The following is a 57,164-nucleotide window of genomic DNA, read 5'->3' as shown; positions in this document are numbered from 1 at the left end:
CATCCTTGAAGGATATTGTTGAAACATTCGTCAAGGATGGAAAACTTACACACCTTGTGGCATCAATCAAGAATGGAGGGAGGAATGATAACCGATACAAAGGCAACGGACGAAAGCCCGTTGACATCAGCATCCACATGGTTCATAGTAACGTCAGAGGAAGAAAAAGACGAACGACAGAACCATGCGCGTGGAAGGAAGCTGAGGTGCGCTTCCCGCGAGTGCCAGGAGGACCCAGCAAAGAAGGCCCTATCATCAAAAGCCAGCTGGGGCACTACATCACTTCCCGCACTCTTGCTGACAACGGCGCCTCGTCAACGGTTATGTACAGGCAGTTCTTCGACAAGCTAGACGACGAAGACAAGGAACACCTGGAAACGGTCTACGCCTCGATGGAAGGGTTCGACGGCAGCACAAACACCCCCCTGGGTATCCTATCTTTCCCCGTCATTCTCACGGACGGGAAACACTCCCGCACAGAAGACGTGGACTTTGTCGTAATGAGGAAGCCATACGACATTCTCTTCGGGAGAGACGGGATGGCAAGATTCAATGCCGTGGTATCTTCAGTCCATGGCATGATGGGATGGCCAACAGCTGAGGGTGTAGCGATGATCACCGGTATTCCCCAGGTATGCATCGCATCTGTCTCATCTGAACCTAAACCATAGATGGCTAAACCAACCATCACCGAACCAGAAGAATGGGCCTTAAATGGCAAATACCCTGACCAGGCTGTTACCATTGGCCCAACAGTCACTGATCCTACGCGCACCTTACCCAAACGCTTACTACAGAAAAACGCTGACATCTTCGCGTGGACACCAGCTGACATGACTGGTGTACCTCGAAGTAAGGCAGAGCATAAGCTCAAGTGTGACCCGGCTTTTACGCCAGTCATACAAAAACGCAGAGTAATGGGGGCGGAACAAGCTAACGCGTGTAGAACCCAATTCAAAGAACTCCTGGACGCGGGCATCGTACGCGTTAGCAGATATCAAACATGGGTTGCAAATCTCGTCATGGTACCGAAATCTAACAAACAATGGCGCATGTGCATAGATTTCAAAGACTTAAACAAAGCATGCCCCATGCCCCAAAGATTGTTACCCGTTACCCGAAATTGACCTTAAGGTAGATTCGTTAGCACCGTTTCGCCTTAAATGCTTCCTTGATGCGTATAAGGGGTACCATCAAATCCACATGGCCGTTGACAATCACGAAAGAGGAAGCAAAACTTTAACCTATTATCTGCCACGTTGAAAGGTTAACTTATCCAAAGTACTCAAGAAATTGCTAAGTTAAACCAAAATATGCGTGAAACAAAACACATAAGGTTTACAAGGCAAGGCATTAACAAATAATTTATATTCCATCAAAATTCAAATATTACAAGAATTGCTGGGCATATACCCGCATACAAAAATATAAATCTATTCTAACAGTGGGAAGGGATCTAAAGGATCAAGCTTCAGGACCACTCCCGCTTGAACCCGCACCATCAGTCGAGTGTGGCGGTTCAAGGAAAGCCTTGAGAATAGTTAGCCCATCATCAGCAACAGCAATTTCGTTCACCTTCTCCACCACCGGATGCGGGAAGGCAGCATACTGGTTCACTGCTTGGTCGTAAGCAGCTTCAGTGTCCAAGTCATAAAGAGGGAAGTTGGAAGGCGGGATGCCCTTTTCAACAAACCCCAGACCAAGCAGGAAACCAGCCTTTTCCCCATCCTCATGGGAAGCGTTGAGGGCTGCGCTCATGGCATCGTCATAAGATGTGTTCGTGAAGATCCGATGCACAACCTACAAAAAAAAATATATGTATCAAAAACTTTTCTAAGTATAAAGAAAGCGTAAAGATATTATGAAGCTAAGCATACCTGCGACAACGCTTCTCGTAGAAGCCATTCCTTGGTGATCAGAGCTTCCTGGAGGGCAGCTTGAGCTTAGTCACGGGCGCGTTCGGCTTCATTTTTGTTAAGGTTGGCAAGCAACACTTCTTTAGCAGCAGCCTCTTCAACGCCCTTCAGCTTACGCTCAGTGCGGTCAAGCATACCCTTCTGGTCCAAGAGCTCTTGGAGTTTCTTGGCATCTTCTAAAGCCAAAGCATCATGAGCCTGCTGAAGCCTCTCTAGTTTGGCTTTAAGCTCCTCATTCTCGGCGTGCAGAGGCTCAGCAATGGCTTCAGCTTTGGTGGCCCTCTCGGTCGCGTTCCGCGCAGTTTTCTTAGCCAACCTAAGCTGTTCGTTAACAGCTTGGGTAGCCTTGGAACGGGCCTCGAGCCGGGCCTGAACTTCAACCTCGAGGGTCTTGAAGGCCTTTTCCTTCTCCGCAGCAATGGCGGCAAGTCTCCTGTTCTCCTCACGGATAGCCCGCGCCTGAGCCACTTCCTGGCTACGCGCCGTCTTTAACTTGTCGTTTTCACGACAAAGTAACTCGACGCGCGGCTGCATCCGGGCAAGGAGAATCTGAAGCTCATTCGTCAGCCTACCCTCCTAGTAGCTAGACATGGCTTCCCCCAACGCACCACTTGGGGCGGCGTGGCGTGCCCATTCGACACAATCCGCAGCAGTCCGGAGGGTCGTTCCCCGGCGGATACTCCACCGAGGAGCGTACACCTCGTTGGAATCACGAACTGCAATAAAAAAAATAATAGTTAAAAAAAAAGATGATAAAATGGATAAGGCCAAAATATCCCCACGCACCTGTAGGGTCGACAACAGGTCGATAGGCACCAAACTCATCACCTGAACCCAAAGGATATCCATCCAAAAGGTCAAGGAGATGGGAAGGAGGCAAAGATGGGCTAGAAGCCCCAACCCTGAACGTACCTGAGGGACCGGCCGTAGTCGGCGGCGCTGGATGAGGCATTGTAGAGGCCCCTGTGGTAGAAACCAACGGAGGTGAACTCACTGGAGGTGAACTCACAACCGTGGCCGTCGCTGCGGAAGAACCCGCAGGAAAAACCACCGCCGGCTCAGTGAAGGATTCCGTGAAGATGGCACTGACAGCCGGCGGAGATGATGTTACAGTTGGAACAGTTGCCTCAACGGGGTGAGCAACTGAACCAATGCTGCAAACAGGCGCAGCTGCCTGGGTCATTGCCTCGGGTAGGTTGACCAAACCTACCGTCATGGGTCCAGAGATGCTCCTTCCCGCTCCACTCTGGAATGCGGTTGCATCCACGCCTGCACGAAGACAAGATATATAAGTATGATGGCGGAAAGATATGCAGTTAAGCTGAATATAATTTATACTTACGAGTTTTCTTGAGCTTGAAGGTTCTGACAGGCGGGGACGAACCCGATGGAACTGGCCTCTTCACGCCAGTCACCGTCGTAGAACTTGGTTGCTCGAAGGTGACAGCTGTCTCAACCTCCGAGACAATTGTCTCACCACCACCAGGGTTCCCCGCCGTCTCCTCGCTTTCAGTCTCGGAGTCAGACTGATTTCCTAGGTCGACGGCGGAGGTAACCTTCGCCTTGCTCTTCACGGCGGCAGCTTTCTTCTTCCTCACGAAGAAAGGCCCATCTGCGGATTCCTCATCAGAAGATGACAAAATTAGAGAAATTCCAGCAGAGGTTTGAGCATGGAGAGGGCGGGGGTTAAAGAAACCCTTACCTGGCCGCGTGGCGCTCAGAATCTCGTGGCCTGGCGGGTAGACCTCCACAAACCGATCCCCCGTTTGCTCTAGGATGGGCAACTCGTTCTCATCAAGAGCACGAGTACCCAGCTGAGTGGGACCACCGCTCTCACGCGGTTGCAGAAGCGACTGCAAGTTGTTTCCCTCTGAGAATAAAAAGAAAGAAATTGTTAGAGCAAAAACCCTAAATCAGCAAAAAGAGATGGAGCATACCATAGGGAATAGAATTCGAACCGTATTCAAGGATGATAGGTACTTGCGGCGTCCCAGAACCGGCATCCTTCCATACCCGGCTCATCCCGAGCATCACCATCCCAGACTCCGCAAAGCGGTAAACCGGAGTCTGGATCCGGGAGATCTTGGTAAACCATTCAGTCTCCTGGTAGTTGGAAGCGTGAAGGATGGGGAGTGCTCTCCCGTTCTTGAACGTCATCGCGATGGGGACGACACGAGCGGAGATATAGAAGAACTCCCGCTTCCAAGACCGAAGACTGCGCTCGGTAGCACAGATCTTCAAACCCTTGATCCGAGTGACCAAGGTATACCAGCCCTGGATGCACCTCCAGGAGTAGAAGGTCATCAGGCGGTCGACGCGAGGCTCAACGCCCAGAATGTGGCACACCCATTCAAAGTGGCGAACCTTAGCGATCGCCATTAGGTGTACCTCCGTCAAGTGTACACCGTGTTTCTCCAACACACGGTCTACAAACTTCGTCAATGAGAATCTGAGATTCCCATACATGAAGAAGGAGACATAAACCCCTATCTTGCCCTTGGGGGCATCATACACCGTCCGATGAGGCTCTGGAAACTCAGGCTCGAAGGGCTCGAGCATAAACTTCTTCACGATGTAGTGATACAGGTCGACGGAAAGAGCACACTGGCACTCGCCAGCAGTACTCTTATCGTCCTTGTCAGACGGCTACATCGGGTTCTCAGGGTATACGTCAGACTCTTCGGCAGTAACCTCAGGATCATGAGTGGAAGACATTTTGGAGGTATGAAAGAGAACGATTTCAGGAGAATGCTCGGCGGAAAAGTTAGAGTATTCGCCAGAAATCGTTTAGAAGAAGAAGAGTGAAGTGAAGGTGTAAGTTGAGATGCATCCTCTTCCCCCTTTATATACCCATCACAATGAATGCGATGAATTTAATGCGGGGGAGAGGGAAAAGCGCAGGCGCAATGAGACAACGACATATGGAAAGCAAGCTGGCAACAGCTGTCGACAGGACGCGTGCCGTAAAATTCGCGCCCACGCGCCCGAAAAACTCGCGCCCACGCGCCTGAAAAAGCGTCTGGAATGACCATATACTGTCACGTCGCCATAACTTCCTGCACGTCCTGAAACTGTCAGAAGAAACCGTCGGACGACGCTAACGTCCCTTCAACAGTTTGGACTGTTCTAATCCTTTCACCAACTCTTCGAATTTCAAAAAGATTCAAAAATAAGAGGGAATATACCCCCTTACCTTGGAAAGCGAGAAACCATAAGACGAGTGCGGGTACAGTGTCAAGGCGAAACCCTTCACATACTAAGCACTTGCAGGGAATTGAAACAAAGAAGGATCTTTTGGGCCATGCTTGTGGAAAGGGAAATAACACGCATAGCGGGAACGTTGAGAACTAGATTGTTTGAAGCTCAAAGATGGAATTGGTTGTTTAACATAATTGATCACTATGTCTAAAACTACCAAAACCTCGTGGAGAATCTACACAAGGGAAACTCAACGCTCCTGACTTGCGAGGAGGTTACACACCTACCCGCATCATACCCAAAGATCAAACAGAAAAGTCGGGAATTTCTGCGAGTGACATTAGGAAAACCGCGGGAAGAATCCACACGGAAAACCTTAAAACTAAAAACCCTTTTCAAAACCCCTTGCTTAAGTCCAAAAGTTCACCTCACTTATTAACAATTCATGAGAAGAACAATGGACTGGAGGGACTTGAAGAGGTAGGTCCCAGCTGAGCTCAGTTGGACCCGCAAGACTCACCTTGAAGAGGGACGTCTGCGCAAAGACCAACTGGATCCGCAGGACCCACCATGCTCAGAGAGATGAAGACCTTACGCGCAGTACGCCAGCTGTTCCCGCAGGAAAAGCCTCCCAATGGTAAAGTACCCCGCCTGTTCCCGCAGCTGCGGATACAAGCCATCAGGGAAGGCTACCCGCACTAATAGTAAGGCTACACGCACAAGGCACTAACTCAATAATTCAGTAATGTCACCTGAAGAAGGAATGAGCAAGGCGGGAATACTCCCGCCCAATTGAGCCAGTCCGTACGCTTCTGGAAGATCTTTTGTACTATACCTGCCAAGGTATGGACAAAATAGACAAGATCTGACCAAAGCAGCCCATGAACCAATCACAGGGTGACAGCTCACCGACAACAGTACGAGGAGGAGCACGCTCTAGTACAAAATGTCACTATCAGCCGCTGCCTACCCACCAACCCTCATCGTGGCACGTACATAGCCTGTAGTTGGTGGAAAAGGAATAGTACACAGCCGGCCATGTCACTATCAGCCGCTGCCTACCCACCAACCAGCATGGCACGTACGTAGCCCACAGTTGGTGGAAAAGGAATATTATACAGCTGGCTGTACCTGCTGGGAAACCTACCTTCGGCTATAAATACTCCAACACCTTGGAACGGTATGGGGATCACATCTTATCATATATCATCTGATATTATCTTATCGTCTCTAGTTATTTCTCTTAATATACACTTATATTCAGAGCAATCTAGTCTGATTCTCACGCCGGAGGGTGGTCACAAGGAGGAACCACCCCTTCTCAGTGACGAGCTCACGGTGTCTGTTTTGCAGGTTGAGAAGAATAACCATCTTTGCCGGACCTAACCCTCGTGGGGAACATCTACTTAACCCTGAGATTATCTTTAATCTGCGGGGGTCACTTAGTGTTTCTTTAATTGCAGAATTAAGGTGTTGAATAAAACTTGGTTTTTCAGATGATGAGGACACACGTACTATGAGACAATAATTTATTAGTAGAGTTAGAAAAATATACTAGTTAGTGTTATTTAAATAAAGAAATTTTTATGTAATCTTTATTTGATGGGGTTAACTAGATGTGATGTAAAAGGAAGACGCCACTTTTTTTAAGGGCGGAATGCATCATCTTGAGTATGTTACTTCATACTTTAATCTTAAGTATATTACTTCATTTTAATGATTTAATGGAATGCATCATCTTGAGTATGTTACTTCATACTTTAATCTTAAGTATATTACTTCATTTTAATGATTTAATCTAAAATATTATTGTTTCTTTAACGCCTTGTTTTTGAGTTTTTTAATCAAGGAAAGAAAAGGAAAAGAGAGGGAAGGATAATAAAGGAAAGGAAATGATTTTTTTTTAATTAGGTGTGTTCTTGAGTTGGAAGAAAATTAGAGCAAAGAAAATGATAACTATATTCTTAACCTAATGAAGTAAGAAGATGAAAAGATTAGTGGGTAATATTGTAATTTGGTTTTTTATCCTTAGTAATCAGCCCATTTTTAGAGGATAATTTATTGAGAAAAAACATCAATTTTATCTCTCCTAACTCCTCCTACTTCTTTTCTTTCCATCATAAAAAAAACTCAAGAACACCCATTTTTTTAACTATCCTTAATTTTCCTTTCCTTTCCTTTATTTATAAAAACTCAAGAACAGGGCGTAAGTGTAACTACACTTTATATGTAAACATGAGTACAATTTTGATTGACTTGCTAATGTGTTGGTGAGATAGGATAACGCTGATTTCTATTTTTATAAGATTTTTAAATACGGAACTGTTTTCTCTCTATACTTTAATTACATACGTATCATGTTAGATTATCAGGAATATACTTTTATGTGTGCCAACTTGTTTGATCCATCTATGGAAGAAACACATGAATGCAAGGATGGTTACGGAAATGGCCGTTTGTGTGATTTTTCTATTAGTTTTTTCGCATAAAGAGAAAATGAAATCAAATAATTATAGACTATCTATACGAGAATGATAATTGTTATCATGTAGTGAAAAAACATAACTATCTTAAGATAATTAGATTAAATGTGTATTGTATTAAGGTGTTGGATTAAACTTATCTTTTTAAATGATGAGGATACAAATCATGTGAGCGTTAGAAAATATACGAGTGTTACTGTTATACAAAATTTAAAATTTGTATGTTATCTTAATTTGATGGGGTTGACTAGATGTGATATAAAAGGAAGACACCATCTTTGTTTTAATCTATATATTATTATTACTCAAAGTAACTACACTTTGTGTAAGCATGTTAGTTGTGTACAACTTTGATTGAATTGTGAAGAGGTAGGTCCCAGCAGAGCCCAGTTGGACCCGCAAGACTCACCTTGAAGAGGGACGTTTGCGCAACGACCAACTGGTTCCGCAGGACCCACCATGCTCAGAGATGAAGACCTTACGCGCAGTACGCCAGCTGTTCACGCAGGGAAAGCCTCCCAATGGTGAAGTACCCCGCCTGTCCCCGCAGCTGCGGATACAAGCCATCAGGGAAGGCTACCCGCACTAATAGCAAGGCTACACGCACAAGGCACTAACTCAATAATTCAGTGTCACCTGAAGGAATGAGCAAGGCGAGAATACTCCCGCCCAAATGAGCCAGTCCGTATGCTTCTGGAAGATCTTTTGTACTATACCTGCCAAGGTATGGACAAAATAGACAAGATCTGACCAAAGCAGCCCATGAACCAATCACAGGGTGACAGCTCACCGACAAACAGTACGAGGAGCATGCTCTAGTACTGTTTGTCACTATTAGCCGCTGCCTACTCACCAACCCTTGTCGTGGCACGCACATAGCCTGCAGTTGGTGGAAAAGGAATAGTACACAGCCGGCCTGGTCACTATCAGCCGCTGCCTACCCACCAACCAGCATGGCACGTGCGTAGCCCGTAGTTGGTAGAACAGGAATATTATACAGCTGGCTGTACCTGCTTGGAAACCTACCTTTGGCTATAAATACTCCAACACCTTGGAACGGTAGGATCATCTGGTATTTTACCTTCACTAGCTATTTCTCTCAATATACACTTATATTCAGAGCAATCTAGTCTGATTCTCACGCCGGAGGGTGGTCACAAGGAGGAACCCCCCCTTCTCAGTGACGAGCTCACGGTGTCTGTTTTGCAGGTCATCTGAAGAACATCCTTCTTTGCCGGACCTAACCCTCGTGGGAAACATTACTTAACCCCCAGATTATCCATAATCTACTCGGGGTCGATTAGTGTTTCTTCAAATTGCTAATATGTTGGTGGGATTGGATAACATTGATTTCTATTTTTATAAGATCTTTAAATACGAAACTGTTTTATCTCTATACTTCATTTACGTACTTATCATGTTAGAGTATTCTCAACCTATTTTCCTTCCTCATATTTATAATTACACTAAAAAATTTGTTTCCCAAAATTTATAAAAAATCACTATTTTTTCTTTCTCCACCTACAATTTACACTCACAACCCCTTGAAACTTCGCTCTATAATCTACAAACTCCCCTAACATAATTTTGGGAATATGATGCTCTTAGATTATCAGGGATATCCTATTACGTTTGCCAACTTGTTTGATACATCTATGAAAGAAAACATGAATGCAAAGGATGGTTACGGAAATGGCCGTTTGTGTGATTTTTCTATTAGTTTTTTCACGTAAAGATGAAATGCAATTAAATAATTAATTAATTATAGACTATCTATGAAAATGATAATTGTTATCAAGTAATGCACACACATAATTATCATCTTATGATAAATTGATAATTAGGTTAAATGGGTACCATATATACAAATCACATTCTCATATCACTTGTTTAGTTGTAGAGTAAAAGTCCTTGAACTATGAGCTAATTGTGAAGGTAAAACTAATTGCAACTATCGTTTATTAATGGTAAAAACAAGATATCACTTGGGTGGCCATGATATAAAAAACGGACAGACTTTAACGTTTTTTAACTAAAGATTTGTTATAAAGGACAAACTTTAATGTTTTTAACACGGATTACACATATACAATAATAAACTTACAATCATAGATTCATATCAAATCAAATATGGGCATGAGTGATGTTGCACCAACTTCATAATCCCCAACAAGAGTAATGGTGGATTCAGAAAATTCATGAGGTTCATGATCAATGTCATATTACATTTGATTTAGAGCACAATCTAACATAATAGAATGATGAACTAAGTTAGATTTAATTCAACACAAGTTAACATTCAATGGTAATATGTCTAACAAAGTTTAAATAATAGTCAAATACATAATAAAACAGTCAAACTATAGTCCCGATTGTGATTATAGAACACTTATTTGCTTATGGTATGTTTAGTGGCAACCGTGGTGAAAAGAAGGGCCTCAACAATCTTGAATAACCAATCAAGTGGGAAAGAAAAACGTGTGATTCAAGAACATGATTGTCATTTTCGTTTCCAATCAAAATAATATCATATTTAGTTACAAAAAATAGTTGATTCAAAGAATAATCAGGAAATAGTGTAGGTGAAAATTATATTTGCTTCCATTTAAAAACAAATAAAACAATATAAACAACCACAAAACAAAATTTTTGTATATTCCTCCATGTTAACTTCCTAACTTATATTTTGCTACAAGACCCATATATGCCAAATAATTTTGTGAGCAACACATGCATTTATCGAAGAACAAAAACAAGGAAAATCTATGCATATATTAATATAATAATATTAAAGGAGTATTCTACTTGGCATGTGCCCTTTTCTTATTCATCAAAATTCCTTAATATCTGGCATGTGATCTCATGTATTTTGTCAATGGTATATTATTGTGGTTAGGTTATTGGTCAATTCGGTATTATATATAACGAATATATATTCAAAGTTATATGTGATATCGAATTCTTATAATAAGAGAAAGAAATATGATGAATTGTGATTTTAGCAACCCTGTCATATATCATATTCAAAAGAACATGTAAAACAAGTATTATGTAATACTTTCTAGAAATACTATGAGAAAAGAATATCATTAAAACAACATTATCGTGCACTTTGTTTGACTCTAAAATTACAAACAATAAACAAGGCTCCTACCTCTCAACTATACAAAACATGTAAACTTGACCGCATCTAATGTTGTGTTTATAATTTGTACATATCAATTCATGTTTGAAGATTCATGAAAAATGAGTCTTTAGCTCCAATTTTCTTTTGAACGCTTAATGCAGGATTTGAACCCTCGATCGATCTTCCCTTCAGACTATTTAACCATAGACCGTTTAACCACCACAACTTAATCAATTTTACCATTAGTAGTCCTTAATTCCAACGCCTTTTTTCGAATCCAGCGCATTTTAATGAACGAATTCAAGAACATGAACAAGAAAGCCCCGTTAATGACCGAGTTAATAATCCAAGCCCCAATTCCATTACACCCACCTCCCCATATTTGCAAACACAACACCCCACAATGACAAATCAAATTCATCCCAAGTAATATCATTTGAATATTGGCTACCAACGGAAACGACGCCGTTGGTAGCCCCAGTTCCATCCAGAACCGGTACCCATACACGACCGAATACGTGAAACAAGTGAAAATGATTTCGAGTACTTGAAAGGATTGCGAGAATTCAAGCCAAAGGAACGACATTACTATCGGAATGGAATTTGCAAAGAGATGGAATAGGGTAAGCCTACGACGACGTAAAATGATAAAAAGGGTACGAAATATATGGAGGTAACGTGATACATAAAACGCGTATGACCAAAAGAACACGCGCCCGGAAGAGCGCGTGCCGAGTGGGAAACATAATAGCCATTGGATTGGGGTTTTAGTCCGGCCCCACAGCCAGCGTGTGTCTCGGATCTCTGCGGCGGCTGAGGCTAGGGTTCCGGCGAGGATGACGGCGGAGATTGCTGACATGGCGAGGCTGTGGACGGCGGGTATGGGGCCCAGGGGGACGGGACGGGTGCGGCGGCGGAGGAGTAAGAGGATAACGTGGAGGGTGACGGAGACGGCGAAGTAGAAGGAGATGGAGGAGAGGAGGAAGACCCACGTGGCGCCCCATGATTGGGCGTGGCTCCAACGGAATCCGACAACGGTGGGGTGTTCCGACAGGAGGTGGTTTAGACGGTGTAATGTTGTTGAGGATGTTGAATATGATGTTTTTTGAGGTTGCATTTTGACTTGGACGAGGATAATAATAATAATAATAATAATAATAATAATAATAATTTGTGGGAGATTGAAAGAGGTTTGATGAGGGGATGAGGATTTTTATTTATATAGAGAGGTTTTGAATTGATTGGGTCTTTGAAAACAATGGAAACAGGGGTTTGACTTTTGAATTTACAGGGGTTCATAGATGGCATGCCATTGCTGATGTTTAAGATTACTTCATTTGTGGAATGTTCTTCAATGATTCTAGATATGCATTAACTAATGTGAAATGAAGAAGAAAAAAGATATATTATATATAAGTCTGAAAATTAATACAAGTTTCTTTTGGTAAAAGTCAATGAGCTTGCAATGCTTGTAACAATATATTTCATGGCTATAAACAATGGTATAGGTAAGTTTATTTTATGATTATCAAGTTATTTAAATGTTGTTGTAAGTTATAGATTGATTTTGCTTTTTAATCTACGTTATCTCATTTGTGTTAATTATTTTTTATTATTAGGCTACTTTCATAACCAAATGAAAGTTGTACTCTTTGAAATAAAATAGTTAATTAAACCAATACTCACGTGTTTATCCATATTACAAGTTTTGTTAAGTTTGAAAAATTACGTTTGTGGATCTCAATGTTCATTCATGAGTAACACTACCGGTACTTGAATTGAATTTAAATGAATTTTGAATAAAATCTTTTATTGAATCTGTTATTGATCCCAAAATACTAATTGGGTTATATGATTCACTGAATTGTATAACATAGAGGATTTGATCTTTATCAAACTTGCATTCAAAGTCCGAATTTGATAAAGGGGGTGGTTGTTATTGCTGCTACAAATTATTATAAAGTTGTTGACATTATTAACACGTACACTGAAATTTCAACATTCTTATTCTCCTAGTTTTGATGAGCTTCTCCAAAAAGAGTCGTTCAAAGCAAGATTCGAAGAGTTGTTTTCTAATTACAATGTTGATTGTTGAATTGCTAGAAAGATGATTAATTGTTCTTCTCCATGGCTAAAACTTTTATGATCAATTGTTGTCCTCCATAATAGACGAAATACATGGTTAATGATTGCTGTGTTTGTTTGTAGCGTCTTCGATAAACGGAGGTATGGTATGAGGCATGATGTCAAGAAAAGGTGGGATGGTTCATCGGAGTTGGGAGGTGTTAAGTAAACGCTCGTTTAACATTATTATAACATCAACACTAAAGTAATAATGGGCGCAACCCATATACCATGAGGTTTCGAGAGCCCATGCGGATATCCGCTCAAAAAATCAAGCGGGACGTGCATAAGTCAGCTTGACCAGATTTTAGCTAAAACCAAATAAAAAACCGAAACCAAACTAAAAATTCAGTTTTTAATTTTTAAGAAAAAATTAAATCAAAATATCAGTTTTTCGCTTCGTGTATCCTTAACATAAAGTATTACATTTCACCGAATATAATTCCTCAAATTCGATAACTAAATTTAAAACTCTGTTATTTTAGTGGATGAGTCCAGGTATCAGTACTGAAATGAGCACCATCAGTACCAAACCAAACCAACCAAGTATTTTCGGCACCGATGCCAAACTTTTAAATTTTAGAAATTCATGATTAGTATCGATATATTACCGAACTCATCCCTAATCCGTTCTCTGTGTAATTATCTCTCTCTCTTTTTCAAGATCCAAAGTCGGCTCACCACTGTTCGACGTTCGAACAAATAAAACATAACCCGGACTATCAACGGAGTCAGCTTCAATCAATCACATCACCGGTGTACACACTACATACAGATCTCCAGCATCACATTCCACCACATGTTCAACAACAACAGTACATCCATTCCAATAACCGACGACTTTCCCGATGAATTCAGCAGCAAGATGCGTTCCAGACCACGACGCAAACGCCGTAAATCAGACTTCCGAGGCAAAGGCGAATTAGCTAAACGAACTTGCAAACAGCTAACCAGATGGTGGCCACTGTTCTTATTTATTACCGCATTATTACTACTACTTGTTTACGAGGCTTCTAATATTCGCTGGAGATCCAGACCCGGTAAATTAGAACTTGAAACCCGTCGATTGAAACCTAATGTTGAAGTACCCGTTAAGAAACCCGTGGATAACTTGAATCGCCTTGATGCTCCACGTAAGCATATTTAACTTTAGCAATTAGATTGTATTTATGTGATTGGACATAGTGTTATGTGTTGTTTGAGTGAAATTAATGTGATCATGGCAATGTTCTTGATTTCAATTTGGGAATATTAATATATTTAGGTTTAATTTGGGGATTTCAATCTTTTTAGCTATAAATTTTCTAGATTTTAGTTTTTGTAAGATAGTAAAATTAAACTAAGTTGATTAATACAGAACAATTCGAACAATGCACTAATTTTTTTTAGTGGTAGTAAAACTAGGAAACCGAATGCAATCCCTAGATATATAATAGGCCTGTTGGCTCATAACAATAAATCTAGTATCCGATACTCCCCCGCAATCATAGCTAAGCGAACCGGACGCTAAGATAAACATGCTTCGATCGCCTCGAAAATCTAAACATTTGCCAACAAATTCATATTGTGCTTGATTGTGTCATCCATATGTTAAAACAAATTGCATAGCAAATGACCGTAGTCCTGATCTTCAAAAGCAGGTGGCCATGGGGCTGAATTTGACACACTAGCTTGTAAAGCCATTGATCTTTAAAATTATAACTGATTTTACCGGGATCATGCGGTTGTAGTTCATTGGTTGTTGGTTCCCATAATGATAAACACGATAGCATTTAAAATGTAATTTTGTGATTGTACTTTTAGGTATAGTTATTAAAAGCCCTCGCTTCTTGCATCTAGGCCCGTTTTCCGGGTGAGGGCCCAATATATGCACTTCTGATTCCTAGGCCCTCGCTTTTTTAAGTTGACGACACCTCTATTGGTATTGACGATGGATTAAGAACAATGATCATTTGAACCTTTACTATTTATTGTTTTTTGAATGTTTGGTTTTCATGCTTTTTGAATATTCTGGTACTTTCTTTGAACCTTTTGTTATTCAAGTTTTGGAATGACATTAAATCTTGACTCTTTTAATATTTTTGGTACTAAATAGATATTAAATGCTATATAATAGCTTTTGTTTATTTTATTTTATATAAGTGCGCTATCTTTCTCTTGGGCCCTCGCTTTTTTTGCGCCTTGCACCTAGGCCCCAGACGAGGCCTATGCGCCTTGAGTGCGCCTAGTGCATTCAATAACTACACTTTTAGGTTAAGTTTGGAAAATTGCAATCTATTTAGGTTTAATATGGGGATTTCAACCTAGTGTTAGGAGCAATACAACCAACTCTTAACGTGAGAAGTGTACAAATAACTAGAGTAATTATATTAACGCTACTTCATTCTATTGTAGCATAATAATAATGACAGTAGTTAAAAAACAATAGCGTAATAGTAATTACTCTAGTTATTTGTACGCTTCTTGCGTTAAGAGTTGTTTGTACTGGATCCCACCCCTTTCTGTCCATTTAGCTTTAATTCTTTTAGATTGTAGGTTTTTCTCCTAAAATCTATTTTATGACATTGTTTATATTATATCAGGTTGTTTGAAGCTTTTACCTACTGATGAACTTGAGCATCTGGATTTTCCACTTAATAAAGATTTATCTGTTCCTATAAAGAAAGTGATATATTTATCAGAGAGTAATGCACCTTATGATAAACATGCTCTACCGGAGTTGGGAACCACGAGGTTTAATTTGTTTACTGGTTATCAAACTCTTGATCAAAGAGAACAAAGTTTTAAGGTGAATGAAACTGCATCTCTACACTGTGGTTTCTACGGTGAAGATGGAGGTTTTGCTATATCAAACGAAGATAAAAGTTACATGCAAACTTGCAAAAGTGTGGTTTCCACTTGTGCATTTGGTGGCGGAGATGATCTTTATCAGCCTATTGGGATGACAGACACATCACTTCAGAAGGTCTGCATATTATTTATATGCAAAATCTGTACTAATATAAATATCCCTTTTTATTAATCTTACAGAATAGATTCATATAGGTCTGCTATGTAGCATTTTGGGATGAAATTACTCTTGCAGCACAGGAACAACAGGGAAATATTATTAACAAAGATCGTTTCATTGGAAAATGGCGTATTGTTATTGTTAAAAATCTTCCCTTTAGAGATTAGAGGCTGAATGGGAAAATCCCAAAGGTTATTATCACTATTATATTAATTTTTAAAATCATATCCCGAGTGCTATGTAGTAACATATGGTGCTGATGTCATCAGATGCTGGCGCATCGTCTCTTTCCAAATGCAAAATATTCCATCTGGGTAGATTCAAAATCCCAATTTAGACGGGACCCATTAGGGGTATTCGAGGCACTTTTATGGCGTTCAAAATCCGTTTTTGCAATATCTGTACATGGGGCTCGCAGTAGTGTGTATGACGAGGCAAAGGCGGTTGTGAAGAAAAACAAAGCTACACCAGAAGAAGTGGAAGTACAAATTACTCAATACCACCATGATGTTCTCCCTGAAGATAAAAGATTCAATGGAAATAAAGGTATCAAGTCATTTAACATCTTTGCATAATGTTAGTGGTTTGAATGTGTAATTTTTGTTTTTGTGCAGCTTTGAATGAGGCTTCTGTGATCGTGAGAGAGCATGCACCGATGACTAATTTGTTGATGTGTCTTTGGTTCAACGAGGTTGTTAGGTTTACCTCACGTGATCAGCTTAGTTTCCCATATGTTTTGTGGCGGTTGAAGGTGTTAAAGAATATAAATATGTTTCCGGTTTGCACGAGGAAAGATCTTGCGAATAGCATGGGTCATATACGCAAGGCTAAGCCTTTAGGTTGATGCAATTTACAGTAGCTGGTTAATGTTATTCTGTGTTGGAGCATTTTTTCTGTGCAAAAGTTATTTATATTGTAGTATTTATGATTTGTATAGGATTGACTAAAGCTAGGTGGGTTTAGACTTTAGATAATTTCTTGCCATTAATTTTTATGGGTTGTGTAACAAGTTAATCATTGGTTTGAAAGTTGATATTCTTTCATGGTGTTCCTTCTTCAACTTGTCTCATGTTTGATCATGGTGTCTTTTATCATGTCAGCCTGAGCCAGGAGCAAGCTGAAATTTATCATGAAACACTTTGAGGGTCAGTATGTACATAATATCTAGTGGAAACATATATAGATCTATGGGTACCATCTAAGGTGTCCAACTAAACCCGAAAGAGGAAAAGGTCACATATGCTATAAATATAGGTCTAAGTCGTAATCACACAAATAAATAAAGAGTTGAACTAAACGTATCCTCTCATACGAGTATAACTGAATGTATCATTTCTTTTACTAAATCCATCACATTATAACTCTACTTTTACTCATAGAAGGGTATGTTTAGTCTCACCCATAGATGTACTCTCTTCTACTAAATCCATCACATCATAAATAGTAAAAGGGAAAAAAATAATAATCGGAAAGTCGGATAATTTTGTGAATCATTGGAGGGGGTACGTTCCTGCAAGACTAGATATCTTTCTGAATCACGTGTATTTCACTTATTACGAGATCTATAATCGGATAAGACATAAAATTCACAAGAACTAGAGATTCTAACATGTGAAATTCTATTATACTTAAGTTAGAATAGTCTTATTTAATGTATACACCAGACCTCCTAACTTAGATCAATGTATACTCTAAGAGCATTCTCAACCTACCCCACATCCCCGTCTCTATAATTATACTAAAAAACACTACAATTATCTCTTTTATTCAATTAAATAATAATATTTTTTATACTTTTATCATTGCAGTTTTCTCTCTTCTCTATTCGCAACAAATTCAACAAATATTAAAAAATAAATAGGGGCAAACAAAGTTTCCTCAAATTTACAAAAAATCCTAACTTTTCTCTCTCCACCCTATAATAAACGCTCAAAACCAGTCACAACTTCACCCTATAATTTGCAAACTCCCCTCACATAAATTAAATTTTAAGGGATAGGATGAAAATAACTCCCCTCACTTTGTTTTTAGTCGGATTGGGTTTGCTATCCAAAAGGGGGTTGCGGCGCAGCTTGTTGTCCGCTTACCTGCCACTTCATTGTAAATCGTTTGGATGTTTAAATATAAAAAGATGAAAATGCTCTTTAACTAAATCCAATTATTAGAAATGACTTTAATAACACTAAAATCACCAACACTAGTTAAATAACAAACTTGAAAGATGACAAATGAAAACATGAGAGTAGCACAGGGACCGTTTTCGCAACTGACTTAAAATAATATTACCATCACCGTTACGTGCATGAAATGAAATGAGTCACAAACAGTTAAGTTGTATCCGTACATCTGGCGTAATGCTTCTTGTCTCTGTAATTGGTTTCGATTACGAGAGAGATCGAAAGATCTGAGAACAGAACACATTTCTTCTGGTTTTGAAGATAAGCGTTAATGGCGAAATCTGATAAGCAGCTGATGCGAGCCTGCGAAGCGGCAATTGAAGGCTCGAAACAGAAGGTTGTAATGTCGATTCGTTGTTCCAAAAGCAAAGGCGCATGGTCTAAAGGCAAAATTGGCAAAGGCCAGACTGCGCCTAAACCTAGGGTTCTTGCAGTCACCTGTAAGATTAATTCAATTCATCATTACTAGTTCTGTAAACTTATAATTAGGTTAATGATATTGACATGTTTAGTAATATTGGAAGTATCCAGTTATTATTGTTATTTATTAGCATCAATGTAGAACTAGTTCTGTACTCCATTTGAAACTTCAAACCGGTTATAATGTGATATAGAAGTGATAGCAGATAGGGCTGTAACCGAACCGAACCGAAGGAAGCCTTGTTAATGTTCGTTCGTTTAGCATTAAACTTTTTGACGAATGGTTCATGAACGCTAACTAAACGGAAAAATTTTTTCGTGTTCGTTCATTAAGGAATTGAACTTGTTCACGAACGCAAACAAACATGTATTATTTAAGAAAGAATAAAAAACAACATTCTTGAAGCAAAACTTTAGAGATGACCAACTTAATTGAATATAAAGTTAAGAACTTGTGATTATAATAATCATAAACATAATCATCCCCGATCGATGGTTATATTCTGATAATGTCAACGAAGCACAAGTTTAGACTTGTTGATAGTAAAAGCAAGATTTTATAAAACAGACCATTAACAAAACGAACTGAGCATAAACAATATAATTATAAAATTTAAATGTTAGATTGGTTAGTACAAATGAATTATTAATAAAAATTTAAAATATAGAACAAACCTTTAACTAACGAATATAAAAAAACGAATGTAAACAAACATAAATGAACAAATTACCGAACGTTCATGAACACTAATGAACGAACGCAGCCTCTGTTCATGTTCGTTCATTTAACTAGAAGGACAAATTTCCTTGTTCGTGTTCGCTCATTTATTAAACGAATGGACGTAAATGAACTTCCCGCCAAATGGTTAACGAAAGTGAACGTTTGGTTCGTTTACATCCCTATATGTGTTAATCATTAGATATAGAACCTGGTTTGATATCTCTTGTTGACGCCAATCTTACATGTTTGCTCTGTGGGCTGCTTGCTTGTTTCACTTGTTGAAGAATATTAACAAACTAAATTCCAGAATTCTCATTTAGTGATTTTTTTTGGGTTGAAATTAATGATATGGGCACTTAATTATGGTTTATGTAATCTCATCTTTGACTAATGAGAATTCTCTTGTTGACGCCAATCTTAGTGATTTTTGAGATTACAGATGCTCTTTGTAATCTCATCTTTGACTATCTGTGGTTTATGCAGCACAAGATACAGGTAAACAAACTAAGGCGTTTCTCCGTGTCTTAAAGTACGTGGATGCCAATACTCTTGAGGTATATGCCATAACTTGCTTGCTTTCTTTCTTTCTATCTCTATTGCCACTTTTGTTTCACCTACATTCTGTACATACAAACAATGTTCATTTACAAATTTAACTTTTAAGTTTTGAGGTCTTTTCTGTCTCAAACACGTCTGTATGATCATCTGTTAGATGTGTATTTCTTTGCTTATTAAGATTCATAATTTTTCAAATTATTTCTGAAAATCTCTACATATGAAGCAAGCGAAAATATACAAGCTCAAGAATCTTGGGAAGGTGGAGGTATTAACTACTGACCCCAGTGGATGCACATTCGTGCTGGTAATGAATCTTTTTCTATGCCTACAAATTATTGCAAATTATTTCATTATGTTATAGAGGACTAATCTGCCAATAGGGTTTTGATAATCTCAGAAACCAGAGAGTTGCTCCTATTCAGTGGACCATGCTCAATCTTGATGACAGGTAATTAGTCCTGGTTTCATGTACATCGGACTTTAATATTATAAATATGCTAGTCTATAATTGGTAAGATTTTCTGACTTCTAGGAATCGTCTGTTGGTCTGTATGCTTCATATTATCAAAGATGCATTGGGCCGTCTACCGAAAGTTGTTGGTATTGATATTGTCGAGTTAGCTCTTTGGGCTAAGGTGTGTGTGCATTCTTCTAGTACTATCATTTGACTGTACTTTTTGCTTATAACTTTTTTTGTAACGTAATGCTTTTACTTTTATAGGAACACACATCAGCATTTGCTAACCAACAGAATTTTAAAGATGTATCTTCTGGAGATCTGTTTTCAGGAGTTGACACCTCAGGTACAGGTGGAGTGTCACAAGCAGAAGAAGAGGAAATAGAAGCTCTTCTAGGCACGTACGTATATATATGTATATATTTTTGTTTATACTAAATGATATTTTTATTAAGCAGTTTATGATAAATGTTCTGCTGCATTTAATAATCTACATCACAACATAAGTTCCTTTGTTTAAATACTCAATTGTAGGTTATCTTAATTTTTTTTGATAATTTTGGCAATGGCATTGTGACTAGATATGTCATGGGCATTGGGGAAGCAGAAGTCTTTTCTGAAAGGTTAAAGCGGGAACTTCATGCTTTGGAAGCAGCAAATGTGCACGCGATTTTGGAAAGCGAGCATTTAGTCGATGAGGTAAATCACTTATAATATAAGAATATACGAATGTTCTATTACAAATAAGCTTTTTATATGAATTTCAGCATATTTTGTGCATTCTGAAAGTATTAAACTTATAATCATTATAATCCCACAGGTATTACATGGAATTGAGTCAGCCACAATTTGTGTGGAAGATATGGATCAATGGCTGCACCTTTTTAACTTGAAGCTTAGACATATGCGAGAAGACATTGAGTCCGTAAGAACATTATGCTATAATATAATTCATATTTCTAAGATATACATGCTAATCAAGTATTATAATTCACAGATAGAAGCACGTAATAACAAGCTGGAAATGCAGTCATTTAATTATAAAGCTTTAGCTGCGGAACTTGATAGTCTTCTTGAAACATTGCATGTCCCTACAGAGGTAGACTATTTTCATTCAGTAATAACTTATGCAGTCATACTTTTGATCATAATATGATTGTATCCATTACAGATTTCAGATTGTTTAAGTGAAGGCACCTTTGATGAGTCACATCTGCGTAAATATATTGAAGCATGTGAATGGCTAAAAACTGCTTTGTGTGGTTTTGATGCTTTGGATCCCAGCTATACAGCAACTAGAGCAGTATATACATTAGTCTTATATACTTATCCATGTTAGTTATAATGTTTATTTAAAAAAAAAGTGTTACATTTTATGCATTTTCTGCACAGGTGAAGGAAAAGAAGGCATTCCTTGAGATAACAAAGTTGACTTTTGCTCGAAAATCCTGTGCTTTTTTAAGAGACTATTTTGTTCATTTGGTAGATTCTATTATGAGTGATACAAAAAACATCTCACAGGTTTGTTTCTTAGAGTCCAATTTTTTTTTAATTTCTACTCATGCCAACCATAATTTAATGTGTATTTTGACTATGTGCAGCGGGGGCAACTACAGAAACCTGATCATGCTGATCTTCACAATAAATGCAGGACTTATGCACGTCTGTTGCATCACCTGAAGGTTAATTACATGTAACCTCAGTAATTAATAATTGATTTGTGTTTATAATACTGAATAGTATATAATGCTCTTACAGATTCTTGATAAAAACTGCTTGACTCCATTGAGGAAAACTTATTGTAGCTCCTTAAATAAACTTTTACGCCACGAGGTAAACTTTATAAACCTATGAAATTGAATTCCTCTTATGGGTTTTAATTTTTTGTGAACTATATTTAGACTCGTGAATTTGCTAATGAGCTGCGGGCTGGTACTAAAGCACCAAAGGTTCACACTGTATGGTTTGAAGGTGCCACCGCCCCCAACCAAAATGTAGACACTTCAATGGTTTCTGAAGCTTTTACCAAAATGCTAGAAGTTTTTGTCCCACGTCTCGTTGAAGAGGTTTGAACACATTTCTTTATCCTTAACACACACACACAGACTATCATTCTTGTTTTTATCACCACTGCTTCTGAAACTGCAGAGTGCATTTTTAGCATTCTTTATGCGCTTCGAAGTTTCTTCACATGATCCACCAAGTATTCATGACGATGATGACGATTCAGGCATGATGGAGATGGATGAAAATGAAACCAACATTGGTAATATTGATATCAACAATAATGATATATGTTACATGTAGTTCTTTTTTACGCATGTAATATTTACTTGCTCGAATATTTACATGTAGGTACATTGGACATGGGGGCATTAAATGTGTCACTTCATGATTTGCTAGATGGAATACAAGTAATTACACATTGTTTAGGGTCAATTTCTCAGTCTTTCGAGTTTATTAAGTTATTATACTTTTATCAACTTTCAGGAAGATTTTTTTGCAATAGTGGATTGGGCCCACAAGATTGATCCGTTGCTGTGCATACCAATGCATGGTATAACCGAGCGATATCTTTCTGATATAAAAACAGAAACTGCTGGATATGTAGGTCTCTTACTTGATGCTATTGATGATAAAGTTTGTACACTATTTACTCGGGTAAGTTACAACTATTATGTTAATAACTGTAAGCTTACCACCATATGAAAACCGCCACTGGTGTATGTTCAATTGCAGTTTGTAGATGAAGCTCGTCAACAGATAGAAAGAAATGACAGAAACGTTAAACAAACGGGTGTCATGATATTTGTACCCAGGTAAAGTATTTTATGTTTTAAAGTAATCATTAAGTCATTTATGTATATCCTTGGTACCTACTGTGCAGATTTGCATTGCTTGCAACGCGCATGGAGCAGTATATTCAGGGGCAATCTAGGGATTTGGTTGATCAAGCATATATGAAAATTGTGAGTACTTACTTTACTTAATTATTGCTCAGTTAAATAAAAATGAAGCTAAACTGGTGGTGAAAATATTTTTCAACAGATTGGTATAATGTTTGTGACTCTGGACAAGATTTCTCAAGCAGATCCAAAACACGCGGATATATTTCTCTTAGAAAACTACGCTTCATTCCAAAATAGGTATTGATAATTTTTAACATTAAGGATTTTACTTTATTATAGTTTTCTCAAACATGGTTACATTAGATGCTGATGAGAAGCAGTTCTATGCAGTCTGTATGACTTGGCTAATTGTGTGCCAACTTTAGCTAAATTTTATCATCAAGCATGTGAATCATATGATGAATCGTGCAAGTGTCACACCAGTTTGGCCATATACTATGTAAGTAACATAATTATGTTCTTTTTAGTTATACTGTATGCTAATGGTGGTTGTGGTTCATCAATTTGCAGGTATTCGAGCGGCTTTTTCAATTTGCTAAACGAATTGAGGATGCGATGTCAACTAATGCTCCCGAAGAGGTCAGTTTCGGTATTCGTATTTATGTTTTCTCATCTAAACAGTTAAAAATTTCATCACCGTGTTTTGGTAATTACAGATCCAATTCCAAGCTGGATTGACAAAAACAGATTTTAGAAAGGTGATAAAGGTCAATTTAACCGGGGTGAGTTACTCAATTAAAAGCTTATATAAAACCAATTTATGATGTATACATTAATGAGACTAGTTATGCACATAGGTTGACAAACACATCACTGCAGTGCATAAGAAACTGATGAAGAACTTTACCTGTGAGGATCTGGTACCTACACTATGGGATAAATGCAAGGTATTTCTTATAAAGATACAAAAGTTTTCTTCATTCTAAATAGATAAAATAACCATATGATGACTGGCAATATTTGACAGAAAGAATTTTTGGACAAGTATGATAGCTTTGCTCAACTTGCTGTCACGGTCTATCCAGGTGAAAACATTCCCACCGTTGCAGAAGTTCGAGACCTTTTAGCATCAATGTAGACTTATTATAGCCTAGCTATTTGGATATTCCACTTTAAAAGTCAAAGGTATGTTTGTTGACTGCAATTCGTGTGATGTTTCAAGCAATACCAACGCTCCGTCTCACTCTTAATCAACGCATATATGATATAGAAACTTGTTTTATGCATGCTTAACTTTAGTGTTCTTGCTTTTGAATTTTCTTTATAAATTTTAGATCTTCATTTCATATGTTTTGACTTGCACATAATATTTCTAAAAGAGCAATAGTACGCAACCAGAAAGACTTTTAATTCCTATAAACATAATTATATACGTATAAATGAAAAAAAAAATATTGATTAATCTTAAACCAATGATATACAACCTTAATTATATACCACCACCTATAATTAAGTGGACCAAAGAATCATTAGTAATACCTACGAATATTAAGGTTTAGTGCCCGTAGACAGTTGTGAGAGTATGAATAAACCAGCAGCAGAAACAAACACGGCTGCAGCAAAACAAGCGAGATCTAGCCCCGTAACCAAAGGTATGCTCTTGAACTTCTCCAACACTCCAACTTGAAGCAACAACATTAAGGCATGCCCGATTTTGGACTTTGCTTCATAGATCGACTTCATTCCAGCCCATGATGGAAACTCCTACAGTAATATCGATCAAGATTGTTTTTAAATTGTTGGTAAACACGGTTATACTTAACGATCATGTTCTAACTATTAAACACGGGTTAAAAAATTTATAGTGTTGTTGGTTATATACCTTGAGATAGAAAAGACCAAAAAAGTTGGATGATGGAACAGACCGGCCTTCTGAAGCTTGTGATCCAAAGAACATGACATGTAACCCCATCCCAAATATAAGCATAGCGGTTCCTACTAAGAACATGTCTGTAGGTGCCGAAAACAAATATATTATGGGTTTCATATAATAATGTCGGGGCACACAATGAGAGTTATACCTAGGGATTTGATGAGTATATCCATGATATGTCCATGATCGGTATGGTGGTAGATGGCTTGAAAATACCCGAGGTAAGAATGCACAACCAGGAAAACACCCTAAAGATTAATCCAAACTACATTAATTAACATGTTATGCGCATGATTTCAATTCCTTTATTTGCTAAATTCTTAATTGAACACAATTTATGATACCTCGAGGAAGCATAACACAGAACCAAGCAAGGTTCCTACTACACCAAACATCGTTAGAAATCGTGAGTCCATTATTACCTGCAAGTTCCCATGCAAGATCAAAATTATATATGGTTTCAACTACAAGAAGTTACAAAAACTTAATGGTGAACCGAAATTATTGTCATATGTATTTCATGCGGTTACTACTGTTAACGATATAGAGAAGTAATGTTACCTTTTCGACTAGTGATTGGATGATTAGATTCCACTGTCTACGTCTTGTAACAACCTTTAACATGCTTAAACTATTACTTCTCAAGAAAACCATTAAGGTAGCAAAGTCTACTACTCTCTCACTTATTGGTGATGTTGGTTCAACCACTGAGCCCTCTAAATCCGCCACCAAGTAAGTGGCGGCTTTAGGTAACGCTACCGGTTTCTTCTCAATATCTCGAGCCACTTGATTGTTTTCGGACCCAAAACCAGCTGCCATGCATGTAAACCTCATTGCCAATACACCTTCCAAAGAAGGTGCTCTACCAAGAGCCGATGACGGCCTCGGTAGACGTATTAACCTAACAGCTGCCATTGGTTGTTTTAAAATGTTTTATAATAATCAAATATATATTCAGAGGTTTATATATGAGAAAAGAGAAATAAGAATCCAAGCATATTAGCTGGGAATATTATGTCGGTTGGTTGCATACTTGCATGGTGTTGGTGGGGTCATTTTAGACAATTCACCTACCATTTGGGCGGAGATTGGGGTAGGGTTTTTCGTAGGTTAGCTTTAGGACAAAGGTTTTGAAAAGTCAAAGTGGTTAGAGCCGCACATGTGGTCGTGTGGAATATTGGTTGTTGTTTATTGGTCAGCAATGATGAACGTGGACGTGAAGAAAACGTGACATATTATTTCAATGGAAGCTCGATGCCCGCGTAGCTTCTTGCCTTCCGTCAAATATTATACTTTTCATACTTGATATCACAAGGAAAATTACAAAACACCCGACGGATGATACCAAAGAACTAAATTGAGCGTGTCCTTAGGTGTCCAAACATCCTCTTAATAATATAAATGTGTCATAATTTAGAGTCTCGCTTGATATCTTATATTCTTATTCATATTGTATCACTTGTTACATAGTCATATAGTTCTCAATTCATTTTGTGTAATAGTTTAAGTAAAATGTGAAAAACATTTCGTCATGTCATTGGCACGTAAGCATGGAGGTTTTCGTGAACTTTTCTTTCCATAAAAAATGCATAACGATGTAAGTAACAACACAATTATTATTATTATTATTATTATTATTATTATTATTATTATATATAACACAAACCAAGCTACATCTGGATAATGGGTAAGCGAGCAACAAGCTGCGCCGCTATCCCCTTTTGAATCACAAAGCCTATTCTACTAAATATAAATTCTTGGTTCCTCGGGCTCTGCGAGTCACTGTGGACCACCTTCTGCACCCGCTCCAAGAAGCGAACTGCCTCGGGAGCTAGGGATCCAAAAGTGTCGAAGGCAAATGAAATGAACACATGCTGATTCTCCAAACACGCTGCCTCATGCTTAGCAACCTTTTTAGATTCCGCTCTCAAAAACGTCTGTCTCGGTACGAAGCCACTGTCTCTCAGCCCCACCAACGGGGACACCCCAGTGAGGTCAATACATGCATGCTTACCCCCTGCCCAGCCAAACACAAGAACATCTGCAGGACGCAGGGTAGATCTTCCCTCTCGCGGACCAGTCAAAAAGTTAACAGGTGCCTCTTTCTTGGCTGAGATCCCGGCACGCCTAAGCACATACCATAAAACATCTCTAACCCAGTCATGACGATATTTGAATCCTTGCAATTCCTTACAGTGGAGGGCATGCTCATCAAATCTATCCAAACAAGCTTTTTTACAAATGGGGCATGATTCATATAGAGGGAAAAGAGGAATCATAAGCCGGTATTTAAGGATGGCTCTGTATTCAACTGCCGACATCCGTTGCCCAAGACCTTCAATGGGCACAACAGTCAAAAAATCCTGGGCATGAGCCCCCTTGAGACAAGCTAAAACTGTCTTTTATCTCTGGGTCATATCGAATCACTCCTCCAAATAATGTACGTGTTTACCATAAAGAGCACTCGCCAATATTTGTTGAGGTTTCTTGGGGGCGGTCTCCCTATCAGTAAAACACGTACATTATTATTACTATTATTATTATTTTAAATGTAAGTGGTTGAATTTGATTGTGCCCTAAGAGACTTAACCCACCTTTAACCATAAAAGCCATAAAGGTGCCACACACAATTATGCATAATAGGGAAAGGGCACCAGATAGAGGGGAGAGAGCAGGTAGGTGCCAGGGCATTGACGAGCGCTAGAGGAAGAGGAGGTGGGCCACATATATCTCCATTACGCTACGGTTAATTAATGACCACATGCCTATATGACATTAACTTGGTAGTTAGTGAATACCTTTCATAATATTCAGTCTAAAGCGCCTCCAAAGAGAGGGACATATTCATAATAATTTAACAAGTAATTGGATATGATGTGTAAGAGCGCCCTTCCATTACATTTGCTCTTAGGATAAAATCATGAGCAAAAGAACACTACTTATTGGTTCATATTTGTTGAAACATGCATTAAAAATGTCACACGCTTATTTTTTGAAACGATATTCATATTTATAAAATTAGAATTAGGGTTGTTGCTGAGAGTGTTAAACCTCCTTGGGCCGAAGGTGAAATAAAATTTTGTGCCTTAAGCAAAAAGTTTTTTTTCTTTTTTTATTTAAATATTTAAATGAGCATACTTAGTTATAATTTAGGTTATTCAAAAAAAATTTAGAGTAAAATGTCAAAATTGTCCTTGAGTTTTGGTCACTTTTACGATTTTAGTCCAAAAAGTTTATTTTGTACACTTGAGCCCTTGAGGTTTCCCAGTCGTTGCCAATTTCGTCCAAATTGCTAACTCCGTTAACTTTTAACGTTAACTCAAGGGTATTTTAGATTTTTATATATAGTTGTTTGAAAAAAAAAATAGTAAAGAGAAAAGGCTCACCCCACCCTGAAACCTTTCTTCCTCAGGCCTGTGCCGCCGTCGTTGTAACAACTTGGATCTTCCGCTTATTATTTTGTTAGCCATTACCCGACCTATTTCTATGTTTGGAAAATCTTATCAATAAAATGTCGCATTTGTCGAGTTATTATTATTTTATTAATATTGTTTATTATATTATATTATATTTATTTAATTTATCAAAATAACTTTGAGATATATGCAAAATACCCTCTAAGCTCTAGTTTAAACCATTAGTGTATCCATACAAGAAGATTAAGGACCTTTTTGCAATATACTTAATAATTATATATTATCATCTAACCAACCTGTAACCCATACTATAGACCCATTTTAGAAACAAACCCGCGACCCAGCTTGTTTTCTTGGAGCTTAATTCTCGTGTTATACTCAAAATTGATTATGGAAAATCAAGTATACGTATAATACGACCTTACCAACATAGTAAATTTGGAAAACAAGATCGTGATGATACAAACTAACAAATTTAATAAACCGTTTATACAATACTAGGGTTATACCATTTAAAGATCGTACTATTGCAATTAAATTGGTCTGCACGATCTTATACACATCACGAGTCAAACCCCCATAACTAATTACATCATCATAACCTGCAAGTATCATTCCCAGTTCATGTTCTAGCCGGCTCTATTGTGTAACATCCCGAAAAATTCTATGAATAATATTAAAATATTATATACGTTGAAAGAATTAATTTGAGTTATTAGAAAAATGAGTAATAATAATATAAAAATATTAGTGGTTGTGTAATTGAGTGATACATCTTTGCCACTACATCAAACTAGTGATCGTGTAATTGAGTTTAAACTTTAAACATTATAATTACATATTTGTTAGCATAAAAATATATAAAAATTAAAAAAAAATCTGGGTCTACCGAACCCCTATGGCAGGGCCTGATTTAGACCATGTGTAGTCAAAACGCCCCACCCTTGGACATTTTGTGCCATGTGGCATCCACGTCATCGACGAAGAGTTTTGCAAAAAATGGCGTAGTGGGCAACACGTCTCAGTTCTCATACAATAATTATATATATTCCTCTCTCTACACTCCCCACACACAATTTTATTAAAATTCATCAAAATGCATGCCATTTAAACGTTTTATAGAAAACGCCGGCCAAAACCGGGGGGGGGGGGGGCACCCGGCGTTTTCATCCAAAACTCCACCATACCGCCATGACTACGAACATGATAATACATTAAGTTGATGAAATAAATGCTCACATTAAAATCTATTGGTCCATAACCTAAAACTATCAATATTTTACATAAATAAAAGTTAGCCTGGTAATTAACATTTAACCCTTTCAATCCTTCACTAAATCCATAATCCATAATCTCAATCCCACAAATCCTTCGTTTGACGCCGGATTCTTGTCCGCTGATGACCTCATTTCCCGGCAAAAAGTCCAATTTTAGCACTGGATATTAATATTTATGTAGAAACATGAAATGAATCTGACCTGATCCATGACGATGTTCCCCGGTCTTCAAGATGAAAGAACCACGACTCGATCTTCTTCTCCGGTAGCTTAAGATCTGCAATGGTTTTTGGGGGTGTGGAGATGACTGCTAAGAAATCTCAAGGATCTCTTGTTTACAGACACAAAAATGGTGATGATAGTGGCTCTTATTGAGAACAACCAACCCTTAATAAGGAGGTGGAGACCTCCTTATATAGGGAGCCTCATGGCCACCATCATGGTACCCTAATGGGCCTAGCCCAGTTAGGGTTACCTCCACAAAACCCCCTCAGCCCAATAATATTGTATTAGTCCATATAATAAAATAAGCCAGACATAATAAATTAAGGTCGTAAGCCGGGTTTAGTACCATACCCCTACAAGCCCCACAAGTCCAGTGTTGCTCCTAGGCGTGCAAGCGTTTAGGTGGAGCGCTGGACTTCATAAGGTGTGTTAGGATATGAGGCGGTTTTTTCCTCTTTCTTCGGCCTTGTCTTTATTGTCTTTGAGTTTTGAGAGGTTTCCTCCATGATGGTGACATGTTGTGATCCTTATGATAATAATGGTGCACTGACATGAATAAGATATAGCACGCATCATAACAGTAGTGGCGCGGGGCCTGATAAAAGATAGAGTGCGCATCTCGATAATAATGTAATGCAACTTGCGCGCGAGGCAGCTTACGAGCTATAAAAATAATGAAGCTTGCGCGCGAGCCGACTTACGAGCTATAAAATAACGAAGCATGCGCGAGTTGCGGCTTATGAGCTATAATATGATGATAATGACTGGCCCACAAGGGCCTCTTCTACGCAGGATGACTATCCCGGCTTGTCTTCAAAATAATAATGGAGGCACAAACGGCCAGATAATAATAATAATGTCATATGTGCTTGTGCGACTCGTAGCCGAACCTGCAAAAACATATCAACTAAAAGTGGATGTATTACAAGGTTCCCATCCTCGGGCAAATTATGAGGTGTGCCCAACCTACGTTGGCGCGTGGCCGTTTGGGATATTATTAGGCTCCCGACCTTTATGTTTGGCGCGTGGTCATGTGGGATATTATTAGGCTCCCGACCTTTATGTTTGGCGCGTGGCCATGTGGGATATTATTAGGCTCCCGACCTTTATGTTTGGCGCGTGGCCATGTGGGATATTATTGGGCTCCCGACCTTTATGTTTGGCGCGTGGCCGTTTGGGATATTATTGGGCTCCCGACCTTTATGTTTGGCGCGTGGCCGTTTGGGATATTATTCGGCTCCCGACCTTTATGTTTGGCGCGTGGCCGTTTGGGATATTATTAGGCTCCCGACCTTTATGTTTGGCGCGTGGCCGTTTGGATATTATTAGGCTAACATACGTTATGCATGTATGGTGAAGGGTTGAGCGCGCATGCATGGCGGGGGTTGAGCGCGCATGCATGGCGGGGTTGAGCGCGCATGCATGGCGGAGAGTTGAGCGCGCATCCATGGCGGGGTTGAGCGCGCATGCATGGCGGGGTTGAGCGCGCATGCATGGCGGGAGTTGAGCGCGCATGCATGGCGGGGTTGAGCGCGCATGCATGGCGGGGTTGAGCGCGCATGCATGGCGGGGTTGAGCGCGCATGCATGGCGGGGGTGAGCGCGCATGCATGGCGGGGGTTGAGCGCGCATGCATGGCGGGGAGTTGAGCGCGCATGCATGGCGGGGAGTTGAGCGCGCATGCATGGCGGGAGTTGAGCGCGCATGCATGGCGGAGGGTTGAGCGCGCATGCATGGCGGAGGGTTGAGCGCGCATGCATGGCGGAGGGTTGAGCGCGCATGCATGGCGGGAGTTGAGCGCGCATGCATGGCGGCGAGTTGAGCGCGCATGCATGGCGGGGTTGAGCGCGCATGCATGGCGGAGTTGAGCGCGCGTGGAACAGATCTGAATATCCACATCAGGTAGGTTTTATGTAAAAACCAACAGATCTGAAAGGATTTATAGATCTATGAATATGAAAGGTGATTATTGCTCAAACGAACCCAGATATGAAAAAATCATAACTAGATCTGGTATATTTCACTTATAAAACACACAGATCTAAGGGTTTTCCCCAAAGTTTGGTGGTATTTCTTCTTGTATATTTCTGGATCTAGAAATATTTTCAGATCTACGGATTTTTGGACTTCCATAGAACAGATCTGAAAGAAGAAATCGTAGAACCTAGAGTATTTGATGAACAGATCGGAGGACCGAGACGAAAAACAAGACGTGGTTCGTTGCCGGTCCCACGGATGGTGCCAATGTAGAAACATGAAATGAATCTGAACTGATCCACGACGATGTTCCCTGGTCTTCAAGATGAACGAACCACGACTCGATCTTCTTCTCCGGTAGCTTAAGATCTGCAATGGTTTTTGGGGGTGTGGAGGTGACTGCTAAGAAATCTCAAGGATCTCTTGTTTACAGACACAAAAATGGTGATGATGGTGGCTCTTATTGAGAACAACCAACCCTTAATAAGGAGGTGGAGACCTCCTTATATATGGAGCCTCATGGCCACCATCATGGTACCCTAATGGGCCTAGCCCAGTTAGGGTTACCTTCACAAAACCCCCTCAGCCCAATAATATTGTATTAGTCCATATAATAAAATAAGCCAGACATAATAAATTAAGGTCGTAAGCCGGGTTTAATACCATACCCCTACGATTTAAGCATCCCAGTTTCCTCAAGAAAATAATATCCCACATGTTTTCTTATTCCTCCGTCGATCCCAATCTTCCAATTCACCTGTTCGATCGAACACGCTTGAACCCGCATATTATATTCACCCAATTCATATAATGGCATCACTCAATTTCTCTTTTACTTCCTCAATTCCGTCATGTACGACCCGTAACTATAGTTCCGGTAGAACAACAAACACATCAATACAACCAACAGCTTCACTAATCACAACCCACCAGTCCAATTCAGCACCCCAACAAACCACCACAAGAAGGTACGATTTTAACAACGTTTATACTCATTGAGATATTTTATCAAACACCTTGCGTGCATTACCTGACAACCTTTTTTTTACGAAATTGGGGTTTGTTTATTGTACAGATGTGAGTGTTATGACTTGTATAAACATGTGGTTCCGTTTGCTGATGCATGGTCATGGCAAAAATCGATTCTTGAAGACCGAAAGACGTTGATTGGTAACAATGAAGATGGTTCGGATACGGTGATCATGCTCCAGCATCACCCTGTTTATACGTTGGGCACTGGTAGTTCGGAAAATTACCTGAATTTTGATATTAAAGATCCTCCTTTGCCGTTGTATCAAACCGAACGTGGCGGTGAAGTTACCTACCATGGGCCGGGACAGGTAAATTTACACTACTGACTATATAGACATCACTAACATGTCATACAGGTGGTATGACATAAAGAAAATGGTTATATGGATACGGGCCTAAATGTTTTATACGAGGCGTATGAATTGGTGTTGTGTGATTATACTGACACAAAAACCTTAAATGAGCCTAAGCTCGGCTCGAGCTTGTGTAGTACCTTGAACGAGCCAAAGCTCGGCTTGAGCTCGGTTCCTAAAGACTACATAGGTAAATATAAAAATTCACAAGGCTTGTTAAAGTTTGACGAGCCTAAACGAGCTTCCCATTCAAGGCTTGAGCTCAGGCTCGATAACTAAAAGAGCTTTATTTGAGGCTCGGGCTCGAAAAAGCTCGTCTCGTTTCGAGCTTTATATCAATCCGAGCTCGAGTAGCTCTCTGGCAGCTCGGTTCATAGCATCATTGGTGTAGTATCTATAGAAACCGAAATTTATCATCTTTTTCGAACTTGATCTTTACTCATCATAAATTTGCAATTTTGCATTATGTCAGTAAACTTAAATAATAAAATCTTTGCAATGTAGCTAGTGATGTACCCGATTATGAATCTTCGTTACCACAAGATGGATCTTCATTGGTACCTTAGAGCACTCGAGGAGGTAGTGATTCAGGTTCTTTCCTCAGTTTTCACTCTAAAAGCTTCTCGGGTCACAGGCTTAACTGGAGTTTGGGTCGGTAAGTGGGACGCGTATTTGATCACCATTAAAACAAACATCTCGTTGTTTGCTTATTTGATCTCTGATTTCTTCAGGGGACAAAAAACTAGCAGCAATTGGAATACGGGTTTCACGATGGCTGACGTATCATGGACTAGCATTAAACGTATGCACCGATCTTTCGCCTTTTAATCGAATAGTTCCTTGTGGGATTAAAGATAGAGGAGTTGGAAGCATTAAGGGGCTGTTAAGTGATTCTTGTTCGGTATCTAATGATGGTGAACTCATTGATATTGCTCATGAATCATTATTAAAAGAGTTTTGTGAAGTTTTTCAGGTTGAATTGTGTCATCAGCCAATATCGAGTTTGCTTGAGTTTCCAAAGAGTAGACAGTGAAGGTGTAATGTTTTGTTCCTACAAAACATTTTGTCTTATTGCGATGTTGTTCGCATTGTAGAACTCATGGCGTTTCTTTTGTTATAGAGGGGGCTTTCAACCACAAGCTTATCGTGTCAAACGGGTTGACAAGTTGTAAACGGGTTTATTATGTGATGGTTGTCTATGCCAAGAAAGAAGGATCCCAGACAACAACCGCTTAACCACTTTAAGGTAAGGGCAAACGACTTTAGCACGTCCTTAAAACTTTGTATTTCATGTTGAGTAGATTCTAAACCTTGGTTTTGTGCCGGATAAACTTGTCTATTATTTCATCCTTACTAAGTATACATAGCAGATAGCAATATGTCTTGCTATAATCAATAAACATGATAAAGTGTTTATACCTCATATTTTTATCACACAAATCCGTGTGCTTAATATCAAGGGGTCCGGTTACTGTTTGCCTACAGTTCTAACTAGGGGTGATCAAGTGGGTCTTACCTGTTAGATTCGACCCTACCGGTTAATAGTGAAGACGAGACTCGAGAACTAACCCTAATGCTAATAACCGGTTTGGGTCCTAGACGGGTTTCTTGGCTCCTAGAACCATTTGTTAGTGTTCGGCTCGTTTGTTTAATATGAAATGGTTTTTAATTGGGAAGCTATTGGATTTGTATAATTGCATTCAATTTGAAGAAAACAATAGCGCAAACATAACTAAAATCATAAGAATTATAACCATTGCTAATTGGTATCAACTAACATATATTATGTTCGAGTCAATGCTTCTTTTCATAACACGTAGACGTATCCATGTCTACATGTTAAAAAACAATAATGATAATTTTTGATAAAATTTGCTTTAAAAAACCAATTTAAACTAGTAAAATAAGTCAAGTCATATAGAAAATAACAAAATCAAACGATAAACTAGGTTGTATAACTGATTTAAAATACAAATGGGCTGCTTGTCTTCGTTCAAACCCGTTGCTAGATCTGGACTCAACCCTCGACTTGCCTAACTCCATATGTTACACCTAGGAACCAACCCAACTAAACTATAAACAGGTTTCACGGATTCGGGGGTAACAGGTCTCGCAGGTCTTACGGATCCCACCCAGTTTATGCACCCCCTATTTGTAACCTGAGGTGGGTATAATTTATTTGGCTTCCAAAGTCTAAAAATAACATTATTGAAAAACTATGTATCGTAAGAGCATCTCTAATGCTCATATGTGGTAACCGTTTGCGATGAAGACGGGGAGAAAGAGAGAGGGGATGAGAGGTGCACAAATAGGGTTTTGCTAATACACTGTTCCGGGTATGGAATCGGGTATTGGCAATACCCAGGTCGGGTTCGGGTATTGTCTCTAAAAACCATACCATATGCACCAGATTCGGGTCGGGTATAGAACCGCGTATTCTATAACTGGGAATTTGAATACCCTATTTTTCGGGTATACATTGGGTTTTTGAAGGAGCTGCACTTTTTTGTGCACCTCTAGAGGAGATGAACTATTTAGGACCGTCTCTAGGAACAACAAAATGAAGCAAGGGCTTTAGGCCTCACTTTCTAATGCCTCCAATCTCCAAAACAAAATTAATAAGTATACATTTGTAATTTGTGATTTGGTTTAATATGTGTGATTTAAGCGGCGTTTACTTGTGTATTTGACAAAATGAAGGCATCTTGATTTATTTCATTATTTGAAGGCAACTTGTGTATTTAAGATAACTTTTCTACAACAAGACTTCATTTTCAAATATCGTTTTAGACCATCAAATAATTGAGCCAGACCTATAACTATTCTAATTCCCGGACGGTTTTTACCACTGTTTTTTTCCCTTCCCATTGCTCAGACCACACGTAATGGGCGGCGAATCAAGGTACTATTTATCGTCTGCGTGTTTGTATATATATTAATATTATCTATGTTTGTGAGTGTGATATACATATAGATACAAAGAATTAATGAAAACTAATCATCTAAACGTTTAGAAGATAAACAATACAAACTGGGACATATCAAACATAGGTTGAGAAATACCGGGCTACCCATTAACTTTTTTGGTGAAATACAATCTTAGTGCAAACTTTCTTTTTTCTTCTTCCTGGAAAATAAAATTTAGTCTACGTTACCCATCAACTTTTGTTTTAGGCAGGGACTGACCTACACTTTACACTATAAGTGTAGGGGTCGGCCGACCCATGTGAAATTGTTTTAGAGGTATATATGTATATATATGTTAATACCCCGACCCTAAGATATTCGGAATTCATTTATTTTTTGCAGGTGTGGCTTGCTTTGGTTTTGGCCACCTTCTTCCGACCCTAATAAAAAAAATCCTGACTTTGTCACTTCTTCTAAATCCCACCGCTGCTTTTCATATAATGTATCCTAATAGTATAGCTTTAGCAGGCTTGATCAACGGGGATTACCACTGTTCCAAAGGTCTTTCAAATAATGTATTCCATTAGTATAGCTTTTGCATGCTTGAGTTTTTTTTTTAAACGAGTGTTCTTAAAAAATAGTTGAACTTTGATGGTTTTCTACTTTTGTTTACTTGCCTACTTGGTGAAGGTCATATGCGTACAACTGTACAAGTAAGTAAGCATCATCACGTGTTAAATGCATTTAATCAATAAAGAAATAATATCTTATGATTAGTTTTTTTTATGGACATACTCTACTTCCATAAAAATATCACCATCAAACATCTACACTCCATTTGAACCCTTAACCTTTAATAAATAATTAAAAGTATATGACTTCTACTAGTTGTAAGGTTTCATATTTTCAAAGGCTTAACTTCAAGGTTCTCCATAAATTCAAAATCTGATATAGATTACTTTGTTTTTTAAACTATAAATTTCAATAGAAACAGAATCGAAAACCCCTTCTACTGAGAAGCTAGCAGGGGCCGGCTACAACAAAACAACATGAACAAGCTACAAGCCAAACACTTCCATCTATTCCAATCTACATCCAATTTTTTTGATCTACCTTTAATCCACAAAAACTTAAAACCTTAATGTCATTGAGAATCCTATCGATCCTAATGGGCTTGTTCTTAAACATCAACTTATTTCGAGCATTCCAGATACGTTAACAAGCTACCATTATAATCGAGCACACCATTTTTCTTTTGCCTCCAATATCCGAAACCTGGTTATGTATATCAAATATATTGTGAATCGAAGAAGCAAAATTAGGAGGAATATTACACCATGTGCTAATTTTGTTTCACACCACTGTTGTGACAATACAATCTGAAAACAAGTGATCAATCGAATCACCCGAAGCCATACAACAATTGCAAATATTCTGCCCAAAAAGAACCTTCATTTTTCTCAAGTTATCGCACATTGAAAGACGATTTAGTAAAACCCGCCAAATTACCACAACGTTGACTTTCATGGGGACCCAACTATTCCACTCCATAATGCACTCCCGAGGAGAAGGATTAACCTTATATAATTGTCTTTTCATTGATGAAACCGAAAAACAACTTGTCACAACACCTCCCCATATCCATCTATCTTCTTCCCATTAAATCTAAAATCAAGTTTTTCAAGAAGCTACATCAACTCATTTACCACCTCACCATAAATAGGTTGGTTCTTCCAACACCACTTTAACTCAATTGCCCCATTTGATTCGATAGTTAGAGAGTGTGTTGGTTGATATTCCAAAAAAATTAGTAAAAGAAACTTGTAATGCTCATTTGTGTGAGGAAATAGTTGGACCAAATATCAAATTTACATAAGATACAAGTTTTGTTATTTAAAACTAATCACGTATTAATTCGATTTGATTTGCTTTAACCAGAATTCAAATAATATTTACTCACGTTAATCACTTGACTAAAAAGGAATCATCTCACACTCGTCTTGTGTTCCGGCAGATGGTGATGATCAGGGGCGGACCCACATAGCACCCATCGGGGTCCCGGGACACCAATGTTTTTTGAAAATTATTTAGAGGCGGTATACTAAATTTTGTAAGGACCCCATAAAAATTAATACTTGGAACCCATATTAATAAAGTTAAACTGGTCTAGTGGAAAATCCCTTGTTTTTCTTTTGAGAGGTTGCAGGTTCAAGCTTCACCATACCATTTTTTGTTGTTTTTTATTGTTTTTTTTATATCCATGTCAATATTAGTTATTTAGTTAGAGTATTTGTGTTTTTCGTTAGTTTCTCCCATATAGCCATGTTTTTTATTGTTTTTTTTATATCCTAGTCAATATTAGTTATTTAGTTAACTATTTGTGTTTTTCGTTAGTTTCTCTCATATAGTCATTGTCACCATGCAACATATATAATGGCAACATAGGTTTTGATATTCTTTTATTATTTATCTTGTGTATGCATATTATAATTAATCATTTATTTGTGTTAGAGTTAGTTCATGTTTGGTCATGTATGTAAGACCATAAATATAGCTTAATTACTTTATATTTTCGGGTATGAATAAAAATGAATTAAAAGTCTATGTTCTATCTAGTTCATAATCTATATTCTTTCTACTTACTCGTTTCCAATGACACCATATTTCCGTGATTTATTATTTATATATTTTCGACCCGACCCGAATAACGACCGGCCCGAAAATTATGTAAACTGAAAAAATTAGGACCCCATTGACAAAAAATCCTGGGTCCGCCACTGGTGATGATGTCGAAGGGCTCTCACAATTTGGCGCCCCTCGTTTAATTTCTTTTGCGAAATGATTTAACGAGCAAACGGTGATGATGTGGAAGGGAATCCCCTTCTACTACACTTGGACACTTGGTTTCACAATTAACTAAAAATCCTCGGATTTAGGTCAAGCATTACACGTTTACGCTTTGAGGTACATGAATGTGATTAAATACAAGTGAATGCCAAGCGTTAGTTCCGTTAAGTAACTTTTTTTATGCAAGTATTTCATAAGTACTTACTTTTTGGCATCTAGAAAATGTATCAAAATTATTACAAAATGTTTATTTTTATTTTGCATGTTTAGATATTTTATATCATTTATACCGTAAAGTACGTTCATTCGTAATAGGTTTCGTACACGTAAACACTTTATTAAGGATTGTCAGAAATCGGTTGTTTGTTTTTTTCTAATATGTACAAAAATGGTAACATACAAAAAAGGATGGGACACGGGTCGGGGTGGCGGTGTGGGTAGTGATCATATATAACACGTTTATTTGTATTATATATATTCATTCAATGATTAAATGTAGAGTGTTGAATTGGTATTTTTAACAATATATTTTGTTTATAAGAGAAATGATTTATTGATTTAAAAAAAAGGTACTCCAACTAATTTTACAAGTGTCATGATTAAAACAGTAGAGCCATTTATAGTGGGCGACAAATGCCTATATATATATATATATATATATATATATATATTGGACTACAACACCTCTAAAATAAAAACTCATACTTTGCTGACTGGGCACCACATAACATAAAACTCCATAAAGCTCAATATATATTTGGTGTTTCATGTAAAATATGGATTTTGTTGATATAAGTCGCCGATTGGCTGTCAAACTTGATTGGAATAGGCGAAAGCGAAACGGTGTTTTGTTGAATTTCCATGACATTGGGATACCACTAAGACTACCCACTGTCACAACCCAACCCAACCCAACCTTTCAATTAAAAACTAATTTCTCTCTCTTTCACCTAACCCAACCCAATCTAAAATTTCACTCACATTCACAACCCAACCTAACCTAATATTTTATTAACTAAATAAGATTTATCACTATTATCTATTATATTAAAAAATAAATACGTTTAAAAATAAAAATTTTAGAAACTAATTTACTATTTATATTTAATATAAATAAAAATACATATTATATAAATAAAAAATTACAATAAAATTTTAAAATGTAAAAAACACATAATACTAAACATAATCAACTATATTAAACATAATGACACATACATTACATACAGACTATTTAATTATTCATCATTAAAAAAAACTTTTTCCATTTAATTATTCATCACTAGAAAACTTTTGCCATATATGCTCAATTAGATCGTTTTTTAGAGCAACATGAGCTTCTCTATTGCGAAGTTGTGCTCTATTGGTCATATAACTTGATAGGCTTGCAATTCGTTCAGTAGAGTATTGAAAAGGTTGATCATCATCTTCAGCAGATGTTCTTCGTCGCCGATTGGTAGGCCTGTCACCTAGAAACTTGGATGGATCATAATAGTGAAGATATGTGTCTCGTTCATCCTCAACGATCATATTATGAAGTATTATACATGCAATCATAATTTTACCCATCATTTCCCTGTCCCACACAAGACATGGGTGTCAAAGAAATGCAAAGCGAGCTTGTAGAACTCCAAATGCTCGTTCAACATCTTTTCTAGCAGCCTCTTGATGTTTAGCGAACAACTTATGTTTTCGAAGCTGTGGAGAAGTAATGGACTTGACAAAGGCAGCCCATGAAGGGTATATGCCATCAGTGAGATAGTATGCCCTATTATGTTCTCGTCCATTCACGATGTAACTAACATTTGGTGCACGACCTGACAATATGTCATCAAAAAGATGAGATCGGTGAAGGACGTTAATGTCGTTGCACGTACCTGGTGTTCCAAAGAACGCATGCCATATCCATAAGTCATATGATGCAACAGCTTCTAAAATTATTGTTGGTTTACCGCTTCTACCCGTATATTCCCCAGCCTAAGCTGTGGGACAATTTTTCCATTCCCAGTGCATACAATCAATGTTGCCTACCATTCTGGGAAACCCACGTTCTTCCCCAACGTGGAGTAGTCTTGCTAAGTCATCATCATTGGGCCTTCGAAGGTACTCTTGACTAAAGCATGCAATAACTCCTTCTACGAACTTTGTAAGAGCATTCCTTGTTGATGTAGCACTCATTCTCAAATATTCATCATGCGCATCTGCTGACGTCCCATACGCTAACACCCGCATAGCTCCAGTACATTTTTGCAATGGTGAAAGACCTTTCCTACCTGTGGCATCTCGCCTTTGTTGGAAATATATGTCATTGGCTGTAGTAGCTTCCACAATGCGAAGGAAAAGTGATTTTCGCATGCGAAATCTACGTCGAAAAGTTGCTTGATCATATGTTGGGTTTTCAACAAAGTAATCTTCCATCAAACGTGCTTCACCTTTCTCACGTTCTCGATCACAATACCTCCTTCTTGATGTGCCAGGCATAGGCATATTTAGGAGTAATTCACACATGATAGCATTAAGTTGTAGATCTACTTGAAAAAAGTTGTTCTTCCCACTCATTACACTCACTTGAACTCAATGAATCAGAACTCTCAGATGAGTTTTCACTACTAGACATTTTTAGGATATGAAAGCAACTCAACGAACTTTATTTATACATGAAAATAATGTTAGATAATGTTAGATTTTTTATCTAAAGAAAATCTCACAATCCAATCAGAATTTGACAAATGGAAAAAGAAGATAACTCAAATTTACTATGTTATTTTAGAAATATATAAATTTATAATATTAAATAGAGATAATGTTAGATTTTTATCTAAGAAATCCAACGATCCAATAAGAATTTGACATTTGGAAAATGAAGATAAGTCAAATTTACTAGATAATCTTGAAAATACATAAATTTATGACAGTAAATAGAGATAACGTTAGATTTTTATCTAAAGAAATCCCAACGATCCAACAAGAATTTGACAACTGGAAACGAAGATAGGGTTAAATTACAAGACAATATTGCACATACAGAAACATAATTGCATTACAAGTGAAGTAGAAATTCAATATCTTACAAATGCATTAAAAACGAAATGAAAGACACAATAAACTAGATTCAGTTTCCATAATACTTCGACAATAGAGAACGTTTGATTTGATCCTCTTCAACTGACAGATGCTCCCTCTGTAACAATGCCTGATATCTTTTTGTGACGTTCCACTTGTTGCTCGGCGATATGCTTCTCGGTACGCAGCAACCCATTTCCCAGCGGTTTCATTAAGTCGACTAAAACGACCTTTCATTTGATCAACATTTCTTTCACCAAGCTGTTCTGGATTTTCTGCTTGAGATGCATCATACATTTTCTTTACTTCTGCCCATAGTGATGGTTTCTTCTTGTTTTTTCCGTGAATGCTATCTACACTAGCAATACAGTATGCCGACATTAAAGCAACATCTTCAGCAGCCTCCCATTTAGCGGTTTTTGTTTGTTTTTCAGTATTTTGTGATGTTTGAGGATTTTGAGTGAAAGGAAGTTGACTTGGATTTGGAAAAAACGAAGAATTTTCATAGTATTGATTATTATGATAATTCTCAGAATTGCCTAGATCCGTATATGAATTTGGAAACGGATCCATTGTTTTGAGTGTATGAAATATAAAAGAGGGATAGAAAAATAGAATTGGATGTGAAATTTTATCTATACCCAACACTATATATATAGAAAAAACTCATAATTTTTTAACTTTTTATTATATTTTTTTGGATAAGGATAAGTTAAATGTTAGATATTTTTGGATAACTAAAGTTATAAAAAAATCTATCAAACAAATAAAAAATTGACATTTGGTATGGTAGGATAACATTTTAAATAAAAAATAATTTACTAATAAAAAACTAATAAAAACATTAATGAAAAGTAAATAATTAAAAGGAAAAAAAAATAATAAAGTAAAGCAGGAACAACTAACAATATTAAATTAAAATTAAATAAAAGGTTTTAAAATAATAGAAAAAGAAACAAATATTATTAGCATGATGACAAGATATATTAAAATAATATTACAATTTGGTTGCAATCGTTGGTTGATGATGCGATCGGGTTGTGACTTTTATTTTTATTTAACATTTTTTAAATGACAACCACTTTTGTCCTTTAGTGAAATATTGCAACCCGTTGAGGCAAATGGTCATGATAGTGAGTAGTCTAAGAGATGCAATTGCCACTAACATATCATCTTTGTATTCGGGCATGAATCCCAGTTAGAGTATGTTCTAAGAATGAAACGTGAGTGGATTTGACGGGTACTATTCATAAACAACGCTATTACTAAGACCATCCGTAGTGGCAATTTATTGAAGGCGTTTTGGCCTATAACGCCGGGGGCACCCCCCCCCCCGGTCGTTTTAGGCTAATTTTTAGGTGTTTTGTACATAACGAAGGTGGAAGACACACAAATTTAAAAAAATAAACAAATACCAAAGTTATGATTTATGGAGGCTTTATGACTACACCCTATTTTTGTAAATAATCATAACTCTGACTGGGTGCCACGTGGCGCATAACGCCTAACGGTGGGGCTTTATGACTACACATGGTCTAAGTGTTATAAGTAATTTTTTTAGTAAGTATTTTCAATTAATATAACAAAATCAAGTTAAAGTTTTCAAAATTAAGAATAATATCTACAAACTAAAGACACTAGATAAAAGTTATAATAAGGTCAAAAATAGAATATAGTAATTTTGTGAGTTAGAATATGATTAGAATACAATATAAGTAAACTAGTTTGGGGCCCATGTATTACACGGGTAATTGATGAAATTTTATACTGTAACCATTAAGTGAAATATAGTTAACAATATGATCATACAGTTACAATTTACATTTAAATTACAGAAATTACATAACTAAGATTACACAAATATGCTATAAATAAGTAAAACCTTCATTGTACATTACATTTGTGATTATATTGGTTGGTATACATTGTTTATCACAATCAAAATTTTTAATCCATGCATGCTTGTAACTCTCGATAAGGTAACATATATGTATGTTTATAACTCTTGATATAGCCACATATAGTTGTCCGTGTGACAAATAAGATTATTCAAGTACATACCAACCCTAGATAAATAATAATATATTCATGAAACTAACAAAAAACATATTCATACACATAAAATATCATATATTTTAATCAATTAATATAATGTCATTTGAGATTATCTGCTTATATTTCTCCCAAAAACATGATTATTCAAAATACTAGATTACCTGAACTTTGATGATATAGTCATTCTTATAATCTTTAGAATTTGAAACTGATTGATCATGATAAATTTGGTGTCATTAATATTCTGTGTATGACAAATTTTTACTTGATTTTATATTTTACAAATAACAATTGTATAATCAAGCAATATATAAACCGGAAATTAAAATATAACAAAATGATTTTTTTTCATTTCATATTAATGGAAAATGACAAAGACATACTAACCTTAAAGTCATGTTCAAATAAAAGTGATTATTCTACATTAGCAGAATATTAGAAGATTAAAAGTTGTATAAAGTGAAGGTAGTGATTCTTATTTATAATAGTTGAAATTATTAGATAATGAATGTTTAAATTTTGAATATTAATCTCGTGTTATTAGTTAATATTATGGGAGTTGTTGGAATATTTAATTAATCGATATAAATATATATATATATTAACAACTTATAGGAAAAAAAAACAAAGATTTCGGATTTGTTGGAAGCATTGTGACACCCGGTAAATTCCCAATCCCTTAAACCAAGTAATCAACCTAAATATTAGGTAATTATGTTATATGCGCCCTGCGCAAGCGCGCCATGTTAGAAACAGCGCGTGCATTTGTTATGTGCGCCCTGCGCAAGCGCGCCATGTTAGAAACAGCGCGTGCATTTGTTATGTGCGCCATGCGCGAGCACGCCATGTTAAGAACCAGCGTGAGCATATGTTATATGCGCCATGCGCGAATGTTTTGGCTTTATGTTTTCATGTACCTTAACGTTATGTTGTCTAATGAGTTGACCATCCCGCATGATGCTAAGGCGGGTGCATCCTAAATCGTTTATGCGCGTGCGGAAGGGAACTAACCTCCCCGCATGGCGGGAACATTGAGAGCTAGTTTGTCTGAAGCTCCAAGATGGAATTGACTTCAACATAACTGATCACTATGTTGAAATACCAAGACCACCTGGAAAATCTACAAATGAAACTCAATGTCCCTGACTGCGAGAAGGTCACGCACCTACCCGCAGCAAAGAAATGTCCTTCACGCAGAAAGCTATGCGCACAAAGTAATACGCGCAGAACACTTAGTCTATTCTCCAGACGTAAGGAGATTACTCCCGCCTAAAAGGAAACAGTAGCGTGTTTCAGAGATTTTCCACTTTTTACTGTACACTGACAAAAGTACCTGAAAAAGCACACTATAACACGAAAAGTCAACTGTCAGCCACCCTATTCTCACCAACCCCAGACCTGCATGTCCTGACCAAATCAAAATCAAAATCTTTTATCCACTACTCCACTCTTAAATAAATAATAATAATTTCCATACTTTATCATCATTACACCTAGATATGAAAAGATTACAATCCCCTAAAGCAAGGGATTGTGTTCCCTTGAGTTTGCCTATAAATATGTAACCTAAATTATCACCCAAAACACACTTCAAACTTCTCTCTTAAGAACTGCAACTTGCACCAAACATCTCCCAAGCATCCGTTATTTTCAATTCCGTTCCAGTTACTAGACCTTCAATTCAAAGGCCAACACCAAGAAAACCCGAATCTCGATTAACCCCTTAACAAGAACCACAGGTGAGTCTCACAGCCCCTATTCTCGCTGTTTTCACTGTTTTTAAACTGTTTTCGGGGCGAGGGACACGTACTTAAATAATGTTTTATCATGGTATACTTACAAGCTATGCAAGCGATTATGTGTTTAAATTATATTTCATGATGAGCAATGCGAACGGTTATCTAAGGTTTTCGATGTATGTGCGCTAGAACTCGAGTAAGTGATCACTTTACCATTGGAACTCTAAGGGTAGGGACTGCTGGTTTGATCCGCCCACTCGTAGGGGTCGCACCTCTTACACAGACGAGTGCCTAGTATGGTCATGGGGCAGTACTATGGGTTTTAGCCCGCTCGTAGAGGTCGCTCCTCTTACGCAGACGAGCGCCTTGTTTTCCGGCACAACGTCAGCGCGTAACCCGCGGGACGGTATTATTCGCTCGTAGTGGCAGCGCCACTTACACAGACGAGCACGATTTTTCAGAAGTGTCCGCGCGTAACCCGCGGGACAGTATTACTTGTTTCGCTCGTAGTGGCAGCGCCACTTACACAGACGAGCACAGTTCCCAGAAATGTTCGCGCGTAACCCGCGGAACGATTTTATCAGAATATGTTGATAGAACTATGTTTTACCAAGCATGTGTTTTAATGATGCTATCAGAATTATGTTTCGGAATGATTTGTATCAAGATTATGATGCAATACGATTTATCAAGTTACTAAAACTTGTGAACTCACTCAGTTTATACTGATTCAAATGTTTTACGTGTCTTTCAGGAGATAACTAAGTAGCGCATGGAGTCACACTTAGAGCACCTCACGCTGAACATCTAAAACTAGCTTTTTGGAAGATTTTAGTTCTATCCCTTCGATGCGCGTGGTTGTTCCCGCCGCGCGAGGGGATGTGGCGTGGAAATCTTCAACAGTTTTTATACTTGGATGTTTTTATGTAATTTTTAAACAATGTAATGTATTTGTATTAAACATTTCATGCGCAATGAAAATCTTACTTTGAATGTTTGCAATGGCCCGTGCTTAATTATCAATCCCCACTCGCGCGCGCCCGGCTGTTTCCGCCGCTCAGGGCCGGGTGTGACAGATTGGTATCAGAGCACTGGTTATAGCGAACTAGGAAAAGAAGTTTTAACCTAGACTATAACCGTTGGGGAATCGCATGAAATATTTTTCAAAGAAAATATTTTCAAAAGAAACTATACACACACTTAGGAACACGGGTCACACAGTGTCTAGTGAATAAAGATAAAGAACATTATGTGCTCAGAGTAAATGCGCTAAGTTTAATATATTTTCATTCTCTTTTAAAGCGAGAATGCCTCCAACTAAAGCCAAGGGAATTACCATGACACCCGAGGAACTCGCGGAAATAATCGCGCAAGCGATCGCGACGCATGAGGCCAGCAAGGCCGAATCAAGTCAGGGTCGTCAGAACGAGACCCCAGAACCCGAATCAGGAGCCTTGGACAAAGGATGCTACTATAAGACATTCATGGCCTGTAGGCCTTGGCCATTCAAGGGTACCGAAGGGGCCATTGGGCTCTACAACTGGATTGACAAGATGGAGACAGTTCTCTCCATTAGCGGATGTAGTGAGAACCAGAAGGTTCTTTACGCGACATGCATGTTCCAAGAAGCAGCTTCGTCTTGGTGGAAACTTCAAGTGAAGACTTTGGGGCGAGAAGTTGCTCTTCACAAGACCTGGGAAGAACTGAAGGAAATGATGATGAAAAAGTTCTGCTCTCGCGCAGAAATCCAGAGTCTGCAGCAGGAATTCTGGAACCACACAATGGTAGGAACGGATATCGACGCCTACAACAACCGGTTCAACGAGCTTTGCCAGTTGGTGCCAGACCTGGCAAACACGGAGGAAAAGAAGATCGAGAGGTATATCTTTGGGTTACCTCCTGTTGTTAGGGTTCCGCTCAACGCCGCAGCGCCTCCAACCTTTGATGAGGCGGGTAGCGTGGGCCATCACCCTTACAAGGGATACGGTCCGTGCGGGTATGTTGACTACGCGCGGAAACGAGCAGCGAACCTCTGACTCCAAGAGGAAATGGAACTCTCACCACCGAGGGTCCGACTCCAAGCAGCCACCGTTCAAGAAGCAGGAAAGCGCAAGGGCTTACGCGATCCAAGCCGCGGAGCCATCAAGGAAAGGATACAGCGGGCCTTACCCATGGTGCAACAAATGCAAGTTTCACCACGAGGGTGAATGCGCGAGCGTCACGTGCGCCAAATGTAACAGGCCAGGGCACAAGAAGGTGAATTGCCGTGTCAGAGAAGCTGGAGCGAGCGACAACTGCTACGCATGCGGAAAGCCGGGGCATTTCAGTCGGGATTGCCCGCAAAGGGGAAACCAAGCTCGAGGGAGAGCTTTTGTGATCGGCGCGGGTGAAGCTAAAGAAGAGCCGAATGTGGTAACCGGTACGTTTTTGCTTAACGGCCATTTTGCATCTGTCTTATTTGATACTGGCGCTGACCTAAGTTTTATATCCGCTGAGTTTAAAAACTCCCTAGGCCTAGCAACCAGTAGGCTAGACACGCCTTATACTATAGAACTAGCCAATGGTAGGCAGTTATGCGCGAACGAAAGAACTGAACAATGTGTAATAGTCATGGAGGGTCACGGGTTCAACATTAACTTGTTGCCAATAGACTTGGGAAGTTTTGACATTGTGATAGGTATGGATTGGTTAGTCGAGAACCACGCGGAAGTTATTTGCCATGAGAAGCAGGTTCGGGTCCCACTGTTGAACGGAGAAACCTTGGTGATTCAAGGGGAAAGAAGGGGAGTTGCGACGAAACTAATTTCGTGCCTAAAGGCGCGTAAGTGCCTAAGGAAAGGGTGCTACGCCTTCCTGGCGCATGTCGTAGAGAAGAAAGGAGATGAGCGAAGAATTGAAGACTTACCAGTAGTGCGCGAATTTCCAGAAGTTTTTCCTGAAGATTTGCCCGGATTTCCGCAGCCGCGACAAGTAGAATTTCGTATTGATTTAGTCCCAGGAGCTGCGCCAGTAGCTCGAGCGCCTTATCGATTAGCTCCATCTGAGATGCAAGAGCTATCCAATCAGTGGATAAGGGTTTCATACGCCCAAGCTTTTCACCTTGGGGAGCTCCAGTACTGTTTGTTAAGAAGAAGGATGGTTCGTTCAGAATGTGTATTGACTACAGGGAGCTGAATAAGCTGACAGTCAAAAATCGGTACCCCTTACCGAGGATTGACGACTTATTTGACCAGTTGCAAGGATCCAGTTATTATTCGAAGATAGATCTACGGTCCGGATACCACCAACTTAGGGTCCATGAGGAAGATGTGCCGAAAACAGCCTTCCGAACTAGATACGGCCATTATGAGTTCTTAGTGATGCCTTTCGGGCTAACTAATGCGCCGGCTGTATTCATGGATCTGATGAACCGCGTGTGCAAACCATACTTGGACAAGTTTGTGATTGTGTTTATAGATGATATTCTGATTTATTCTCGGACCAAGGCCGAGCATGAGCAACACCTGAGATTGATTTTGGAATTGTTGAGGAAAGAAAAGTTGTATGCGAAGTTTTCCAAGTGCGAGTTCTGGCTTAGAGAAGTTCACTTTCTCGGTCACGTTGTAAACGAGAAAGGAATACACGTTGATCCTTCCAAAGTCAAGGCCATCGAAAACTGGGAAGCGCCAAAAACCCCAACTGAGGTGAGGCAATTCCTAGGACTAGCTGGCTACTATCGACGCTTCATTGAGAACTTCTCCAAGATAGCTCTACCACTGACCGCGCTAACTCAGAAAGACAAGAAGTTTGTTTGGGGCGAAAATCAGGAAACAGCATTTCAAATGTTGAAACAGAAGTTATGTAGTGCGCCAATTTTGTCTCTGCCCGAGGGGACGGATGACATCGTCGTTTACTGCGACGCTTCACATCAGGGACTTGGATGTGTCCTTATGCAGCGAGACAAAGTCATAGCGTATGCCTCGCGCCAACTCAAGACCAATGAAAAGAACTACACAACGCATGATCTGGAACTTGGAGCGGTTGTCTTCGCGCTAAAGATTTGGCGCCATTACCTCTATGGTACAAAGTGTGTAATCTTTACGGATCACAAGAGCCTTCAACATATATTTGATCAAAAGGATTTAAACATGAGGCAGCGAAGATGGGTAGAATTGTTGAATGATTATGATTGTGAAATTAAGTACCACCCTGGAAAGGCGAATGTGGTGGCAGACGCGCTAAGTAGGAAGGAGCGAATAAAAACGCTGCGAGTCAAGGCTCTAAGGTTGACCATTCACGCAGATCTCTCTACCCGCATCCGAGACGCTCAGCAAGAAGCCTTGAAACCAGAGTTTGCTAAAAACGAATCCCTTGGGGGTATGATTAAGAATTTGGAACTTAAGAACGGCAATCTATATTTCGCTAACCGCATATGGGTCCCTCTCAAGGGAGGATTGCGTGAGCGAGTATAAACGAGGCTCACAAGACGCGGTATTCCGTACATCCTGGCGCAGACAAGATGTACCAATATGTTAAAGCGCTGTATTGGTGGCCCAATCTTAAAAGCGCCATCGCGACGTATGTCAGTAAGTGCCTGACGTGTTCAAAAGTAAAGGCTGAATATCAGAAGCCGTCGGGGTTACTTCAGCAGCCAGAAATTCCCATGTGGAAGTGGGAACAAATCTCTATGGACTTCATCACCAAACTGCCAAGGACACCTGGGGGTTATGACACGATCTGGGTTATTGTAGATCGGCTAACTAAGTCAGCGCACTTCCTGCCGATCAAGGAAACCGATAAGATGGAAAAGTTAGCCAGATTGTATATTCGAGAAGTAGTTTCAAAACATGGAGTCCCAGTGTCCATCATTTCTGATAGAGATAGTCGGTTCACATCAAGGTTTTGGAGATCGTTACAAGGAGCTCTAGGTACTCGCCTTGATATGAGTACAGCTTATCATCCTCAAACGGATGGGCAAAGCGAGCGAACAATCCAGACATTGGAAGATATGCTGCGCGCGTGCGCAATCGATTTCGGTGGTAGCTGGGATACTCATCTCCCATTGGTTGAATTTTCTTACAACAACAGTTATCACACAAGTATCAAGGCTGCGCCGTTCGAAGCTTTGTATGGGCGCAAATGTAGATCCCCACTGTGCTGGGCTGAAGTGGGTGACAAGCAAATGACTGGGCCAGAATTGATCCAAGAAACAACAGACAAGATTTTTCAGATACGGGATCGCCTTAAGACAGCGCGCGACAGACAGAAGAGCTACGCAGATGTGCGAAGGAAACCGTTGGAGTTTCAAGTAGGGGATAGAGTACTTTTGAAAGTCTCTCCATGAAAAGGAGTCCCCCGTTTCGGCAAGCGAGGAAAGTTGAATCCACGCTACATTGGACCATTTGAGATCCTGGAAAGGATCGGTCCGGTTGCTTATAAACTCCGTTTACCCGCCGAACTCAGTGGAGTTCATGATACGTTTCATGTGTCCAACCTCAAAAAGTGCTTATCTGACGAAACGTTGATTTTGCCGTTGGAAGAGATTCACATCGACAAACAGCTGCACTTCGTAGAAGAACCTATAGCAGTAACCGATTGGAAAGAACAAAAGTTGCGCAGAAGCAGAATCAAGTTAGTAAAGGTTCAATGGAACTCGAGGCGTGGGCCTGAATTCACATGGGAAAGAGAAGCCCAGATGCGCATGAATTACCCACACCTCTTTCAGAGCATGGCTTCTGCCAGCAACGTCTCCTAAATTTCGGGACGAAATTCTCTTAACAGGGGGAGAATGTGACACCCGGTAAATTCCCAATCCCTTAAACCAAGTAATCAACCTAAATATTAGGTAATTATGTTATATGCGCCCTGCGCAAGCGCGCCATGTTAGAAACAGCGCGTGCATTTGTTATGTGCGCCCTGCGCAAGCGCGCCATGTTAGAAACAGCGCGTGCATTTGTTATGTGCGCCCTGCGCGAGCACGCCATGTTAAGAACCAGCGTGAGCATATGTTATATGCGCCATGCGCGAATGTTTTGGCTTTATGTTTTCATGTACCTTAACGTTATGTTGTCTAATGAGTTGACCATCCCGCATGATGCTAAGGCGGGTGCATCCTAAATCGTTTATGCGCGTGCGGAAGGGAACTAACCTCCCCGCATGGCGGGAACATTGAGAGCTAGTTTGTCTGAAGCTCCAAGATGGAATTGACTTCAACATAACTGATCACTATGTTGAAATACCAAGACCACCTGGAAAATCTACAAATGAAACTCAATGTCCCTGACTGCGAGAAGGTCACGCACCTACCCGCAGCAAAGAAATGTCCTTCACGCAGAAAGCTATGCGCACAAAGTAATACGCGCAGAACACTTAGTCTATTCTCCAGACGTAAGGAGATTACTCCCGCCTAAAAGGAAACAGTAGCGTGTTTCAGAGATTTTCCACTTTTTACTGTACACTGACAAAAGTACCTGAAAAAACACACTATAACACGAAAAGTCAACTGTCAGCCACCCTATTCTCACCAACCCCAGACCTGCATGTCCTGACCAAATCAAAATCAAAATCTTTTATCCACTACTCCACTCTTAAATAAATAATAATAATTTCCATACTTTATCATCATTACACCTAGATATGAACAGATTACAATCCCCTAAAGCAAGGGATTGTGTTCCCTTGAGTTTGCCTATAAATATGTAACCTAAATTATCACCCAAAACACACTTCAAACTTCTCTCTTAAGAACTGCAACTTGCACCAAACATCTCCCAAGCATCCGTTATTTTCAATTCCGTTCCAGTTACTAGACCTTCAATTCAAAGGCCAACACCAAGAAAACCCGAATCTCGATTAACCCCTTAACAAGAACCACAGGTGAGTCTCACAGCCCCTATTCTCGCTGTTTTCACTGTTTTTAAACTGTTTTCGGGGCGAGGGACACGTACTTAAATAATGTTTTATCATGGTATACTTACAAGCTATGCAAGCGATTATGTGTTTAAATTATATTTCATGATGAGCAATGCGAACGGTTATCTAAGGTTTTCGATGTATGTGCGCTAGAACTCGAGTAAGTGATCACTTTACCATTGGAACTCTAAGGGTAGGGACTGCTGGTTTGATCCGCCCACTCGTAGGGGTCGCACCTCTTACACAGACGAGTGCCTAGTATGGTCATGGGGCAGTACTATGGGTTTGAGCCCGCTCGTAGAGGTCGCTCCTCTTACGCAGACGAGCGCCTTGTTTTCCGGCACAACGTCAGCGCGTAACCCGCGGGACGGTATTATTCGCTCGTAGTGGCAGCGCCACTTACACAGACGAGCACGATTTTTCAGAAGTGTCCGCGCGTAACCCGCGGGACAGTATTACTTGTTTCGCTCGTAGTGGCAGCGCCACTTACACAGACGAGCACAGTTCCCAGAAATGTTCGCGCGTAACCCGCGGAACGATTTTATCAGAATATGTTGATAGAACTATGTTTTACCAAGCATGTGTTTTAATGATGCTATCAGAATTATGTTTCGGAATGATTTGTATCAAGATTATGATGCAATACGATTTATCAAGTTACTAAAACTTGTGAACTCACTCAGTTTATACTGATTCAAATGTTTTACGTGTCTTTCAGGAGATAACTAAGTAGCGCATGGAGTCACACTTAGAGCACCTCACGCTGAACATCTAAAACTAGCTTTTTGGAAGATTTTAGTTCTATCCCTTCGATGCGCGTGGTTGTTCCCGCCGCGCGAGGGGATGTGGCGTGGAAATCTTCAACAATTTTTATACTTGGATGTTTTTATGTAATTTTTAAACAATGTAATGTATTTGTATTAAACATTTCATGCGCAATGAAAATCTTACTTTGAATGTTTGCAATGGCCCGTGCTTAATTATCAATCCCCACTCGCGCGCGCCCGGCTGTTTCCGCCGCTCAGGGCCGGGTGTGACAAGCATGGTAAATGAATTTTAACCGAGTTTACTATTTTTTATATTAATGTGAAAATATATGTTTCTGAAACATTTTGACCTGAGTTATGAAGAAAATATTGAAAACTAAATAATGATTTTTTTATTGCTAAAACATTTTATACTAAGAAAAAAATCACATAAATAATGACTATACTTTATATAGTAAATCGGTATACATATAGATTATAATTATAACATTCAACTTCAATAATTTAATGTTAAACACCAAGGTATATATAATATGTATTTTCCATGTTTGCAATATTTATGCAAATGTTTAAAGAAAATTAAGAAAATACATATTTTCCTGAGTTCAAATGCATACAAGAAAATTATTAATCCAAATTAGAAACAATCTTATATGAAAAATTAGACATTGTTCCTCGAATCCAAGTTTAAAAAACAATTTGTAGTTTATCATACAAATCCAAATTTTTCGACAATGAACCTTATATTTGCTTTAATTTGCAATTATCTGTGACTTTAAAATTTTTTTCTAACAAACCTGCAACGTCAATTTTAATATTTCCTTATTTCACCATTAATGTTAATGAATGAATCGATTTGAATTTAGATATAATAATAACAAACTTGAATTCATATATTAAAATGACTTAAAAGACAATGACCATAAGTGAAAAAAAGCGAGGAGAGCTTTGAGATTGACAAGTGGCAAAAGTAGTAGTCTTTTGTTGTAATAGATAGATATCCCTAAGTCAATCAGAGGCCATGTTAATAGTGAGTTGTGAACTTAAAAGCGGATAATCTTAATAATAGAAAAGGACGAGTGTATATTAACCAAAACTAATATACGGCGTGTGTCCGCACCATTCTCTCTGCATTTCCTTCTCATATACGGCAGGACGAGATAGCGCATGAAAAAAATGTCACAAAGGGAAAAAAATGGGGAAGAATGTTGGTGACAAGCGTAAAGTTATGGTCAGAGACATGAGAGATATTAAAGTGATTTATTAACTTTATTAGCCTTGTATGAAGAGATATTTCATAAATAAAATTTATTCCTTAAAAAATAATTAAACATTGAATAGATTATTAAATTGTTAAAGTATTAATTGTATTGAATAATATAATCATTAAATTATATACTTGATTTATTAATTTGTTTGATTACATGCTTGACTTTAGCCTTTTAGGATATTATCCTACTATATTATTAAAATAAATTAGTTTGCCTCCACATGCCAATTTTTATTGGAAGATTATCTTTTCTTTCAAAATTATCTTGCACTTATCTATTTTTCTTACCATTTAAATAAATCAAAAATAAATTATATTCCTAATAATTAAAATAATTAATGTATTCATTTAAATCAATAATAATACTGGTTTCCAAATTTCAAGTCTTTCAACTTCATTACACCCTTTCCTTCATACTCAACCTTACCTAATCAATAAAATCCTCCATACAATCGGCTATTATTTTATGTCAATCGGAAAATGATTTGATTAGATCCGACATATTCAATTGACACCGTCGTTTGTCTAAATAAGGGAAATCGACGATAAACGGAATACTCAATTACATCCCGGAAACGATTTCCGTCAATCGATGAGTAGATCCATGTCGATTGTTAATCAGATTTTCACTTCGATGGTTGTTTTACCGTCAATCGATGTTTTTTCTAGGTTAGTATTTTATATTGTTAGGATCGTATGTTTAATTATCCTAGGTTAGTATTTTATATTGTTAGGGTAGCATGTTTAATTCTTAATCTTAATTGTTAATGTTAGTTGATATTTTTAATTGATAATTCCTATGTTTCATATGGTTAATAGTTAATGTATAATTCAATCCAGATTTCAATTACATTATATGTTAAATGTTAAATTTTTATTTTTTAATGTGTCATTGATTCCAATTTTCAATTATGGTATTTGTTAAATTTTTAATGTGTAATTGATTCCAAATTACAATTATAGTATTTTGATTTTTATTGATTCATATTTGTTAAATTTTTAATGTGTAATTTATTGAAGGCGTTTTGGCCTATAACGCTGCCCCCCCCCCCCCGGGCTAATTTTTTTAGGTGTTTTGTACATAACGAAGGTGGAAGACACACAAATTTAAAAAAATAAACAAATACCAAAGTTATGATTTGTGGAGGCTTTATGACTACACCCTATTTTTGTAAATAATCATAACACCTAGCGGTGGGGCTTTATGACTACACATGGTCTAAGTGTTACAATTAATATTTTTAGTAAGTATTTTCAATACATACAACAAACTCAAGTTAAAGTTTTCAAAATTAAGAATAACATCTACAAACTAAAGACACTAGATAAAAGTTATAATAAGGTCAAAAATAGAATATAGTAATTTTTGTGAGTTAGAATATGATTAGAATACAATATAAGTAAATTAAGGGTCCACATGTGAAAAAAAATTAATATGTTTCTGAAGTAAAGTTACGTAGGTGATTAAACATCATAAAGATGATAGTTTACTCAAAAGTGTATTAGATGTAAATTTATATATATCTTAATTGAAACAAAAGGTTTGATTATATTATTATTTATTAGTTTAAATGAGTAAATACTCGATTTACACTAGGGAGATGGTTAACCCGTGATTCATGGTTAACTGGTGATATTCTCCGTAGTTAAACAAAATGTCGCGATGTAATTGGTTGTATGTCTGATTTATGAAGATGAGGTGGAGTCGACGAAGCACTTGTTTGTTTCTTGCCTGCTCAATTAATTTGGAGTATTATAGAGAATTGGCACAAGGTACCAATGATCTTTGTGTTCTAAACTCGCTACATATTTTAATTACATAAGTATTCCTCACTATCGAATTAAACGAATGGCAAAAGCTTTTCATGCGGTTTGCCTAACAACAATTTGGCACATATGGAAGACGTGGAATTCAATGTTGTACGAAAGGAAACAAGTTGTATAAATGGTGTAATTTGCGATATTAAAGCATTGAGCTTTTTATGGGTAAAGAACCAGGAAAAATGGCCGGGGCTAACGTGGGAGAGGTGGAATACTTTTAATTTTTATTCATCGTAAGGGTGTAATAGGGTGGAACTGTGGAAATCGGGGCTGTAGTTTCTTTTTTCATGTTAATTTGTACTTGGTGTTACTAGCTTCTTGCCAGTTGTTTATTGGAAAGAACTATTTTGGTTGATCGTTAAAAAACATGGTGTTGACAGGTCCCATAAAAAACACAAAAGCATGAAAAACTTGTGTAAATTTAAATATTCATTCATTATAAAAGAGGTGCAGGTGACCCGTATTGCTATTATATTAATAATCAAATCAAATATATAATGGATGGTAGGTTCATAATATCCAACAACGTTTTTAATAACACATTTAACTATT

General features: G+C 38.4%; 5 protein-coding genes and 1 pseudogene across 7 annotated transcripts; 4 read left to right on the top strand and 2 right to left on the bottom strand.

Moving 5' to 3' along the window:
• Nucleotides 1–10,707: 10,707 nt before the first annotated feature.
• On the bottom strand, nucleotides 10,708–11,889 carry LOC143593346 (fatty acid elongase 3-like pseudogene; annotated as a pseudogene).
• Nucleotides 11,890–13,591: 1,702 nt separating this feature from the next.
• On the top strand, nucleotides 13,592–17,240 carry LOC143593344 (putative hexosyltransferase MUCI70). The gene is made up of 5 exons (XM_077073002.1): nucleotides 13,592–13,981; nucleotides 15,431–15,813; nucleotides 15,894–16,049; nucleotides 16,128–16,404; nucleotides 16,473–17,240. Exons 1-3 carry the CDS (start codon nucleotides 13,648–13,650, stop codon nucleotides 16,023–16,025), a joined length of 849 nt encoding a protein of 282 aa, XP_076929117.1. The 5' UTR covers nucleotides 13,592–13,647; the 3' UTR covers nucleotides 16,026–16,049; nucleotides 16,128–16,404; nucleotides 16,473–17,240.
• Nucleotides 16,128–16,702, top strand: LOC143593349 (putative hexosyltransferase MUCI70). The gene is made up of 2 exons (XM_077073006.1): nucleotides 16,128–16,404; nucleotides 16,473–16,702. The coding sequence occupies exons 1-2, from the start codon at nucleotides 16,128–16,130 to the stop codon at nucleotides 16,700–16,702; spliced, it is 507 nt and encodes a 168-aa protein (XP_076929121.1).
• A 1,066-nt stretch (nucleotides 17,241–18,306) lies between the features above and the next one.
• LOC143593357 (exocyst complex component SEC3A-like) lies at nucleotides 18,307–24,200 on the top strand. Of its 3 annotated transcripts, XM_077073014.1 has the most exons (25): nucleotides 18,307–18,475; nucleotides 19,660–19,730; nucleotides 19,958–20,038; nucleotides 20,115–20,182; nucleotides 20,267–20,369; nucleotides 20,456–20,592; nucleotides 20,773–20,890; nucleotides 21,012–21,116; nucleotides 21,189–21,290; nucleotides 21,363–21,494; nucleotides 21,584–21,712; nucleotides 21,793–21,873; nucleotides 21,950–22,024; nucleotides 22,093–22,257; nucleotides 22,340–22,457; nucleotides 22,547–22,605; nucleotides 22,682–22,852; nucleotides 22,931–23,010; nucleotides 23,079–23,160; nucleotides 23,240–23,337; nucleotides 23,431–23,539; nucleotides 23,611–23,679; nucleotides 23,757–23,822; nucleotides 23,898–23,987; nucleotides 24,068–24,200. In XM_077073014.1, the coding sequence occupies exons 1-25, from the start codon at nucleotides 18,307–18,309 to the stop codon at nucleotides 24,176–24,178; spliced, it is 2,589 nt and encodes an 862-aa protein (XP_076929129.1). In that variant the 3' UTR covers nucleotides 24,179–24,200. The 3 variants fall into 3 exon arrangements, with proteins under 3 accessions (XP_076929129.1, XP_076929127.1, XP_076929130.1); XM_077073012.1 differs by having other exon boundaries at nucleotides 21,012–21,290; XM_077073015.1 differs by lacking the exons at nucleotides 23,611–23,679; nucleotides 23,757–23,822; nucleotides 23,898–23,987; nucleotides 24,068–24,200 and having other exon boundaries at nucleotides 21,012–21,290; nucleotides 23,421–23,492.
• A 375-nt stretch (nucleotides 24,201–24,575) lies between these two features.
• LOC143593358 (uncharacterized) lies at nucleotides 24,576–26,337 on the bottom strand. Its single transcript, XM_077073016.1, has 5 exons — nucleotides 25,535–26,337; nucleotides 25,318–25,395; nucleotides 25,122–25,221; nucleotides 24,923–25,050; nucleotides 24,576–24,804 (listed from the first exon to the last, which is right to left on the bottom strand). The coding sequence occupies exons 1-5, from the start codon at nucleotides 25,886–25,888 to the stop codon at nucleotides 24,589–24,591; spliced, it is 876 nt and encodes a 291-aa protein (XP_076929131.1). The 5' UTR covers nucleotides 25,889–26,337; the 3' UTR covers nucleotides 24,576–24,588.
• Nucleotides 26,338–32,591: 6,254 nt separating this feature from the next.
• Nucleotides 32,592–34,285, top strand: LOC143593343 (octanoyltransferase LIP2p, chloroplastic-like). Its single transcript, XM_077073001.1, has 4 exons — nucleotides 32,592–32,835; nucleotides 32,943–33,207; nucleotides 33,757–33,907; nucleotides 33,984–34,285. Exons 1-4 carry the CDS (start codon nucleotides 32,678–32,680, stop codon nucleotides 34,283–34,285), a joined length of 876 nt encoding a protein of 291 aa, XP_076929116.1. The 5' UTR covers nucleotides 32,592–32,677.
• Nucleotides 34,286–57,164: the final 22,879 nt, after the last annotated feature.

The sequence above is a fragment of the Bidens hawaiensis genome, unplaced genomic scaffold, assembly GCF_021521415.1.
Source record: "Bidens hawaiensis isolate Kalapana, Puna unplaced genomic scaffold, B.hawaiensis_p1.1 tig00041958_1, whole genome shotgun sequence".
NCBI classification, from domain to species: domain Eukaryota; kingdom Viridiplantae; phylum Streptophyta; class Magnoliopsida; order Asterales; family Asteraceae; genus Bidens; species Bidens hawaiensis.
Note: the sequence above shows the minus strand (reverse complement) of the source record. Positions and strands in the feature narration are given on the sequence as shown.

What these genes read in the sequence shown, in the direction of transcription:
- LOC143593343 (XM_077073001.1), top strand. Translation starts at nt 32,678, where the DNA reads ATGGCATCACTCAATTTCTCTTTTACTTCCTCAATTCCGTCATGTACG. An exon ending in CAACAAACCACCACAAGAAG is followed by an intron (nt 32,836 to 32,942) that starts GTACGATTTTAA and finishes TTTATTGTACAG; the next exon opens with ATGTGAGTGTTATGACTTGT. An exon ending in CTTAACTGGAGTTTGGGTCG is followed by an intron (nt 33,908 to 33,983) that starts GTAAGTGGGACG and finishes TGATTTCTTCAG; the next exon opens with GGGACAAAAAACTAGCAGCA.
- LOC143593344 (XM_077073002.1), top strand. Translation starts at nt 13,648, where the DNA reads ATGTTCAACAACAACAGTACATCCATTCCAATAACCGACGACTTTCCC. An exon ending in GAATCGCCTTGATGCTCCAC is followed by an intron (nt 13,982 to 15,430) that starts GTAAGCATATTT and finishes ATATTATATCAG; the next exon opens with GTTGTTTGAAGCTTTTACCT. An exon ending in CAGACACATCACTTCAGAAG is followed by an intron (nt 15,814 to 15,893) that starts GTCTGCATATTA and finishes AGATTCATATAG; the next exon opens with GTCTGCTATGTAGCATTTTG.
- LOC143593358 (XM_077073016.1), bottom strand. Translation starts at nt 25,888, where the DNA reads ATGGCAGCTGTTAGGTTAATACGTCTACCGAGGCCGTCATCGGCTCTT. An exon ending in TCCAATCACTAGTCGAAAAG is followed by an intron (nt 25,396 to 25,534) that starts GTAACATTACTT and finishes GGGAACTTGCAG; the next exon opens with GTAATAATGGACTCACGATT. An exon ending in TTGGTCTTTTCTATCTCAAG is followed by an intron (nt 24,805 to 24,922) that starts GTATATAACCAA and finishes ATATTACTGTAG; the next exon opens with GAGTTTCCATCATGGGCTGG.
- LOC143593357 (XM_077073012.1), top strand. Translation starts at nt 18,307, where the DNA reads ATGGCGAAATCTGATAAGCAGCTGATGCGAGCCTGCGAAGCGGCAATT. An exon ending in GCTATACAGCAACTAGAGCA is followed by an intron (nt 21,495 to 21,583) that starts GTATATACATTA and finishes TTTTCTGCACAG; the next exon opens with GTGAAGGAAAAGAAGGCATT. An exon ending in GTCTGTTGCATCACCTGAAG is followed by an intron (nt 21,874 to 21,949) that starts GTTAATTACATG and finishes ATGCTCTTACAG; the next exon opens with ATTCTTGATAAAAACTGCTT.
- LOC143593349 (XM_077073006.1), top strand. Translation starts at nt 16,128, where the DNA reads ATGCTGGCGCATCGTCTCTTTCCAAATGCAAAATATTCCATCTGGGTA. An exon ending in AAGATTCAATGGAAATAAAG is followed by an intron (nt 16,405 to 16,472) that starts GTATCAAGTCAT and finishes GTTTTTGTGCAG; the next exon opens with CTTTGAATGAGGCTTCTGTG.